Below are 72,089 nucleotides of genomic sequence, written 5' to 3'. Positions count from 1 at the left end.
TTGATGTGCTTTCTTCATCCTTTGGTGCCTTAAATTGTGAGAACATGCTTATATTTGTAAGGCAGTTTTGGTTTGCTTTGGTGCTTGTTTTCTTGAATTGAGGATTTGAATGAAAAGGCCTTAGGCCTAGGTTGTGTTCTGAAGCAATGGGGCATGCCACATTACTCCCATTCTCTTGCAATTTATGTCTAAACGTGCGCCCACCAAGTGCTCGATGAAATGCCCCAATGATATATAAATATGATTTTGCAGAATGGGGATAGTGCGGCTGTTTTATGTATGTAGAGACAGCATGGGAAAGTCAAAATAGGTGCCCAAATGTAATCCCAAGCTTAGAAACCCAAACTTTTTAAAGCTTCAATGCAAGGAAACATGCTTATGGCTAGGAATCCAAAATTTGGTTTTAGGATTAGAAAAGCATGAAAATAGGGACTTTTTTGTAAGGATTTGAGCTGCCCCATGATTGGCACTTTGCACTTAAGTAACGTGGGAGATGCTTTTCAATGGTGTGTAGATATATGTGAATATATGGCATAAAAATATGTTGCAAAGTGTGTGAATATATGGCATAAGAATACCTTGCAAAGTGAATGAATAGTAAATAATGCATTTCAAAATATGTATATTTGTGGATAAGTAGCATAAGGAGCCTTTTAAAAAAAAATGTACCCGTGCCAAAGATGGCACAAGAATGCTTCCCAAATGAATATATGATGTGGAATTGCCCCTCAAGAGTAGGTAGATGACATGAAAGTTCCTTTTCAAATGCAAGTGTGTGCGTGATGTGAGATTGGCTCTCCAATGTGCGTATATGTATAAATAAATATGAATGGAACAACAAAAATTTGTATGTTAATAAAATACTTCAAATGTGTGTGGTTAGTTTGTGGTAGCAAAATAGTTAGGATATGAACATATGTAATTATGGCACAATACCTTGAGCATACATGTAAGTATTCTTTCCAAAAAATGTATATGTATGGTAACTAGAATGTTTTGAATATCCTTGTATGTTGATATAAATAATGGGATATTTTCTACACATACATGTGTGCATAAATGGATTACATGAGTCCGTTCTCCATCAGAGGGATTAGCACGACCTTTTTGCGTTAAGATAAGTGTTATCTTGTAAAACTAACTTTTAAATGTTTGTTCTCGTAGAAAATGGCCCCGAGGAAGCTCGCCTCAAAGAGATCTAGGAAGGATAAAGCGGCTGAAGGAACCAGTTCCGCTCCCGAGTATGACAGTCACCGCTTTAGGAGCGCTGAACACCAGCAGCGCTTTGAGGCCATCAAGGGATGGTCATTTCTCCGAGAGCGACGCGTCCAGCTCAGGGACGATGAGTATACCGATTTCCAGGAAGAAATAGGTCGCCGGCGATGAGCATCACTGGTTACCCCCATGGCCAAGTTTGATCCAGACATAGTCCTCGAATTTTATGCCAATGCTTAGCCAACAGAGGAGGGCGTGCGTGATATGAGGTCCTGGGTGAGGGGTCAGTGGATCCCGTTTGATGCAGATGCTATCGGCCAGCTCCTGGGATATCCTTTAGTGCTGGAAGAGGGCCAGGAGTGCGAGTATGGCCAGAGGAGGAACTGGTCTGATGGGTTCGATGAGGAGGCCATCGCCCAGTTGCTATGTATACCGGGGAAAGATTTTGCCCGGACTGCTGCCGGGAGACGGGTGTGGATCATGCGCACCAACATGACCACCCTGACTCAGATATGGATGACTTTGCTGCTCAGCAACATCCTGCCCAGCGATCATAATTCCAACCTCCCCCTGCCGAAGTGTCAGCTGGTGTACGCCATCCTGACACGGATAAGCATTCACGTGGCTCAGCTAATCGCCGATGCCATCTATATATTTGCAGGTATGGCGCCTAGCAGGCACCCTCTGGACCCAGATAAGTCCAACAGGGCCCTGGGATTTCCCGCCTTGATCACAGGACTCTGCCAGTCGTTCGGCGTCCCCGTCACACCTAGCAAGGTGATTCGGCCGCCCATCACCCGAGCTTTTATTGAGAAGTACTGCACGTAGAGACAGGTCCAGGGTGATGCACCACAGGCCGCGGACGCGCCGCCACCTCATCAGGCTGGTCCAGCCGGATCATTTGACTCGAAGCAGTATTTGTGGCATTTGGTTCGCCAGCAGGCAGCCAACCACCAGGCACATGTACAGACCCATGATTGTCTTTATCAGATGAGTCTCAGCCTGCAGAGCCAGGGCTTTACTTCTTTTCCGTGCCCTACTCCGGACCAGTTCAGGGCAGAGGTCGCATGGCCTGGAGATTGGCCTGAGGCCTAGGCAGGAGAGGCACCAGCAGAGGCACCCGACGAGGCAGATGAGGCCCGCGAGGACGAAGAGATGACCGATTTACTTGATTTCTTAGGAGGGAGCGATGCGACATGATTGGGAGATCTCTTGTTTCCATTTGTTTTTTCTGTTACATATCATCTTATTTTGTGTTTGACTAAGGGACTGACGTTTGTTTCATGTTTTGACTTTTGTTTTGTACATACATATCACTTGAGTTGTTACGTCGGTATTTGTTTCGTTGTTGTCAATAATGTTTGTTGAAATGCTGGAACTGCGTAGAGTTTTTCATTTAGGAACGTCAAAATAAAATGAACCAAAAATCCTAATAAAAAGGAAGAAGCGTTGTGAATAAAAGTCATGTTCATAAAGAAAAGAAAAAGGTTTTTGTCTATACATGTATGTAAAAGGAAAATGTGTATAGAAGGATTCCTGTGTGTAAATGATGCGTGGAAAGGAATTCTTGTGTGTGTGAGCAATGAGTGTATATGAAGAAACCTTTGTGTGAACCATAAGGGTGTGTTGGGAAAAATGAAAATCTTTGAATGTAAATAGGGTTTGTATATAGACCGTGTGACGTAAGAAGAAGATTTCTAATGCGTGTACAGAAGGAGTTTGTCATAGATGTATAAAGAAAGATTTTCCTCATAAAGAACCACAAGTGTATAGTTTTAGTGAACATATTTAAAAATAAAACAAAAAGTAAAAAGAAAGAAAGACCGCAAAGATCGACATGATTTAGTTAAGAAGTATGAATCATTCGTAAAGAGCAAACGCATCTTCTGGAAACAAGGGACCGATGCTAAGAGTTTATTTTCCGGAATGAACCAAGATAAGGATGGATGAATGCATTGAACTGATGAAAGAACATAATTTGGAAACGTTGGGTCTGTCTGTATAAATTCCCAACCGTAGTATCACAATGCCATAAACGGGATGCTTGAGTGCCCACCTGGCTGTAGCCATGACTAATTTTGCACGTTATTTTCAAATCATCATTGTCACGCGTGCGTTATGGAATAATGTGGAAGTTCGGCCCGGGACCGACACCTTGTCACCCAGATTTGTTTCGCCCCAGATATCAAGATTGGGTTCCCACGATAAAAGACCCCATTGAAACACAACCTCGGACCTTTTTGAACCTTGGCCTGTAAAAAAGGAATCCTCATTCTTTCCCCCGAAGCAAAGGACAGTGAAATCTCCTCAAGGGAGAGCGAATGGAATGCTAAAACCCGATTTCCCAAAGAAAGGAATGGGGAAGGAAAAGTGAAGGAAGAAATGGAAAGAAAGAAGGAAAAAGAAAAAATGAAAATAAAGAAAAGAACAAAAGAAAGAAAAGGAAGGATTCCCGATCAAAGATCGAAAGGAAGCGAAAAGGGAAAAGAAGCAATTCTCGATCAACGAAAGAAAGAGGATAGAAAGTCTCCAAAGCCAGATTGCCACTCAGAATCATTCGTGATTGGCAATATCCCACCCCAGATGAACAAAGAGGAAAAGACCGAAACACCCAGCTTCCTCTCCAAAAACGTTGACCTCGAGAAAATCCTATTGGTTCGTGATCGTACGTTTGATCTATGATTCGATAGGAAGTCGCGTGCAAAATAGAGTCATGGTGCAGTTATTGGTTTGGCAATAGGTTAAGACACTTGCCTTGTGAGTTTTATACACCATGAGTGATTTATTTTCAGCTTAGCCCCATGTTTCCCCTGCGTGTTCATTCGAAAGCTAGAAGTTGACGTCCTACTCTTCATTCTCGGTTGCAAGGAAGATTACCCTTGGCACAAGTATATTGTTTCTCTAAGATGTGGTGCTCTCGCGAATGATTTATTTTTCTTTGCAAAAAGCATGTTATCCTGTTAGGTGGAAAAACCCGGTGGACCGTTCGGTCCCGCCAACACCCTTTTTCGGAGCCACGTGAATGTTATTGCTTAGGGCTGTTCATGTGTCCTCCATTTTCGAGTTTGGAACTGTGTTCCATGATTGCCTAAGAGAGGACCCTCAAGGCAATCCTCCATTCTCACCCTGTTCCAGAGCCACGTGAATGAATTGCAATGTCATTCATGTGTCCTCCATTTTCGAGTTTAGAGCTATGTTCCATGATTGCCTAAGAGAGGACCCTCAAGGCAATCCTCCATTCTCATCCTGTTCCGGAGCCACGTGAATGAATTGTGTTGTCATTCATGTGTCCTCCACTTTCGGGTTAGGAGTTGTGTTCCATGATTGCCTAAGAGAGGACCCTCAAGGCAATCCTCCATTCTCATCCTTTTCCGGAGCCACATGAATGAATTGCGTTGTCATTCATGTGTTCTCCACTTTTGAGTTTGGAGCTGTGTTTCATGATTGCCTAAGAGAGGACCCTCAAGGCAATCCTCCATTCTCATCCTTTTTCGGAGCCACATGAATGAATTGTGTTGTCATTCATGTGTTCTCCACTTTTGAGTTTGGAGTTGTGTTTCATGATTGCCTAAGAGAGGACCCTCAAGGCAATCCTCCATTCTCATCCTTTTCCGGAGCCACATGACTGAATTGTGTTGTCATTCATGAGTCCTCCATTTTCGAGTTTGGAGCTATGTTCCATGATTGCCTAAGAGAGGACCCTCAAGGCAATCCTCCATTCTCATCCTTTTCTGGAGCCACATGAATGAATTGCGTTGTCATTCACGTGTCCTCCATTTTCGAGTTTGGAGCTATGTTCCATGATTGCCTAAGAGAGGACCCTCAAGGCAATCCTCCATTCTCATCCTGTTCCGGAGCCACGTGAATGAATTGCATTGTCATTCATGTGTCCTCCACTTTCGAGTTTGGAGCTGTGTTCCATGATTTCCTAAGAGAGGACCCTCAAGGCAATCCTCCATTCTCATCCTTTTCGGGAGCCACATGAATGAATTGCGTTGTCATTCATGTGTCCTCCATTTTCGAGTTTGGAGCTATGTTCCATGATTGCCTAAGAGAGGACCCTCAAGGCAATCCTCCATCCTCATCCTTTTCTGGAGCCACATGAATGAATTGCGTTGTCATTCACGTGTCCTCCATTTTCGAGTTTGGAGCTATGTTCCATGATTGCCTAAGAGAGGACCCTCAAGGCAATCCTCCATTCTCGTCCTGTTCCGGAGCCACATGAATGTTATTGCTTAGGGCTGTTCATGTGTCCTCCACTTTCGAGTTTGGAGTTGTGTTTCATGATTGCCTAAGAGAGGACCCTCAAGGCAATCCTCCATTCTCATCCTTTTCCGGAGCCACATGAATGAATTGCATTGTCATTCATGTGTCTTCCATTTTCGAGTTTGGAGCTATGTTCCATGATTGCCTAAGAGAGGACCTTCAAGGCAATCCTCCATTCTCGTCCTATTCCGGAGCCACATGAATGTTATTGCTTAGGGCTGTTCATGTGTCCTCCACTTTCGAGTTTGGAGCTGTGTTCCATGATTGCCTAAGAGAGGACCCTCAAGGCAATCCTCTATTCTCATCCTTTTCCGGAGTCACATGAATGTTATTGCTTAGGGCTGTTCATGTGTTCTCCACTTTCGAGTTTGGAGCTGAGTTTCATGATTGCCTAAGAGAGGACCCTCAAGGCAATCCTCCATTCTCACCCTTTTCCAGAGCCACATGAATGTTATTGCTTAGGGCTATTCATGTGTTCTCCACTTTTGAGTTTGGAGTTGAGTTTCATGATTGCCTAAGAGAGGACCCTCAAGGCAATCCTCCATTCTCGTCCTGTTCCGGAGCCACATGAATGTTATTGCTTAGGGCTGTTCATGTGTTCTCCACTTTCGAGTTTGGAGTTGAGTTTCATGATTGCCTAAGAGAGGACCCTCAAGGCAATCCTCCATTCTTATCCTGTTCCGGAGCCACATGAATGCTATTGCTTAGGGTTGTTCATGTGTCCTCCATTTTCGAGTTTGGAGCTGAGTTTCATGATTGCCTAAGTGCGGACCCTCAAGGCAATCCTCCATACTCCACCATTGTTCGGAGCACCATGAATGTCATTGCCTAGCGCTGTTTTTGTGTCTCCATTATCAAGTGCGAAGCTTCTGGTGACTAGGAAGCACGTTATTCTGTTGTTTTCCAGATCGGTTCCTTTGCCGAGTATGTGTATACGTGTATATGTGTATTATGTTCATTGTTCTTTGTTATTGTTTGTATTTTGTTTTGTGCAGAAGAAAAAAAGAAGGAATGGAGACGAGAGTCGTCATCACAGAAAGGGCAGGACGGACGAAATCAGTGTCCTATCTTTGCTTTCCTCTTATCTCCGATGAGAGGTAAGTAAAGAGGGGCAACTGTCATACCCTAATTTCGTCCGGGGATTATTACTTGATGACATGCAGTGAATGAAGTCCCGAGACGTCTCAGAAATCGAAAAGAAGCAGGCTTGCGTGGTTCGTGAAATTCCGTAATGTGGCGGAAATCGAAAAGAGGTGTTTTTGCGCAATCCGTGAGTTTCCGTAACTTCTTCGAAAGCTAAAAAAGAGTAAATACATAATCCGTAAGGATTCGTAACCTTGCGGATGGAAAATAAGTATCGTTACGAAATTCGTAAAGTTTCGTAACGTTACGGAAAAAGAATTACATAAAAATAGAAAGGGGGTGCATTTAGTAAAAAGGGGGTGCAAATAGCAACCAGGCCCACTTGGGCCCTCCAGACGATTCCTCCAGAAGGTTGTTGCTTCTGGAGGAAGCAACCTTGCTCGCCTGGGCGACCTGGGCGGCAAGCTTCTCCCCTATTTTGCTATAAATAGGGAAAGAAGTAAAGAAGAAAAGGGTTCAGCCCCTTAGGCACTTCTCTCTCTCTCGAATTAGCTGAGGAAAATTAGTTCCGTGAAGAAAATCCAAGCCGAGGCGCTTCTGTAACATTTCCGTGAGTAATTACGCGAAGATTCTCGACCGTTCTTCAAGATTCACCGTTCGTTCTTCGTTTTCTTCAGTCTTCAACGGGTAAGTACCTCAAACCAAGCTTTTCAATTCATTCTATGTACCCGTGGTGGTCCACATTTTGTTGCATGTATTTTTATTCTTGTTTTCGTCTACTTTTTATACCCCCTTTTGACGTGCTTAAGTCGTTTATTTAAGTCATTTCTCGCTTAATCTAAAAATAAAATAAATTTCCACCGAACATTTGAATCGTATCATCCGTTAATTTTGGTTAAAATGAATTCCGACCGTTCGGTCGTGCCGTAACCACATTGGAAATCAAAAAAGAGGTAAAATAATAATATAATAATAATAAAAAAATACCTTTTAGTGAAATAAAAGCGTAAGATAAATCAGACGTTTTCTCTTTAGGACTTCTCATTCTTAATTGAATTGACTAATAACTAAAGTGAAACTAAGGCTAAAATCAACTCGCCTAGTCAAGCTCGTCCACAAAAATAGGTTTTTGAAAGTTTATCATGTCAATTTCTTACTAAGTAAAAAAGGATCATTTTTAAGGTCCAATGCCTTAAAATGTTCACCCCTCAAGTAAAAAGAATCACTTGATTCACGCATAAGAAAGAACTACGTAGGTCTGATTTCCTCTCCAAAGGAGGGTACGTAGGAGCAAAAGCCCCGCTTTTGTCGACCTCAAAAAATAAAAAGAAATAAAAGTTAAGATAACACAATTCCACAATTCTAAAAAATAGACTGTTGTCCTTTGAGACAAACGCGAGAGGTGCTAATACCTTCCTCAAACGTAAATACAACTCCCGAACTTAGAATTTTCATTTCGACCGGTTTCCTTCGGTTTTTCCGACGTTTCCCACAAATAAACGTTGGTGGCGACTTCGCGCATCTTTCCTCCTTTGGAAAGCGCACCCGTGAGCCTCGCCCTCGCTCGCCCGCGAAGGGCACGTTGCGACACTTTTATTACATTATTTTTATTATTTTTCTATTTTTTCCGAGTCGACAAGGTTGTTGCCCTTGCTCCTACGTATCCCCAGGTGCGATGAGGAAATCTTATTTAAGCTTGAATGTTTGTGTGATAAATTGATTTTATGTTTTTTGAAAGATTTGTTTTATTTGTGAACAAAGAGTTGTTAAGGCGCTGGACCTTGGAACGACGTTTTAAATTTTGAAACGCGGAGAGAATCGTTAAGGTGTTGGACCTTGAAATGATCTCAAGTGATATATGATAAAAAGAAGTTTGGTTGTGAATTGATTTCCTTTAATTGTTTTTTTTTTGTTATTAGTTTCTAGTCTTATTAAGGAAAAGAAAATGATTCCATGACACTGGTGGTTAGCTAGAATTAAACCTTACAAATGAAATGAAATTACCAACAATAAAGGGGAGAAGATGAATACATACATAATATCAGAGAGGACCCACAAGGGTACATGGATTACATTCAACTCTTAAGAAAAGAAAAGAAAAGGAAGAAGAACTAACCGGCTATTGCATAGGGTACTGTTCGGCTTCCGGAAAGTGCACCAGATTGCACAAGTAGTATAAAACGGTAAGAACCGAGTATCGAACACTCGGGGAACTTTTGCTATTTGGTAAGCCATTTCAGCAAATAGGCGTCTGTTGTGTAAAAGTAAGAGTGAATATGAACAATTGTATAAACTATTTGTGCAAAAGGAAATAAAATCACGCGAGAGAAATGATGTGTAAAAACACGTAGAGAACACGTTGGTCTTCCTAATAGGTGCCTGATGCTAAAAAGATATTCTCTATCTAACATTGCTCATGTGTTCTTATGGTGTCTCCTGAGATACTAAACCCGGATTCCTCATGATAGTTTAGCCTAATCTTGATCAAGCATCATCCATAGATTCCTCTTGTAAGACTAAACTCAACCAGGACTGCATTAAGACACACATACTCAACTGACTTATTGCACCCCGATTCCTCATGAAAGCACGACAACTCAGCCCTGCACTGTCAAGGACTTTAGAGTCAGACCAATTTCCACTGTTGAATGACCCTAACATAGCATGCATCTACATGATCAAGGTAAAGAAATATTGGAATGAAAAGCAGATAGCACAGAGAACACCCAAAACATCATTAAATAGATAGAAATATATTTACATCAGGTACCTACAGGGAAGATCCAATAGAGGATTTAGCCTTCCATACCAGGAAGCCTTCTTAACAACAAAGAGAAGAACAAGATGAAAGATTGCAAAAATACAAGTGGTGAGGATGTCTCCTTCACCTCTAGGATCTCACAATCACTCACAAACTCATCTCAAGCTCTCAAACCGGCTCCTACTTCAAGCTCTGGTCTCTATAGATCTTCACACAGCAGATTCTGTCAAAACTCTCTAGAACTTGGACCTTTCTCTCTCTAGAAACCCTAGACATGCAAAACTCTGAATCCTAGTCCAAACTCTCTTCACAAAATCTGATTTCATGCTTAAATAGGTGGCCTTGTTCGTGCTCGTGCGCTTAGTGCATGTATGGACCGCTTAGCGCATGTTAGTGATTTTTGGCTTAGCGTGCCTTTCTCCCTTAGCGGATGAACTGAAGCGTTGCACTTAGCAAACCTGTACAACTCATCTTCTTCTAGATTCTTCCTCATGCTTAGCCCAGTAGTGTTGCGCTTAGGGGATGCTCACTAAGCCAGAAGATTGGCTTAGCGAGAAGGTGAAAACAATCTTTTCCAAAGCTTGCCTAATTAACCTGAAATTAAGAGAAAATGATTATTAATAGAAAATACTTATAACATTACAAAATAACCATAAATTAGGAGAGTTTGATACAATTTATACAAGTTTTATACATAAAAGTTAGTCGTTTTCACCGACTAACAGGTACAAGGCTAGCAAGAGAAGCGATGTAGGGAATAATCCTCGATTGCGATTTACCAGTGCCTAGGTTTCTCTTTTCTTCTTTTTCCTTCCTCTCCCTTCGTTTTTATCCTCCCTAATCTTTCTGAACCCCTCAACCCCTCACCCAACATGGCTATTTATAGGAAAAGGCCATTTGGGGCAGGGGAAGCTCGCCCAGGCGAGCCAAATGTTAGCCTGGGCCATGAAATTCCCAGAAAATGGCAATGTCACACTTTTCCTTGTGGTTTTTGTTCCTAGATCCGACAATCAAACATCAATTCAAGTGATCCCTCGCCCTTGTGTTGCAACTGGTGCCAAACATCGTAATTTAGTTAGTAATGATCAAACATCAAAAGTGGATAATGAAATCATCACACCCGGATGAAATTAGGGTTTGACAGATATGAACAAATAATTTTTAGAAGCAAGTGAGTTGTCAATTCATTGTGGCAAATGTCTGAGTTTTAATTTTTGAAAAAAAAAATATTTCGGTGCATTGAGTTGTCAATTTGTTGTGGTAAAAATAAATTGCTTTGGGAAACTTTTGAGAGAAAACAAATTCAAACAGAGAAAATTGTTGCTAACATGACATCTATAGAATTTTCCAAACTATAATGATTAATCCTAATTCCTTTCCAAGCCAAATCCCTAATTCCTTAGGTAATTTAGACCTAGAAACTCTGATCTTGATCAATAAATCTCTACAAATACAAGTGCTTGATTCATTCCTGACATCAAATCCTTTCACAATCTCAACTCAGATCTAGGATTAGAAATTGTTTACACACAATCCAAATCCCTTGAATCTAGATTGATAACTCTTAACATGCATCTAAGCATAGAATTGAAATAAGATCACATTAATTATGAGAATTGGTAAAAAAAATAGAGGATTACATACTTGAATTCTACTTCAATCACTCAACAACTATGAAATTTAGCTCCTTTGGATCTTGAAGGATCCAAATAGAACCTCAAGAAAAATAACAATGGAGGAAAAGAAAGAAAAGAGAGAAAGACTTTGAAATTTTATTTTTGAAATTCACAAATGAACCAAAAGTCTGTATAAAGAATGTTACAAGCTCTTTAAACAGGGCTGAGATTACATTATTTTTTTCTACCTCGGAGGATTTTCACTTCACCAAAAGCATAATTCACTACAACAAAATTACACTTAAACACTAAGGACTTTTACACTTGATCTACATGCTTCTAAACCTTGTTTCTAGAGCAAAAGGTTGACTCACTGTAGCAAAACATCTTCCGTTTTGTAGATTCACTATGGTGAGGTGTAGCTTAGCTATGGTGAATCTTCACCATCTGCACTTGATCAAGAGTCCTATTTCATTGTGACGAAAGTGTGATACCCTCTACCCGGATATACATATTTATATAATGAAATACATGAAAATACATAATTACATAAAATGAGATTTTATTTTCTATACAAAAGAGTTCACGTGGTTAAAAGGTTCACATTCACTTCACTGTTACCAAATAAAACTTATCAGAAACATTTTCGGCTCAAAACAAGGTTGTTCATGTTTACAAAAGAACTCAAGTTAAGAAGCATAATAAAAAAAAGTAAAATAACATGTTTGGAACATCATGCAATTAAAATAGAAATCCATGCCCCAATGTCACATACTATCAAAGCATTGTGTCCTGGCGTTCTCCAACACAAGGTTCCTTAAAGCAATCCACCCAGCCATCTTCTCCCACGAACACAAGGTCCAAGATCATCATAGGGTCCAAACACAAACAACACACAAGGAGTGAGTTATCACATTCCTAAACAGGTAGTGATAAACGAAAGCACGTATACACATATAATATAAGTATAACAAGCTAAACTTAGCACAATTTGCATCATTTTGGCACTCATTGTATAATGTCACTTGTCCCCAATGATTTAATCACAAATTACATTCCACACTTTCACATTAATCATGTGTTCAAAACAACACATCTCTAGTACAACACAATATCTCAGACTCACACAATTCATTACCCACTATCACGTAACAAGTCACAATGATCATTACACAGACGTTATGCAACAAATACACTAAGACTCAATCCTATGTTCAATGTGGTACCATGTCTGTGAAAAACAACACTAGGGCACCTAGGAGTACATAACAAGACACACCATGCAATGAGTATGTAAGGTCACTCTCACTAAGTGAAATCATAAGGTGACCAGTTAGGGTCACTCTGTTTTGTGAGAATGCTCCAATCTTATAGGATCAACACAGGCTTAAAGGAGTACTCAAACCAAGTGTATTTACCCCCAAGGCCTAGACTTCAAAGAATCCATTAGGGCCTCACTTTCCTGATTCAGGTCCAACCCCTAAAACAACTTTTGCATGCAAACATTGCGCATGAATTATACAATACCCACGACCTCACTTATTTTCAAAACATGTTTAGCGCAATGGGCTACAATTTAACACCTCAGGTTCTTAAATTGGAACCCTACACTTTTCTTTTAACACCTCATGCATTGCGCTACAATTTAACACCCCGTGTTCCTAACTTGGAACCCTACACTTTCCTTTTAACACCTCGTGCATAAACACTTTTCTCAAGGTAAACACCAATCAGGTTATTGTATAATTTACAACTCAAAACACAAGAAATATCACATCAAGTATTAACTACACACTTATTCACAACCATATCCCATGTCCACAATTTAACACCTCCCAACCTCATAATCCACCATCACATGTTCACATGTAGCTCACAAATTAACACATTCTGAACTTGCCACTTATACTCAATCTCAATTATAATTCATAATATACAAATAGTATTACATATAAACACACACACACACACACACACACACACACACACACACACACACTATATATATATATATATATATATATATATAAATAACTAAGCACAAATATTCTAATCATGAATTTACAAAGTGAAATATAATCAAACAAAACTGCACCAATGATTCACTACACATGTTCTCACTACTCCCTAACTGTGCATAACTCATCCCTTACCTCTAAGCGGGCTCACATGCATAGTCTGGCTGCGATATCGGTATCTCTAGTGGTTCCCTAAGATTCCTCAAGCTTTGCCTCTGGTTGCTCTGCTAGGGTTTTCAAGCATTAGAGAGAAGGAGAAGAGATTAGAGCCTCAATTTCACTGTCTCTGTGTGAGGGGCGTTTATCTCCCTACAAACATTATTTTTTAAATCCCAATGGTGGGAATATGTGAAAATGAGTTTTGAACCCGATGTCCAAATTTGAAAATGATCCAACAGTTAATTAGTCTGCTATTATAGTTTTATTGGAATAGATTTGGATGTATGTGGGAAAAAGAGAGGATTTTGGGAGAGGGGAAGGGAGAACGAATTTGGGAGGAAGAGAAAGCGTAGAAACGTATTGTAAATGGTAAAATTGACCTAATATGTCCCGGATCCTATTATTTACTCTATTTTTCTATTTTATTGTTTTATGAAAATGAATTTTATTTTACTCCCTTTGAAATGAATAAATAAAACATCATTTTTATTTTTTAAAGCACATGTTTATTTCATTTACCTTAAAATCATTATTTTAATTAATAAAACTATTTCTCCTTATTTGTTTAATTAAAAAACCTCTTTATTTTTCTAAAACTCTATTAACTTTTAAATAAAACTCTTTTTAATTTTTTTGACGAAAAGCGGGGTGTTACAGAAGGCACATCTCATTGTGGCAGGATCATGTCTACAAATTCTCATTCATTAAAGATAAAAATCTGCTCTTGTAACATCCAAATTTACACAAAAACATCAAAAACTATTTTTTTTAGTTTCTAAAGCTAGTTTATACAATTTATTAACAAAAAACAATTATGAACAAAAATTTTAAAGAAAAACTAGGATAATTGTTAACAAAATAAGATATGAAAAACAATTATCAACGGTGATGAGCCATAAATAAAGATCGAAGAACTAATTGAATTTAGAGAAGTAGAGAGATTCTTTTTTTCTTCTAATTTCTCGAAGAAATATGATGCAGTGGTGATGTAAAAAGTGTTCTAGAAGTGGGGAATTATTATGGAGATCTATATTTCATGAAAAAAAGTAAGATGGTTCGTCCTTTTGGCTTTGTTCACTTTTCTAATTTAGTCAGCATAGCGAAATTGGAAGAGGCGTTGGACAAAACATGGATTGGGACATATAAGTTACAGGTGAATCTATCTAGGTTTGTCGATGAAGAGAAATTTGTCCCCCAAGGAAGTATCCTTTGAAGGAAGAGGTGGAACAAAAAAAGGATGGGAACAAGAGTAAGGTTACGAGAATTCAGGTAACCAAGGGGGCTACATACATAAATGTGTTGAATGATAACAAGCGTATGGTATGGAAACATAAAAATTGGTAGGTTGGGATGACCAATTGTCTCATCCACCTTGGATTTTGATGTATAAAAATAAAAGTCGCAACCTACCCTTCGACGGGAGGGCGAAGCAAAACGTAGATGTGCATCTTCTCATGACGAAAACACATGGAGTCACCACCAAAATTTATTCGAGGAAAATGTTAGAAAAACAAAAAAGGAGAAGGTCCGCAGATTTTGAAAACAAGGGTTCGGGAGTTGTTTACGCACAGGGAAGGTATTATCACTCCACGCGCCCGTCACAAGGGACGACAACCTTTAATCGAGTGTGCAAAACATGACTTCAAAATTATGTATTTTCCATTTTTATATTTATTTTTTTTTTTGGGGTCGGTAAGGGTGTTGCCTTTGCTCCTACGTATCCTCAGGTGTGATGAGGAATTCAGACCTACGTAGTTCTTTAAGTCTGAAAGTTTATGTGTTACATTGATTTTATGTTTTTTGAAAGAATGATTTTAATTATGAACAAAAGTTGTTTAAGGCGTTGGACCTTGAAATGATGTTTTAAACTTTGAAAAAAGCGAGGAGAATCGTTAAGGCGTTGGACCTTGAAACGACCTCAAGTGATGTTTGATGATAAGCGGAGAGAATCATTAAGACGTAGGACCTTGAAATGATCTCAAGCGATATTTGTTGAAATGAATAAGTTTATGAGTTGGTTTTATTTTGGTTTTGCTTATTAACCTTCAATCTTTTTTTTAAAGATAACTTGCGGCATTAGTGATCGATTAAAACTTACTTTACAAGAAGAAAATGGGATTTCTGATGCTAGAAGAAGGAGATGAAGATGCATAAAACAAAAGAGGACCCCTAAGGGAGCATAGATCGCATTCAAATCCTTAAAACAAAAACTAAATGGATGACGAATGAAGAACAATGTAGAAGTCGATTACGGTCGCCATTCGGTAGTGCCTCAACCTCATTTTTCTTTTATTTCTTCTTCTTCTCTCGGATTTCTCTCAATTTCTCTCAATGTTGGACCTTGGAACCCCTTACTCAGCCTCCCTCACACCTATTTATAGCAAAAGATGGCATAAGGGGTCATGGCAGCTTGCCCAGGTGAGCTGGAGCTCGCCTAGGCAAGTTGTTGCTTCAACCTGAAGTAACCTTGCTCGCCCAAGTGAGTTGGTTACTTCACCCCTAAGCTATTTGGGGGCCCAGGCGAGCCAGGGTTCAGAAAAAGGCTTAAAATGACCCTTTTGCTCTCCCTTTTGGGTATTTTCCATATTCTTTACCGAAACATCAAATGATCTTTCGTCTTGCATGGTAAGTGGTGTCGAACAACTCAATTTGGTTAGTGGAGATCAAATATCAACAAACGATAGTCGTCGAACAAAATTAGGGTATGACAATTGCCCTTTTCTACTTATCTTTTATTAGAAATAAAAGGGAAGTAAAGATAAGGACACTAATTTCATTCGAACGATCTTGCTATTCGACCGGGCAACTGGCGAACCAAGGAAGTAAAACTGAGAAAACATGAGGACATTCAAGTTCTATAGAGTGGAAGACATTTGAAGTGCCCCTTTTTTTTAAGGCATAGAAACAGAGGACATCGAGTCCTATGAATCACAAAGACAAGGACATCGAGTCCTATAAAAGACAAAAGACTTTGAACTTTTATAAATTTTAAAAGACATAAGACATGGAAGTATTTGAAATGTAAATGAAGACATCGTAGCCTTTTGAAAGCGTAAATGACTGAAGACATTTAAATCCTTGAAATGTAAATGAAGACATTGAAGTCTTTTGAAAGCGTAAAATGACTGAAGACATTGAAGTCTTTGAAATGTAAATGAAGACATTGTAGTCTTCACAAAAGATATTGAAGTCTTTGAAATGTAAAGAAGACATTGAAGTCTTGACAAAAGACATTGAAGTCTTTGAAATGTAAAGAAGACATTAAAGTCTTTACAAAAGACATTGAAGTTTTTGAAATGTAAAGAAGACATTGTAGTCTTGACAAAATACATTTGAAGTCTTTGAAATGTAAAGAAGACATTGAAGTCTTGACAAAAGACAATGCAGTCTTTGAAATGTAAAGAAGACATTGAAGTCTTAACAAAAGACATTGAAGTCTTGACAAAAGACATTGAAGTCTTTGAAATGTAAATGACAGAGAACTTTGAGTCTTATGAAAGCATAAAGATAGAGGACTTTGAGTCCTATGAAAGATAAAGACAGAGGACTTTGAGTCTTATGAAAGATAAAGTCGAGGACTTTGAGTCTTTATGAAAGATAAATTCGAGGACTTTGAGTCCTATGAAAGATAAAAGCGAGGACTTTGAGTCCTGTGAAAGATAAATTAGAGGACTTTGAGTCCTGTGAAGGATAAAAACAAGGACTTTGAGTCCTGTGAAAGATAAATGCGAGGACTTTGAGTCCTACCAAACAAGCCAATAGGTACTAGTACCAAAGGGCTTAACCTTATGAGAAAGCAAGAGGAGAGGGCCTCTCGTCCTAAACTTGAAAGATTAGATTTGGGAAAGTGGTATATAAAGAGAAATCTATGCACTTATAACCTAATATGAACATGATTTGGGATTCATATGCATGCAACCTTCCTCTTGAAAAGCTAGTAATGCAAAAGGTTTTGAATCATGAAAATTGTGTAATGCTCATGACATTCTTTCCTATTTTTGTGATTTTGATTTTGATTTGATTTTTTTTTTCTTTTTTTTTTCTTTTCGGATAACACATATTGATTGTCTCTTTCTGGAAGATGTGATAATTCATGCAACCTCAGTCTATTTTTTTTGCAAATCTCTTCGGGGACTCCCTCAGAGTGTATGTTTTGTTTGATCACTTGAAAATTTTGGAGTGATGGCAATGGAGTCGTTTGACATTTAATCAATCAACCAAAACATTGATCCTAGGGTTTGTCCCTTTCTTTTTGGTTTAAAACCTTCTATTATTCTGCACAACAAGAAAACATAAGGCTTTGGGATCAATTGTGTGCCCCATTAAAGGATGGCAATGGATTGTCACACTTTGGTATGAGACCAAGTGAAACTTTCCCAATTTGAGGTCATAGAGTGATGCCAAGGGTCTGTCGATCCAGTTGAAACTTTATGACATGGGTTGATCCCAAAAGAATTTATACAACAAAGGCCACCCTTGGATTCAAACGGAATCCTAAGGAGTTTGCATGAGCAACTAACATCAAATGTACCCTACTATCACAATTGTCTTTGGGCATTTTCCATGAGCTCCTGGTCGAATGAGTTCCCTTCTCAAATGTGCAAGTGTGAAACCTTGAGGATTCTCTTATATATATATATATATATATATATATTTCAAGCCAGGTGATTGCCTCACGCATCCCTGAGGTTTTAACCAAGTCATTGTTACTATTTTATTTCTTTCTGACAATTCTGCACATCGTTCAGACATTGTTGAGTTCCACGAACCTCTCTTTTTCTTTTCTTTTCTTTCGCTTTTCGTCAACCTTTGATCGATTGATATTTTTCTTTTTCTTTCCTTTTGCTTTTCCTCAATCTTTGATCGATTGATTTTTTTCTTTTGCTTTTCTTCAATCTTTGATCGATTGATTTTTTTTTCTTTCTCTTTTCTTTTCTCTTGACTCACACTTGTAACCTAAGGTAAAAGAAGCTTCTTTTGGGAAGATCCGTTTGTTCTCTCTTCCGAGGGTAAGGTTGGAAATTTCCATCCTAGTCCAAGGTTATGGCCAAAAGTCGATATTTGTCTCAAAAGGCTTACAAATGGCAAGACATGATGTATGTTGGGTTGTTTGTTTCACGGGTGGCTCAGGAATAAGGGAATGCCCCAAATCATTTGCATGACACGCATATGACGATGATGATTAGAAATTCATGTAAAACTGATCATGCACACATCCATGTGGACACCCAAACATAAAGCTTTCTGGCCATGTAAACACTAAGGCTTAGGGTTTGTTTCCCTATTCAGATCGAACCAGTGTTTCAAGGATTGTTCTTTATCAAATCATGTGAATATCCGAATCTATTTTGGCATTCAGGAAATTCTTTCACTGCGCTCACCCTTTAGTTGCACATTCATTCTTTTTCAAAAATCTTTTTATGTCCCGATCTTTGAATTTCCCAAAGGAAAACTAGCAGTCATTTTTCTTTCAAAAGCACATTGACTTTTTAGTTTATCTTTCTCTTTAGCTTTTTCTTTCAATCAATTTCTTTCAAGCAAATTTCCTTTCTCTCTTTTTTTGTTAGAAAAGGTTTGTAACCCAGGCAAAGTTGGTAATTGAGATTACACTTTATCTAAAGGAATAAAAGGCGTGTGAATGAAAATACACAAGACCCCTTATTATTTTTATTGGCGTTTCATACAAACCATCACAAAGTACATACAACAATAACATCAAAGTTCAATTTTATCGCAATGAGCCAATCAATAACTGAAAGCAATAACATCAAAGTTCAGTTTTATCAGAATGAGATAACAAAATAATAACTGAAAGCAATAACATCAAAGTTCAGTTTTATCAGAATGAGATAACAAAATAACAACTGAAAGCAATAACATCAAATAAAGACGAAATCACTATTTTTGGTGACCCGACTCTGCCTCCTCAAGTGAAGAAATCCAGCACGTCGACCATATCGTCATCCTCCTAAGCTCCTTCATCATCCCCAGGGGTCCCTGCAAGTCCTGCCTGTGTCTCAAAATCGGCCTCATCTCCGGGCCAGGCAACTGTGGCCCCGAACTGCTCAGGGGTAGGCCAAGGGAAAGGACTGGGGTCTTGACTCTGCCGGTGCATATTGTACCGGTAGAATGTCTCGTTTAGCTGCACTTACCCCTTGTGATTAGCCGTCTGCTGGCTAGTCACATGCTGCATGTATGGATGCATCTGGAGTTCTATCCTCTACAGGTGAGCAAATATGGACTCGAGGGATGGTGTCTCCTATAGAGGCAGCGATGGTGCATCTGCAACTGGCTATTGCTGGCCCTCCTCCTGCAACTGTGCCTGCCTAGGCATGTAGTATTTCTCAATGAAGGCTCTACTGATGGGAGGCCCAATAAGCTTGCTGGGGTTGACCGGCACTCCATAGAATTGGCACAGGCCTATGATCAAAGTAGGAAACCCCAGGGCCTTGTTGGACCTCTCCGGGTCCACTGGGTGTCGAGGAGGCGTGATCCCTGCAAACTGATACATAGCATCTGAGATCAGCTGGGCAATATGTACACTCACCTGAGTCAGGATGGCATACACCAGCTGACACTTCTGGAAGGGGAGATCTGAATTATGGTCACTGGGGAGAATGTTGCTAAGCAGCAACGTCATCCAAATCGATGTGAGGGTGGTCATGCTGGTGGACATGATCCGCACCCGTCTCCCCGCTATGCTCTGGGAAATGTCCTGCCCCAGAATGTACAACAACTAGCTGATAGCCTCCTCATCAAAGCCCAAGGTCTGACTCCTCCTCTAGCTAAACTCACAGTGCTAGCCCTCTTCCAAGACCAGTGGATGCCCCAGAAACTAATTAATGGCATCCTTATCGAAGAGGATCCACTGGCCTCTCACCCAGGAGCGTTTGTCTTTAACTCCCTCCTCTGTAGGCCATGCATTGTCATAAAACTTGATACAATCCTCCCTAGGAAGGGACCAGTCACTAGAGCCATGAGCAAGAGTCTACAAGAGGATTGGGCTAGAGCTGCTGAAGAAGGCCCTAGGGTTCTCATGAACCTCAGGGTAGATTTCTGAGCCCATGGGCCAAGGTTGGGTCCAATTATCTTTGTACATATTAGACTAGGATGTCATTATAATTGGTCCTTGTATTTAGGGCTCCATAATGTAGGTAGGGTACCCTAGAAATATAGGATTTTTCAGCCCTTGTATTTTAGGGCACCTAGACTAGTTTTGTATTAGGGGTACTTTTGTAATTTCACATGCACTCGGTGAATATTTGATGTGTGTGTTTGGAAATAAATTTAATTGAATTGGTAGAAGCCCAATCCAATTAAATTTTAGAGGGGGAGGTGAGCATTTGCTTACTACACCCCATTGCCACATCATATAGTCACACTTTGTGCATGTCCTTCATGTTTTACATGCCTCATGACACCTAAGCACACTTAGTGGAGAATCTTGGAGTTGATCTTGGATTAGTGGGCTGAACCATAACTAAAATTTACTAATCATAATTAGTGAAATTTTGGCTCCAAAGTTTGGCTCCACAAATTCAAGTGAAATTTGAATTGAAATTCAAATTTCCCTCCAATTTTGTGTGACACTTAGGCTATAAATAGAGGTCATGTGTGTGCATTTTTTCAACCTTGATCATTTGAATATTAAACTTCCGATTTCAGAGCTCTTTTAGAGCACAAAATTTCGTGTTCTTCTCTTCCTTTCCCTTCATTCATCTCCTTCTTCCTCCAAGCTCTTATCCATGGCCTCCTATGGTGGTGCGCTTCTTCTAGACTCATCTTCTCCTTGAAGTGGCGTCTCCTCTCCCTCTTCCTTCTCCATTCCACTGCCATTCATCTTCCAAGAAGCAAAGGAATCCATTGATGAAGAAGATCCTAGGCCTACAAGCTCCAATGGAGCTTACATCAAAACTCTATGACCATCTTTGGGTCGTACTTAGCCAAGGGTGACACCAGCTGAGTCCATTGCCAATTTCCTCTTGAAACTTAGTATACTCTCTGTCCCTCAGCTGGACTTGCCTCTCCTTGAGGAACGACCAGCCTTTAATGGCCTCAAATCCTCGCTGGTGTTCCTCACTCTGGAACCTGTGTCTATCAAACTCAACATCTACCTGTAGGGCCACACTGGAACCCTCTCCGGTGGCATCTTTCCTCGACATCTTGGCTGGAAGCTTTTCAGCGCCATTTCCTACGAGGACACATTTGTGACGTTATGTTGCAACGAAATACCAATCATTACAAACAAGAGCCAACCAAGACTTAAATGGTGCGAGTGTCAACATGCACTTTAGAAAACAATCACATTGGGACACGTGCTATTTTATGATACATACCTATATACATGCATTTACACACACACACACACACACACCACACACCACACACACACACACACACACACACACACACACACACACACACACACACACACACACACACACACACACACACACACACACACACACATATATATTGGTGAAAAAACTTTATGATACATATCCACGTGTATATATATACATTTTTTTGAATTGGGACACGTGCTACTGCTATGATACATACCTATATACATGCATTTACACACACACACCACACACACACACACACACACACACACACACACACACACACACACACACACACACACACACACACACATATATATATATATATATATATATATATATATATATATTTTGGTGAAAAAACTTTATGATACATATCCACGTGTATATATATACATTCTTTTGAAAAGCACTTTCATGCTACCTACTCACATTTTTTTTTGAAAGGCATCTTCATTATATATTCAACACATATACATATCTTTGAAAGGCATTTTTTTGTTATCTATCCAACATATATTCATATATTTTTTGAAAGGCATTTCTATGCCACATATCCAACATGTATACACATTTTTGAAAGGCATCTTTTATGCTACCTAACCAACATACATACACATTATTGAAAGGCATTTCCTATGCTACCTATCCAACATACATACACACTATTGAAATGCATCTTTTATGCTACCTAACCAACATACATACACATTATCGAAAGACATTCCTTATGCTACCTGTCCAACATACATACACATTATTGAAAGGTATTTTTCATGCTACCTATCCGACATATATACATACTATTGAAAGGTATTTTTCATGCTACCTAGGTGCAAGGTATTCCTCATGAGGCAGCAAATTCAAATTCTAGTCAAAAACCTCACAAACATGCATTTTTTTTACATTCAAAACCAAAATCTTAGATTCTTAGGCCTAAGTCATGCTTTTGGCACTTTATTCTAGCTTCTACAAAACTTCCCAACAACTTACAATGGCACCCATATGTGCACAATTCATTCCACAAGCTAAGTTTCTCAAAATCACATGCAAATGCCATTGAGGCATTTCACCGCTAAAACGCAAAAATGGTGGCTTAGGGATGTTGGTTTGGTGATTTCCATGAGCACCTACATCTTTGAAAGCTTGGGGAATATTTTGGGGTGAATAATTGCTTCACCTCTCCCCCAGTTTATGTTTTTGGAGCAGACATGCTTGCCCAAGCGAACTCAGCTCACCCAGGCGAGCTCATCTCGCCCAGGCGAGCTCATCTCGCCCAGGCGAGCTAACTCTTTTTTTTTTTTTGGAAACCCTTTTGCAACAATTTAAGCTATTCCTAGCCATGTTAATCATTTTGTTAACTCCTATGGTCACAAATAAACTACGCACGTTGTTACTCAATGAATACGACTAACTTTTATGTATAAAACCTGTGTAAATTGTATCAAACTCCTCCAATTTATGGTTATTTTGTAGTGTTGTAATTACTTTTTGTTAAAGATAGCTAATAAATACTTAGTACTCCCATTTTGTGTATTTAATAATCATTTTCCCTTAATTTTAGGTTAATTAGGCAAGTTTCTGAAGTGCTGATTTTCATCCGCTTGCTAAGCCAATCTGTTGTCTTAGCAAGCCATCTGTTGAGCGCACCACTCCTTTGGTTGAGCGTGAGGAAGAATCTGGAAGAAGGATGAGTTGTGCATGTTCACTGAGTGATGGATCATCCCGCTAAGCGCACTGCTTGAGTCCACCCACTGAGTGAGAAGACGCATGCTAAGCCAAAATTCACTAATGCACGCTAAGCGGTCCAGAGTTGCGCTAAGCGCGCAAGCACCAACAAGGCCCCCTATTTAAGCCTGAAATCAGAAATAGAGAGGGAGTTTGGGAAATTCTCGAAGCTTTTGCATGTTTAGAGATTTCTAGAGAGAGAAAGGTCCAAGTTCCATAGATGTTTGAAAGCTTTTGTTGTACGAAGACTGGCAGAGAACTAAGCGAGAAGAGGAAACCATCCTGAGAGCATGAGATGAGTCTGTGAATGATTGTGAGGTTCTAGAGGTGGAGGAGACATCCCCACTACTTGTATTTCTTCAATCCTTCATTTTTCTCTTCTCTTTGTTGTAAAGGAAGCTTCCCTGATATGGAGAGCTAAATCCTCTGTTGGTTCTTCCTTGTAGGTACTTGATGTAAATACATGTATATCTATTTAATGATGTTTTATGTGTTCTTTATGCTATCAGTATGTCATTTCAGTGTGTTTTTTCCTTGATCACGTAGATGCATGCTTTGTTAGGATCATTCAATAGTGGAAACTGGTATAATTCTTAGAACTTGATAGGACAGGGCTAGTTTATCGTATTATCACGAGGGATCGGGGTACGGAAACCTAGTTGTTGTATGTTTGTCTTAATGCGGTTCTGGTCGAGTTTAGTCCAACAAGAGGAATCTGAGGATGATGCTTGATCAGGATTAGGCTAGACTATCATGAGGAATCGGGGTTTAGCATTTCAGGAGACACCATAGAACACATGAGCATTGTTAAGTAGAGAATATCCTTTTAACATCGGGCACCTAATAGGAAGACCAACATGTTGTCTACTTGTCTTTACACATCATTACTCACGTGATTTTCCTTTTAATAGTTAGTTTACATACCTATGCATAGTTGACACATCTCTTTTCATACTAGACACCTATTCATTGAATATAGCTTTACCAAGTAACACAAGTTCCCCGACAGTTTGATACTCGGTTTTTACCATTTAATACTACTTGCGCGATCCAATGCACTTGTTGGGTTCGAACAAGTTTTTGGCGCCATTGTCGGGGAACTTCTTTATATTTGGAAAGTTAGTGCAGTCCTAGGTGTCTATTCTTTATTCTTTGATAAACTATGAATATTTACTTTCTATTCATATTTATTTTCCTCTTAAACTGGATAACCGATGTTTCTGCTTGTGTTTTATATGCATAGATCTCCCACAGGCAATTTAGTTCCTCTGGACTTGGAAATTAAGGCTACGTTGAGAAGGAACAGAGCCGAGAGGAGATGAAAATTTCTGCAAGACAGGACAGTTGCGTCCATTCTTGAGGAAGAAACTCATTTTTCTGATTCTTCGTCATCTAACTCACCATCATCAAGGGAATCTGTGACCTATTTACCAAAAGTCGTTTCCATGGCAGATGAACACCAGCAAAGAGTTACCCTTGAGGACTATTCAAGCAGTTCAGTGCCGCAATTCTTTACCAGCATTGCACGTCCTAAAGTGCAAGCTCACAACATAAACTACCCTCATTCTTTGATTCATTTAATACAGGGGAACTTATTCCAAGGATTACCAAATAAGGACCCCTATGCACACTTGGCGACATTCATTGAAATCTATAACAATGTAAAGATTGCAGGCGTGCCATATGAAGCCATTAGACTCAGTCTATTTTCATTTTCCTTGGTAGGAGAAGCCAAGAGGTGGCTCCACTCATTAAAAGGTAACAGTCTGAAAACCTGGGAAGAAGTTGTTGAAATGTTTCTGAAGAAATATTTCCCAGAGTCAAAGACTGTTGAAGGGAAAGCTACAATCTCTTCATTTCATCAGTTCCCTGACAAGTCCTTGAGTGAAGCGTTGGAGAGGTTTATTAAGAAAGACTCCCACCCATGGGTTCTCTGAGCCAATTCAATTGAATATGTTTATAGATGGGCTGAGACCACAAACCAAGCAACTGCTAGATGCTTCAGCAGGGGGTAAAATAAAATTGAAAACCCCTAAATAGGCAACTGAGCTATCGCAACGTGCCCTTTTGCGGGCGAGCGAAGGCGAGGCTCACGGGTGCGCTTTCCAAAGTAGGAAAGATGCACGGAGTCGCCACCAACGTTTATTTGTGGAAAACGTCGGGAAAACCGAAGGAAACCGGTCAAAATGAAAATTCTAAGTTCGAGAGTTGTATTTACGCTTGAGGAAGGTATTAGCACCTCTCACGTTTGTCTCAAAGGACAACAGCCTAATTTTTAGAATTGTGGAAATTGCGTTACCTTAACTTTTATTTCTTTTTATTTTTTGAGGTCAACAAAAGCGGGGCTCTTGCTCCTACGTACCCTCTATCAAAGAGGAAATCAGACCTACGTAGTTCTTTCTTATGCGTGAATCAAGTGATTCTTTTTACTTGAAAGGTGATCATTTTAAGGCGTTGGACCTTAAAAATGATCCATTTTACTTGGTAAGAAACTGAAATGATAAACAAAACCCTATTTTTTGTGGACGAGCTTGACTAGGCGAGTTGATTTTAGCCTTAGTTTCACTTTAGTTATTAGTCAATTCAATTAAGAATGAGAAATCCCAAAGAGAAAACGTCCGATTGATTTTTCGCTTTATTTTACTAAAAGGGTATTTTTTTATTATTATATTATTATTTTACCTCTTTTTTGATTTCCAACGTGGTTACGGCATGACCGAACGGTCGGAATTCATTTTAACTGAAATTAACGGATGATACAATTCAAACGATTGGTGGAAATTTATTTTATTTTTAGATTAGGCGAGAAATGACTTAAATAAATGACTTAAGCACGTCAAAAGGGGGTATAGAAAGCGAATGAAAATGAGAATAAAAATACATGAAACAAAATGTGGACCACCAAGGGTACATAGAATGAATTGAAAAGCTCGGTTTGAAGTACTTACCCGTTGAAGACTGAAGAAAACGAAGAACGAACGATGAATGTTGAAGAACGGTCGAGAATCTTCGTGTAATTACTCACGGAAACGTTACGAAAACGTTACGGAAGCGCCTCGGCTTGGATTTTCTTCACGGAAATAATTTTCCTCAGCAATTTCGAGAGAATAAGAAGTGCCAAGAAGGCTGAACCCCTTCTCCCTTCACTCCTCACCCTATTTATAGCATAATAGGGGAGGAGCTTGCCACCCAGTTCGCCCAGGCGAGCAAGGTTGCTTCCTCCAGAAGCAACAGCCCAAGTGGGCCTGATTGCTATTTGTACCCCCCCCTTTTACTAAATGCACCCCCCTTTACCTTTTTTGGTAATTCTTTTTCCGTAACATTACGAAACTTTACGAATTTCGTAACGATACTTATTTTCCTTCCGAAAGGTTACGAATCCTTACGGATTATGTATTTACTCTTTTTTAGCTCTCGAAGAAGTTACGAAAACTCACGGATTGCGAAAAACACCTCCTTTCGATTTCCGTCACATTACGGAATCTTCACGGATCGCGTAAGCCTGCTTCCTTTTGATTTTCGGCACGTCTCGGGACTTAACACATTGTGCAACAAAGGGTGCCAAGTATCTCGAAGCGGCCAATCAAAGGTTGTATATCATCAAATAATAATCCCCGGACGAAATTAGGGTATGACATGAGCTAATTGAGAATATGTCCGCCAGCGATCATGCCATTCTGCGTGACATAGTTCATCAACCCACAAAGAAAAGTGTGTTAGAAGTATCATCACATGATGCTTTATTGGCACTGAATAAGTTGCTTTCTAGGCAACTTGAGATTTTAACAGAAACACTTGGTAAGTTGCCAACTAAACAGTCTATTGGTCAACCTACGCATTCTTCAATTTTGTAGGTTATAGGTTGTACCATCTGTGGTGAGGCCCATGAAATAGGCCAATGTATTCCCATTGAAGAAAACACTCAAGAAGTTCACTATATGGGAAATCAACAGAGACAAGGATATACTCAAGGAGGATTCTTAGGCTTCCAGCAGGGTCCTTATAACCAACAAGGACAGTGGAGATCACACCCTGGCAATCAATTCAACAAGGACCAGGGTGGACCTTCCAATAGGCCAATTCAACAAGGGCCTAACATCTTTCAGAGGACTACTAAGCTGGAGGAGACTTTAACTCAATTTATGCAGGTAACAATGTCAAATCATAAAAGCACTGAGTCAGCACTAAAAAACCTTGAGGTCCAAGCAGATAGCTGACAAGTCATCCAACAGTTTTGTGGCGAATATAGAAAATAATCCCAAGGAGGAATGCAAATTTGTGAGGACAAGGAGTAAGAGGTTTGTGGAGGCGGAGGATGAGGATAGTGTTGTATCCAAGAAGAAAGTTGCTAAAAAGAAAGGTACTGATGAAAAGAAAGATGTTGTGAGAGGTGAAAGCAATCAGGAAAAAGAAAAACAAATAATGGTCAAGAAAAAGGAATTAAATGACCAAGAAAAAGAAAAAGAAAATGAAAATGAAAAAAATGAAAAAGATGAAAAAAATAAGAATGAAGAGAGGAGTAGAAGTGAACAAGCTAGAGAGAAGAAAAGAGAAAATGTTGTGAATGAAGGTGCGGAAGTACCATATCCTGTGGTACCTTCCAAGAAGGAGAAGAACCGCCATTTGGCGAGATTCTTAGATATTTTCAGGAAACTGGAAATAACCATGCCCTTTGGAGAAGCTTTACAGCAAATGCCACTCTACTCCAAGTTTTTAAAGGATATGTTAACAAGGAAACACAAGTATATTCACCAGGAAAACATTGTTGTGGAAGGAAATTGTAGTGTTGTGATTCAAAAGATCCTTCCACCCAAGCATAAAGACCCTGGGAGTGTAACCATTCCTTGTTCAATTGGAGAAGTCACTGTGGGAAAGGCTCTTATTGATTTGGGAGCCAGTATTAACTTAATGCCACTCTCCATGTGCAGAATGTTGGAAGAGTTGGAGATCATGCCCACTAGGATGACTTTACAACTTGTTGACCGCTCCATTACCAGACCATATGGAGTAATTGAAGATGTGTTGGTCAGAGTAAAACATTTTATCTTCCCGGCAGACTTTGTGGTAATGGATATCTGTGAAGATAATGACATTCCTATAATATTGGGAAGGCCATTCATGTTGACTACGAGCTGCATAGTTGATATGGGGAGAAAGAAGCTGGAGCTGGGCTTTGAAGATCAGAAAATTGATTTCGATTTATTTGTTGAAGACAAGCCTGCTCCAGAACAAAATGTTTGCTTACAGGTAATGGAAGTGGGTAAGGAGGTTCTGGAAGTATGAACCAAAACGTGATTTTGCCCATTGAGGTAAAAGCGTCAAGCTAATGACGTAAAGAAGCGCTTCCTATGAGGCAACCCAGTTCTAATTTCTGCTTTTCTTTTCTTTTATGTATTGCATAATGTGGAACTTGCTTCATAATCATTACATTGGGGTATATCAGCTTATTTTGAAGGATAGATATAAGGGTTTCAATTTCTTGAGGAAGAGACTGAAAAATAACTTAGAAATTTTTTTTCTAAAAATAGTCCTTTCGCTAACCGCAAGCCTTGTGCTAACTGCATTTTTTGTCATGCTCTAAGCGGAGAGTCTCTAGTGCTTAGCGCTTAACCCTTGCACCTCAAGCTGAGTTGGTCCATTAAGCTAGCCAAGGCTAAGCTAAGCCTATTTCAATTCGATCTAAATTCGGCTAAGTGATGGCCTGCTCGCTAAGCGCATCGTATCAATGGCTAAGCGCGACTTGTCACCGCTAAGCCCAATTCTTTGCAGCCTAAACTGGGTTTCATTGAGCTAAGTGCCACTCATGCCAGCTAAGGATACAATTATAATTCAAGGTAAGATTTTTGGTCAATTGGCTTGTATATACAATCATGGCCTTCATCATATCCACATTCATACATTTCATTCTAAAATTTAGAGATTGATGCAAAGACTATTACTCAATGCTAGTCGTTCACTCACAGTTTAAGATCACACTTTCACCAATTATGGTTCAAGCTTTTCTTTCTCAACCAACCTGTCTACTAACTAACAATTCTAATTGCAAGCTCACATTCTTGTTCTTTCTTTATCTAACATACACACTAGCTCAAACTTATGAAAAGGGACACAATCTTCATCACAATCATGCATTCAATCCAAAATCAGTTTATAACTCCCATTTCACCAAAAGATAAAAGTGTTTCACTGCATATTCATTAAGATCAAGTCAAAGTGTTTCGTATGCTTCAAAACATGCATCCTAACTATCCACAAAAAACACAAGTATATATAAACATCAACCAAAATCACTAAAACTATGTACTGAAATATAATAGTTATAATAATTTCCAAAAAGAAAAATCATCAAGAATTTAAAATTCCTGAGATAGATCATATGAATCCTGAGTCTGAGCATCCTCCTCATCTGTCAAGTGAAGTACTAGAGTAGCTGGAGGAGAGGTGTTCAGTGCCAGGACTGGTGTGGTCGGGTCCTCTAGTATCTCTAGTCTGGGAGTGGAAGGGTCAGTTGCAGGCTATGGTGAGGGGAGGTCTGCCACTGGAGTAGGAGGCTCTAATATGCCCTCAAGTGATCCCTCAGGAGTAGTAGCAGTCTCTGGTCTCACTTTTTCTTCACCTGCCTCATGATGAAGAGTGAATGGCTCTGGAATGGTGGTCTCAGATGAAGCATCCTATACCTGTTGGGGTACTTGGGCTGTGGGACCTTCACCTTCCATATCAAGAGAAGGTTGGGCCCCAGGCCAGGCTACCCTCTCTAAGAACTACTCTACTAATAGGATGGATCCTGGAGGAGCTACCCTCTGTAGGCTTTGCAGCAATAGAATCTATCCCTGATGGATACTTTGAAGTATGGCTTCAAAGCGCTAAGAGTCAACATAAGCTGGAACTGAAAGAGTTGCAGAAGTAGATGCTGGAGTAGGTGTTGGAGCTGTAGAAGTAGATGAAATATCAGTTGGCCTCGCCCTCTCCCTCCTAGCCCCTCAAAAAGCAACTGTTAGATCATCAACGTTCCAACAGTTCTTCCTGATGTAGGTCAAGTTAATGGCCGGGCTCAGGCACTCAAATGTGAGGTTGTCAGAGACAACCCCTCGGGCTCGGCATAAGGTTGTAATCAAAGTAGGAAACCCAAGTCTGCAAGAGTTAGACTGGGCAATGGAAGTCATCTGTCCTGAGATGAGAGCGCCGATGTTCATGTCCATATGAGAGACCAGGCCAAAGATCAACCTAGCTCTGTCTACAGTAAGGTCTGATGTATGAGATGTAGGGGCCAGGTTGGAGTAATAGAGAACAGTCCACACCTGGGCCAAGGTAGTCACATCCTTCCTAAGAATCCTCCCCGGATGGCCCTCAGCATTTAAAATGAACCTTATCCCTGCTATGCAAAGAGCAACCTCAATCTCTCTGTGGTCTGATGGTAACCTGCAGTACCTAGAGTAGGTGGGTAATGTCTCCCCCTCCTCTAGGACTACAGGAGTCTCCAGAAATGTGTTGAGGTTGTCGGCATCTATCTTCACCAAGTGGCCTCTAACTCTGGCTTGCTATGGTGAAGGATCCTAGAGCTGTAGAGATTAGCATAAAATTCTTTCACCAAAGCAACACCAATAGTCCCATCTGCCAAGTTGGTGAGGCGTTTGTGAAGATTATGCCTCTCCAACTCTGTCTTGAAGTCATCAAACTCTGTTTGGTATATCTCTAGCTTCCTCTCTGGCAAAATGCTCCTTCCTAAGACGTTATCTATATAACGGTTCCAAGCATCAAGCGAATGGAACCGTCTAGTGTCATACTGAGCAGTTGGCCTTGCCCCAATGCTCTTACGCTTCTTGGAAGCCATTTGCAACACAAAGGAACCCAAAAAGTTAGTTAGGCCACAAAATAAACACTTACCGCTTTGACTTGGGGGCTGCTTAGCGGATATTGCAGAAAATTATGCTTTTGCATAATCGGCTTAGCGAGCGACTACCCGCTAAGCCTAATGATAGCTGCAACAGATATACGCTAAGCTCAACAGGGCTACGCTTAGCAGGACCATAAATTTCAGAAATTTCACTAAGTATGTGGGCTTAAGCTCGCTTAGCCCAATGGATGCCACAACGAAATGAATGTTCATCCACAAAAGATGAACTCACTTAGCACAGTAGGCGCGCTTAGCGAGTTCATCTGAAAATGCAAATATTAAAGCAATTTTGATGAACCCGCTTAGCACAACATGAGCACTTAGCAAATTCATCGTGTTTTCCAGAAAAAATGCTAAAAACGAAGTATATTTTCTTCTCTTTTTTTGAGCCTCTTTAAGGCATATCAAGCATGCAAAACAGCCAAAACTATCTACACAACACAATCATTCACAAAATCCTAATTTTTAACTAATCTAATCTCATTAAAACCCTAAAAATTAAAATCTAAATTCTATGGTTCTCTACCCTAAGGTTCACCAAAATAAAAAAGTAAAGGGAATGAGGAACTTACTTGGATCGTTGATTGGTGCAACTACATAGAAGATGCAAAAAAGATGAATGCAAGAATGCAAAGTGCATGAATTTGGTGAGAGGGAGAATGCAGGTAATGCTTAGAAATTTTAGGCTAAGGTGAGTGTAACTGATGTTACACGCACTTAAGCAATTTTCGACCCTCTCGCTTAGAGAACCGTAGCGCTAAGCGAGCCAGAGAGACGTTTGGTTTCTCAAAGAGGTTCACTTAGCGGAACTGCGCGCTTAGCCCAAGTTAGAAATTCAAAATCTAATTTTTTTTAAAAAAAAAAAGAAAAAAAAACTAGGCTTAACACACAGAAAGGCGCTCAGCGAGTTCTGCAGATCATAATACCTGCAACTCTCACTAAGCCTGGCTCTGGGCCGGCTTAGCTAATATAATGCATCTTGAATACAGAGGGGCATGCGCTTAGCAGATGATGGATCGCTTAGCGTTGCTACGGCCGCAAGGAATTGGGCTTAGCTGGCATGAGTAGCGCTTAGCTCAATGAACCCCAATTTAGGTCGCATCATAATGGGCTTAGCGGCGATGTCTCGTGCTTAGCCAGTGAATACGATGCGCTTAGCGAGCAGGCCATCGCTAAGCCCAATTTAGATTGAATTGAAATGGGCTTAGCTCAGCCTTGGCCAGCTTAGCAAACCAAATCAGCCTGAGATGCAAGGGTTGAGCGCTAAGCGCTAGAGACTCTCCGCTTAGCGCATGACAAAAGATGCGCTTAGCGCGAGGCTTGCGCTTAGCGAAAGGACTGATTTTCAGAAGAAAAAAATTTTCTAAGTTCTATTTCAGTCCTTTTCTCAAGAATTTGAAACCCTTATATCTATCATTCAAAAACAAGCTGATATACCCCAATGTAATGATTATGAAGCAAGTTCCACATTATACAATGCTTAAAAAAAACAAAATAGTAGAAATTAGAATTGGGTTGCCTCCCAGGAAGCGCTTCTTTAACATCATTAGCTTGAGGCTTTTACCTCAATGGGCGATCAAATATTGGTCCTCACCTTCAAGACTTCTTCTTCAACCTCCATCACCAGCAAGCAAACATTATGCTCTGGCACCGACTTGTTTTCTTCAAAAAGATCAAAATTGATCTTCTGATCTTCAAAACCCGTCTCCAGTGTCTTTCTTCCCATATCAATTATGCAACTTGCAGTTGACATAATGGGACGTCCCAAAATGACTGGAACCTCATGGTCTTCCTCCACATCCATGACCATAAAATCAGCTGGAAAGACCATATGTTTCACTCTTATCAAAACATCCTCAATTACTCCGTAAGGTCTTGTGATGGATCGGTCAACAAGTTGTAAAGTCATTCTCGTGGGCATGATTTCCAACTCTCCCAACCTTCTACACATGGAGAGCGGTATTAGGTTGATACTGGCTCCCAAATCAATGAGAGCCTTTCCCACATTGACTTCACCGATTGAACAAGGAATAGTAACACTTCCAGGGTCCTTATGTTTTGGTGGAAGAATTCTCTGTATTACAGCACTGCAGTTTCCTTCCACAACAATATTCTCCTGGTGGATGTATCTATTTTTCCTCGTCAACATATCTTTCAAAAATTTCGAGTAGAGTGGCATTTTTTGCAAAGCTTCCCCAAAAGGCATAGTTATTTCCAATTTCCTGAAAATATCAAGAAATCTCGCCAGATGGAGGTCCTTGTCTTTCTTGGAAGGTACCACAGGATATGGTACTTCTGTATCCTTATTTGAAGCTTTTTCTTTCTTCTTTTCTCTTGCTTTCTCACTTCTACTCTTTTCTTTCCCTTCTTTATTTTTTTCAACTTTTTCTTTTTCTTCATTTTCTTTTTCTTTTTCTACCTCTATTTTTTTTTCTTGGTCGTTTATTTCTTTCTCCTCGACCATTATTGGTTTTCACTCTCCTGACTTGTCACATCTGTTACCTCCTCTTTCTTTTCCTCAATGCCATCCTTTACAACAATTTGTTTCTCCAAAGCCACCCTATCTTCATCCTCAACTACCAAAAGCTTCTTGTTTCTTGTCATCACAGCATTACATTCCTCTTTGGGATTCTTTTTTGTGTTCGCCCCAAAGCTATTGGATTACTTTTTAGCTAATTGTTTGGCTAGTTGGCCCACCTGGATCTCAAGGTTCTTCAATGCTGACTCAGTGCTTTTGTGATTTGACATGGTCACCTGCATGAATTGAGTCAGAGTCTCCTCCATCTTGGTTGTCCTCTGAAAAATGTTAGGCCCTTGTTGAGGCGGCCTGTAGGAAGGTCCACCCTGGTCTTTGTTGAATTGATTACCAGGGTGTGATCTCCACTGTCCTTGTTGGTTGTAAGGACCCTGCTGGAAACTTGAGAATCCACCTTGATTGTATCCCTACCTTTGTTGATTCCCCATGTAGCTAACCTCTTGCGTTTGCTCTTCAAAAGGAATGCAAAGGCCAAATTCATGAGTACCACCACATATGGTACAACCTGTAACCTTCAAAATAGAAGGTTGTAAAGGTTGACAATTAGACAAGTTAGTTGGCAACTTACTCAGGGTTTCTGTCAAGATCTCAAGTTGCCTAGCGAGCAACTTATTTTGTGCCAACACAACATCTTGTGATGATAACTCCAGTATACTCTTCTTAGTGGGTTGATGTACTCTATCACGTAGAATGACGTGATCACTGGCAGACATGTTTTCAATCAACTCCGTTGCTTATTCAGGGGTTTTCAGTTTTATTTTCCCCCCTGCAGAAGCATCTAACAGCTGCTTAGATTGCGGCCTCAGCCCATCTATGAATATGTTAAGCTGGGTTGGCTCAAAGAGTCCATGGGTGGGGGTCTTTCTTAACAAACCTCTAAACCTCTCGAATGCTTCACTTAGGGATTCATCAGGGAACTGATGAAATGATGAAATTGTAGCTTTCCCTTCCGCAGTCTTTAACTCGGGGAAGTATTTCTTCATAAATTTCTCAACAACTTCTTCCCAGGTCTTCAGACTGTTATCCTTAAATGAATGGAGACACCTTTTGGCTTCTCCTGCCAAGGAAAATGAAAATAGGTTGAGTCTAATGGCTTCATCTGGCACGCCTTTAATACTTACAGTGTTACATATTTCAATGAATAATGCCAAATTTGCATAGGGGTCCTCATTTGGTAATCCTTGGAATAAGCTCCCCTGTATTAAATGAATTAAAGAATTAGGGTAGTTTATGTTGTGAGCTTGGACTCCCGGACGTGCGATGCGGGTAAAGAATTGTGGTATTGAACTGCTTGAGTAGTCCTCAAGGGTAACCCTTTGCTGGTGTTCATCAACCATGATAACGGCTTTTGGTAAATATGTCGTGGATTCCCTTGATGATGGTGAGTCAGATAATGTAGAATCAGAAAAATGAGTTTCTTCCTCTAGAATGGAAGCTACTGTCCTGTGGGAGATCTATGCATATAAAACACTAACAGAAACAACGGTTATCCAGTTCAAGAAGAAAACAAATATGAATCGAAAGCAAATATTCACAGTTAATCAAAGAATAAAGAATAGACACCTAGGATTGAACAAACTTTCCAAATAGAAAGAAGTTCCCTGGCAACGGCGCCAAAAACTTGGTCGAACCCGGCAAGTCCACCAGATCGTGCAAGTAGTATAAAACGGTAAGAACCGAGTATTGAACTCTCAGGGAACTTGTGTTACATGGTAAAGCTATATTTAGTGAATAGGTGTCTTGTATGAAAAGATATGTGTGGACTATGAACATGTATGTGTTAGTCAGTGAAAACGACTAACTTTTGTGTATAAAACTTGTATAAATTGTATCAAACTCTCCCAATTTATGGTTATTTTGTAATGTTATAAGTATTTTCTGTTAAGTGTAGGTAATAAATACTTAGTATTTTCATTTTGTGTGTTTAATAATCATTTTCTCTCAATTTCAGGTTAATTAGGCAAGCTTTGGAAAAGGTTGTTTTCACCTTCTCGCTAAGCCAATATGTTGGCTTAGCGAGCACCCGCTAAGCGCAACACTCCTGGGCTAAGCACGAGGAAGAATCCAGAAGAAGATGAGTTGTATAGGTTCGCTAAGCGCACCGCTTCATCTCTCTAAGCGCACCGCTTCAGTTCATCCGCTAAGCGAGAAAGAAGCGTTAAGCCAAAAATCACTAACGTGCGCTAAGCGGTCCATACATGCGCTAAGCGCACGAGCACAAACAAGGCCACCTATTTAAGCCTGAAATCAGATTTTGTGAGGAAAGTTTGGATTGGGATTCAGAGCTTTGCATGTCTAGGGTTTCTAGAGAGAGAAAGGTCCAAGTTCTAGAGAGTTTTGAGAGATTTTGTTGTGTGAAGATCTGCAGAGACCAAAGCTTGAAGCAGGAGCCGGTTTGAGAGCTTGAGATGGGTTTGTGAGTGATTGTGAGATCCTAGAGGTGAAGGAGACATCCTCACCACTTGTATTTTTGCAATCTTTCATCTTGTTCTTCTCTTTGTTGTTAAGAAGGCTTCCTGGTATGGAAAGCTAAATCCTCTGTTGGATCTTCCCTGTAGGTACCTGATGTAAATGCATTTCTATCTATTTAATGATGTTTTGTGTGTTCTCTGTGCTATCTACTTTTCATTCCAGTATGTCTTTACCTTGATCATATAGATGCATGCTTTGTTAGGGTCATTCAACAGTGGAAACTGGTCTGACTCTAAAGTCCTTGATAGTGCAGGGCTGAGTTGTCATGCTTTCACAAGGAATCGGGGTGCGATAAGTTAGTTGAGTATGTGTGTCTTAATGTGGTCTTAGTTGAGTTTAGTCTTACAAGAGGAATCTGCGGACGATGCTTGATCAGGATTAGGCTAAACCATCATGAGGAATCGAGGTTTAGTATCTCAGGAGACACCATAAGAACGCATGAGCATTGTTAGATAGAGAATATCATTTTAGCATCAGGCACCTATTAGGAAGACCAACGTGTTCTCTACTTGTTTTTACAAACCATTTCTCTCGTGTGAGTTTCTTTCTTTTTGCACAGATAGTTTATACATTTGTTCATATTCACACTTACTTTTACACACTAGGCGCCTATTTGCTGAAATAGCTTACCAAATAACACAAGTTCCCCAAGTGTTCGATACTCGGTTTTTACCGTTTTATACTACTTGTGCGATCCAGTGCACTTGCTGGAAGCCGAACAGTATATAAACTAACTATTAAAAAGGAAAATCAAGGGAGTAATGATGTGTAAAGACAAGTAGACAACGTGTTGGTCCTCCTATTAGGTGTCTGATGTTATAAGGATATTCTCTACTTACAATACTCCTGTGTTCTATGGTGTCTCCTGAAATGCTAAACATTGATCCCTCATGATAGTCTAGCCTAATCCTAATCAAGCATCATCCTCAGATCCCTCTTGTTGGACTAAACTTGACCAAAACCGCATTAAGACAGACATACAAACAACTAGGTTACTGTACCCTGATCCCTCGTGATAATATGATAAACTAGCCCTGTCCTATCAAGTTCTAAGAATCAGACCAGTTCCCACTATTGAATGATCCTAACAAAGCATGCATCTACGTGATCAAGGCAAAATCATACTAAAATGACGTACTAATAGCACAGAGAACACATAAAACATCATTAAATAGATATAAAGATATTTACATCAAGTACCTACAAGGAAGAACCAACAGAGGATTTAGCTCTCCATATCTAGGAAGCTTCCTTTACAACAAAGAGAAGAAAAAAATGAAGGATTGAAGAAATACAAGTAGTGGGGATGTCTCCTCCACCTCTAGAACCTCACAATCACTCAAAGACTCATCTCATGCTCTCAGGATGGCTTCCTCTTCGAGCTCAGCTCTCTACCAGTCTTCGCACAGCAAAAGCTCTCAAAACTCTCTGGAACTTGGACCTCTCTCTCTCTAGAAATCTCTAAAAATGCAGAAGCTCAAGGAAAAGCCCAAACTCCCCCTCCATTTTTTATTTCAGGCTCAAGGAAAAGCACGTGTCTTCTCGCTTAGCGGGATGAGCTCTCGCTTAGCGCGCATGCACAACTCATCCTTCTTCCACATTCTTCCTCGCGCTCAGCCGTAAGAGAGGTGCGCTTAGTGGATGGATTGCTAAGCCTGCAAATTGGCTTAGCAAGCAGATCAAAATCATCACTTCACAAACTTGCCTAATTAACCTGAAATTGAAAGGGAATGATTATTAAATGCACAAAATGGGAGTACTAAGTACTTATTGCCTATATTTAACAAAAATTAATTACAACACTACACAATGACCATAAATGGGTGGAGTTAGATACAATTTGCACAGATTTCTTACACAAAATTTAGTAGTATTTATCTACTAACATGAACCAATTAACAAACGCCCCTACCATACCCGCCAAGAGTTTCTCCCAAATCATTTTCCCTTTCTTGGCACACATGTGATGACCTTGTAGGGGACAGACGGGTCTACTTTCATGACGAAAAGAGTGGGAGACCAGCCATACATAAAGAGCGGGTGTGCAACAGACAATTCTCGCCTACTCTTCTCGCATCTCCGGTCGAACATGTCATAGGCATCGGCCAAAATAGCAACGATCGGGCTTTCCTTGTTGTGCTGATAAGCAAGAAAGGCATCGATTGCTGCTAGATCCACTAGCCCATCTACATTTGGAAAGAGGACGATCCTAAACACCAATAGTGCTAAAACATCAATGAATGAAGTCCATTCTCCTTGATCTGCCAAAGCTTTTACTTTCTCTTCCAAGTTCTTCCTTGGTATCCCAACCACCCTATTTCTGTTTTTCTTTACTCGGTCCAATTCTTGTGTCGAGATTTTGACCACTTTTGATACTCTTACCATGGAGGGGTATAACCCAGAAAATAGATACGGCTTCCTCCTAGCGGGCATCCCTAAATCCCTTCGAACTCTTCTACAGTCGATACCAACTGAAATGATGTAAGTTCCATTGGAGCTTGTAGGCCTAGGATCTCCTTCATCAATGGATTCCTTTGCTTCTTGGAAGATGAATGGCAGCGGAATGGAGAAGGAAGGGAGAGAGGAGACGCCACTTCAAGGAGAAGATGAGTCTAGAAGAAGCTCACCACCATAGGAAGCCATGGATAAGAGCTTGGAGGAAGAAGGAGATGAATGAAGGGAGAGGAAGAGAAGAGCACGAAATTTTGTGCTCTAAAAGAGCTTTGAAATCTGAAGTTTAATTTTCAAATTATCAAAGTTGAAAAAAATTCACACACATGACCTCTATTTATAGCCTAAGTGTCACACAAAATTGGAAGGAAATTTGAATTTCAATTCAAATTTCACATGAATTTGAAATTGAATTTGTGGAGCCAAAATTTCACTAATTATAATTAGTGAATTTTAGTTATGGTTCAGCCCACTAATCCAAGATCAATTCCAAGATTCTCCACTAAGTGTGCTTAGGTGTAATGAGGCATGTAAAGCATGAAGGACATGCACAAAGTGTGACTATATGATGTGGCAATGGGGTGTAGTAAGCAAATGCTCTCCTCCCCCTCTAAAATTTAATTGGATTGGGCTTCTACCAATTCAATTAAATTTTATTTCCCAACACAAACATCAAATATTCACTTAATGCATGTGAAATTACAAAACTACCCCTAATACAAAAACTAGTCTAGGTGCCACAAAATACAAGGGCTGAAAAATCCTATATTTCTAGGGTACCCTACCTACATTATGGAGCCCTAAATACAAGGATCAAATATAATGACATCCTAGTCTAATATGTACAAAGATAATTGGACCCAACCTTGGCCCATGGACTCAGAAATCTACCCTGAGATTCATGAGAACCCTAGGGCCTTCTTCAGCAGCTCTAGCCCAATCCTCTTGGAGCCTTTTGCTCATGGCTCTAGTGACTGGTCCCTTCCTAGGGAGGATTGCATCATGAAAGTCCCCAACTGTGAAGCACCTTAGTGGCTGGTCATAGTACTGAGTGAGGGATGCGATGGCTTCCACGGAAACTTCTATCATAGCCAAGTCCTAGATTTTCCTATATGTCTTGCGGAAGGCTTGATGTTGAACTTGATCCATCCGCTGCCCTAGCTCTCGCAAACTGGCTACTTCTAGGCTCTTGATTTTGACATGTGATAACCTTTTCTTAAAAGAGGGTGCTTAGTTCGATCTCATGTTTGCTAGAATGAAAAACTCTGCTGAGCAATACTTAGACACCCTATCATAGAGGAAATATGATGAATGCATGAAGGAATGTTTATGCTATCCATGACTGTAAATAAACTTTTACAAAATGTATATATTTTCCCCAATTTATGGTTCTTTTTGTAGGATTGTAAATAAATTTTGCTTTGTTTTTATCTGTGCTCAATAGAAGCCTTGTGTATGGAATTAATGTCAATTTCTCTTCAATTTCAGGCAAAACGAAGTTATTTTGAAGAAGTGCTAAAGTTGATGTCTTGCTAAGCGAGCTCAATGCGCTTAGTGAGTGTCATCCGCTAAGCAAGGCATCAATGCGCTTAGCGGATGGGAGGAATCTGTCACGCAGGCACGCGCTCAGTGCGTCATCAGCTCGCTCAGCGATTCGTTTGTCACCTTCCAGGCTTTGCGCGAGTTTGGCACTGAGCGAAAATTCACTTACTCGCGCTAAGTGCGAGAATGGCGCTAAGCGCGACGTCGAGGTCAGTGAGCCTTTTTTTAAGCCTGACTTGCAGAGAATGTGACGAAGAGGTCAGAAGAGAGCGTTGAATAGCCGTAAGAGCTTGAAGAGTGAAATACACAGAGGCAAAGAATAAACCAAAGAAGCCAAGTTTTGATCTTTTAGGAAGATTTGTGAGTTTTTGAGTGATTGTGAGATTCCTAGAGATGGAGGAGATATCCCCACTCCTTTCTAAGTAAGCAATTTCTCTTAATTCCTCTTCTTCATTGTAAAATGAGCTTCCTTGCTATGGAAGGCTAAACCCTCAGTTTGGGGATTCTTGCTGAGTAACTGATGTAAACTTTTTCCCTATCTAATTAAGGTTGTTTTATGTGTTCATTGTTTCTATCAGTACTTTATTATTGCATGCTTGTGGCTTGATCACCCATATGTGTGTACTGTTAGGGGCTTTAGCATGGAAAGATGTATTCTCTCCTTAGAACTTGATAGAGCAGGATTAGGTTACCGTATGTCTGGACACGGAGTGCGGTAATTTAGTTTTTATTATGTTGTGATCATAAAGCTGTTCAATTAAGCTAAGTTCAACAAGAGACGTCTGCGAACAAAGTTTAATTAGAATTAGGCTAATCTCACGAGACATCGGTGTTTAGTACTTGAGCCTTCAACATAGAACACAGAAACATCTTTAATTATAGAAACATCCTTAATTGCATCAATTTGCTCAGTAAGAGGACCCAACGCCTTTAGATATTTGTTTTCACACTTACTTGCTCACGTATATTGCTTTGTAATTAGAATAGAACATACTTTTACATTCATTCGCAGTCATGATTTCTATTTGCAAATGTCTGCTTATTGAACAAACCTTTACCAAATGAACAAGTTCCCTGAGTTCGATACTCGGTTCACATCATTTTAATTATTTACTTGACGACCCAGTGCACTTGCCGGTAGATTTCGCATCCACACAAACAAGTAGTAGCCTGGGGAGCGAAACAATGACAAAAATGCATTTTATTTATAGACATAAGAGCCCGGAATACCATCTCTTCTTACCCACAATGCATTGGGCATCATGGTTCATTCACAGCCATTACCATGGTGCCCCATGCATGCAATTAAGAAGGTGATGCAGACCATCTGACCCCTCGTGACAAAATGATGAGACAAATGCAATGCATGAGTGACGATGCAATATGAGTACGCATGCGTGAAAGCATGTGGTTGATAGCACAAAGAGAAACATAGTAGACAAATAAGCATGGTAACACAATCAATTAATGCCGAAATGACATAACAACATGGCAAGCATAGGACTGACACAGACAATTACGATGTCATAAAAATGCATGGACATATCAAAGAAGCAACACATTGTGTTTGCTCCATGTCCCTAAAATAGGAACCTAATGGGAGGGACTAAAGGTTCGCTACTTAGTGATAACCCCAAAGGTGGTCGCACATATCTTTCACATTTCTAGAGATATCATCCTCTTTGATATCAAACATTATGGCGGTAGGGACTACCAGTGACAACGTATCATCAAAGATAAAAACTCTAGATGAGGTTTCACAGCCATCAAGCAAGTCGGAGACCCAGCATGACCACAGATCAACCTCTACTTCCTATATTTCCACGGACCCGGGTATAGGGCCCAATACCTCACCGTATGTGCAAAGGTGTATGTGCCATGTGTGCATCAAACAAACAAATATTTATAAATGCATGTATTAAGTAAACAACCACACCAAATACAAAAGCATCAAAAGAGTTATATGAACACAGGAGCATAAAAGAAAGATAGGTAAACAAAACAAAGAGAAAGTCATGATAAATATTGCACACAGATTAAATGGCTTAACTCTCTAAAAAAGTCCCTAATGGAGTCGCCAACTGTCGCAACCTACCCTTCGGTAAGAGGGCGAAGCGAGACTCAAGGGTGTGTCTTCCAACAAAGGAAAACGTGTGGGATTCGCCACCAACATTTATTCGAGGAAAACGTTAGAAAAACCAAAAAGGGGTCCGCGAATTTAAAGAAAAAAAAAGGGTTCAAGAGTTGTTTACGTGCGGGAAAGGTATTAGCACCCACGCGTCCATCACAAAGGATGGCAGCCTTTAATCGAGTGTGCAAAATCATGACTTTAATATTTATTTATTGTTTCCTTTTTTATGTTTTTTATCTTTTGGGATCGACAAGAGCATGGCCCTTACTCTTACGTATCCTCAAGTGCGATGAGGAACTCAGACCTACGTAGTTCTTTAAAAGTAAGAAAAGTTGTGCGTCGAGTTTCTTTTAAACTTTTGAATGGTTCATTTTAACCAATAAGAACAAAAGAGACCGTTAAGGCGTTGGACCTTGAATGGATTCAAGCAACTTTTGTGGATAAAAGCTTGGTTACATGTTGATTTTAGCTTTGGTTTCACTTATATACTTTCAAACTCATTAAAAGATGACTTGTGAAATAAATGATCGGTTGATTTTAGCTTTACATGAAGAAATGAGATCACTGATGGTAGAAGAATAAGATGAAGATGTGCAAAGCAACAAAAGGGACCCCTAAGGGTGCATAGAGAAAATTCAAAACCTTAAAATAAAAACTAACCAGTTGACAAACGAAGAACGATGTAGGAATCGGTCATGATTGTGATTCGGAAGCGCCTCGGCCTTGTTTTTTCTTCTTATTTCTCCTTCTTCTATCTAATTTCACTAAATCCTTTCAATGTTGAAAGTTTTAACCCTTTACTTCAGCCCTCTCACACCTATTTATAGGAAATGAGGGCGCATGGTTGAACAGTAGCTCACCCAGGTGAGTTGTTGCTTCAACCTGAAGTAACCTTGCTCACCCAGGCGAGCTGGTTACTTCACCCCTAAGTCTTCTAGGGGGGCCAGGCGAGCTAGAGGCTAGCCTGGGTGAGCCAGAAGTCTGAAAAGCCCTCCAAATGACCCTTTTGCCCTCCCTTTTGGGTATTTTTCGTAGTATTCTTTTCCGAAATGTCGAAAAACCTTTCGGATTGCGCAACAACTGGTGTCAAGCAGCTCAATTCGTCTAGCAAGAATCAAAATGTTAGTAAATTATCGTCCCCGGACGAAATTAGGGTATGACATATAGTATACAATTATTAGGGCATGCATGAATTTTCTGATACTCCATACCCATCAAACAAAATATCTTCTTCGCTTGATAGTAACCTTTTGGCAACGTGTTTTCCTCTATAAGCATATCCTGCACTACCTGAAGCACTGAAGTGAAGCTTTTACCACTCCACCCATATATGGCCTTAACATTAACCAGACTTAACACTACTGAGAACAACGTCAAAGGCTTCTTACACCCCAGATACAAAGGTTTCTTCCAATCACTTTCCAATGTATCATACATAGGGGCATATGCTTGCTAAAAAGACTCTTGTCCATGATCACGAATCATATCCTTTAATTGATCTCCTATTTCTACATCAATCGATTTAGTTTGAGACTCCCTATGCATGTCTGTCAATTCACCATGCCATATAATTCTTCGTAATCCCATTACACAAAAGATGTTCCCATATGTCGTCAAGTACTTGTCGTCTCCAATTCAAACAGTTTATACAAGGACAAAAATATTTTTCATCCTCATCCATTCGACTTCTTTTTGAAGCAAATTACAAGAACTATTCAACACCTTCCTCATACGCAGGGTTGATGCGACTTGCATTCATCCAACTTCGGTCCATCTAATTAATAACTCTGTGATACTCACAAAGCTAGTGATTCCATGCATGAAAACCTTACTTTTTTCATTAAAGGTGTGACCCTATCCCATTTAGGAAGACATTTTTTATAGCAGACTCATACGTAAAGGTTAACTTTATTTTCTTAGATTTGATGAAATTTTGACAACATTTTGCATTGATCTCCAAGTACACGACATGAAAGTGGTGACATAAATTCCACCACAATCAAGTATGCACCTGGAGAACAAAGTGAAATGCACTAACCAAAATTTCATCAAATTTTGGAAAAGAAAGTTGACCTTTACGTATGAATCTACTATAAATAAATGACTCTTACCAAATTGTTCAAACGAACAATTCAAGATTCAATACAACGATTAATGCAAATTGTCTACAAGAATCATTATACTGAATCTCAAATAGGAATCTAAGGTTCACTCATGATGAACATAACTTGTATATAAGATAATAGTCATTAATCACACTCAACAAGTTATAAAAGCATTGGTAACAAAAAAGAGCATCAAAAGTTTATGAAAAACATTTGTACCTATGATGATGGTCACTATAATGTCCAACAAGGAATGTTGTGATCATGATGCAAACAAGAAAATGAAAAGTGCCTACAAATTAAAGATTTGAATGCTAATATGAGTAGCAACGTCTAGTGTTTCTTTTTAATACCAAGAAATTAAATATTTGAATTTAATACCAAGAAATTAAAGATTTGAGAAGCAACTAACTTTCAATTCTCCATATATCCTAACACCTGCTCACTACACATTCCTCACCACTCATCCTTCTCCTTTCATACCTCTTAATTATGGGCATATCATAATTTAAGACTAGTTAATCATTCAAATGGTTCATCGGAACTATTAAGTGATTCATGGTGTAAAATAAGACCAATAGTCAAGTCCACTGACACCACATACCACAACACAAGAGAAACTTGGATATATAAAGTAAGACTTTACATGAAATGAACAATGACACTTGAGAATGAATGAAGGTCCACATGGATTGCCATTATATCAACTAAATCTATCATGAATAATGCATTTCATATAATATACTAATTAAGATTCATCTAACTATATTATCAGTCAAGGAAATGTTTTATAAATAAAATACAAGGATAACCTTGTATTAGCTCTCAACCATCAATTAACCAATCAAAAAGGAGAAAAAAAAAGGATAACCTTCAAAGGTTTCATCAATTAACCAATCCAAAAAGGAGAAAAAAAAAGTAGTTGTTCAACTTAATTAGCTCTCAACCATGATCAAGCTTTATGGTACTTATTTTTAGAAAATGGGTTTGGATCTAACCTAACATTGCCAAACCAAATTGTACAAATGGAAATCCAAATCTTGTAATGACCTAGTGATCATTTTTTATGAGCTAGTGATCAAATTAAACAAACATCAATTCAATACTTTATTTTTTGCTTTTAATATTATTTTTTATTGTTCTCTTATATATAAATGATCTTGGAAAAGGAGATAAAAACCCATGCTTGCAAATAAAATATTTTGTTGTTTACGAGATTTAAATTCAAAAAACTATTTAAAAGAGACAAACTTTTTATCACACACTCAAAAAATACTTTTTACAACTAATATCAAATTATGCTTAGAATATCTTTTTTTTGTTATAAACAAAGTTATAGAATCAAGCATAGTTTTTTAATATTTGATAGACAACTCATATCAATATAAGTTTAAAATAATTAAAAATAATATTACTCCAATTTTGAAACAAACACTACTAGAAAATAGGGTTTTCATATCGGTTATTAAAGACTTTCAATATCAGTTATTAACCGATGTTGAAAGTACCAACGTTGAAAGTAATATTGTTAACATCAGTTTTCCAAAACCAATGTTAACATAAAAAAGACAACATCGGTTTTTTAAAAAACCAATGTTATAGAGTAAGAATGATAAAAAAAAATGTCATATATCTTCACATCAACATCGGTTTTATATCTTCACGCCAAACCGATGTTAACTTATAAATACAACATCGGTTTTTTGAAAAACCGATGTTAATATATACATATAACATCGATTTTTAGTTAAAAACCAGTTTTTACTATAAAAAATGATGTTGTTGTACGATAACCAACATCAATTTTTGGTAAAAACCAATGTTGTATGTTTAACAGCAACATCGATTTTATAGAAACCGATATTGTGAATGAAGTCTAACATTGAAAATGATGTTAATATATACATACAACATCTGTTTTTACTAATAATCGATGTTATTTTTTGGATTTTTTTAATACGTTGTCTATTTTTTTAATAACCCCAAATTAACCTGCAAATTTAAAAGCAAAACCACAATAGATAATTTTCATTCTATTTTCAAACAGTTTTTAGCATAAATTCCATAAAAAATGAATATTTACTATGAATTAAAAGAATATTTAATGTGCATATAACATGAATTGTAAAAAATATAAATTAACTAAACTACAATTCCAAAATTACTTAAACACTAATTGTTTCATTTTTAACTTTCAAATAGTAGTTTGCCCACTGGATGCGAAGCACCTTCAATCTCTCTGGTTCCAATGGTCTAGCATCATTGAAATACTGCATGATATAATAAAACATAAGTTAATAATATATAATACCAGTTATAACAAAATGAAATATGTTTGAATTAAACAATTACTGTTTTCCAATTATTCTTGAAACTTCCTAAGATTATAGTTGACATCCAGTGCATGACATAATACTCACACTCAGTGCTGTAGAAGCAAGTTTCATGATGATGATTCAAGTATGAATCAAGTAGTTTTGATGATGACAAAAAGCCCAAAAGAATGATTTCAAGATTGAGTCAACAAGTTTTAGATCAAGATTAATTTCAAGATTCATTAGAGGAAATCAAGAAAATTCAAGATTCAAGAGAAGTTGATTTCAAGATTCAAGAGAAGAAATCAAGAAGACTTCACGAGGGAAGTATTGAAAAGGATTTTTTCAAAAACCAAACATAGCACAGTTTTGTTTTACTAGAGTTTTCTCAAAATTTTCTAAGTTACCAGAGTATTTACTCTCTAGTAATCGATTACCAGTTTCCTGTAATCGATTACCAGTGATAAAGTTTGATTTCAAAAGCTTTTAACTGAATTTGCAACGTTCCAAATTATTTTTAAATGGTGTAATCGATTACAATATAATGGTAATTGATTACCAGTGTATCTGAACGTTGAAATTCAAATTCAAGTGTGAAAAGTCACATCTTTTCATAAAATACATTGTGTAATCGATTACATGATTATGGTAATCGATAACCTGTGACAAGTTTTGAATAAAAGGTCAAGAGATGTAACTTTTGACATGATTTTCTCAAGGTTATAACTCTTCCAATGGTTTTCTTGACCAGACATGAAGAGTCTATAAAAGCAAGACCTTGACTTGCATTCAAACAACTTTTTGAACAACTTCTTGAACAATTTTTGAAAAACCTTTAAACCTTTACAATTCTTTCCTACTCATCTTTCTTCTTCTTCTTCCTTTGCCAAAAAGCTTTCTAAGTTTCTTCTTCAAACCTTGTTCTTCTGCAAGTGAAAATTCTGCAAAAAACAAAAGTGTGTAATATCTTTTCATTCTCTTCTCCCTTTGCCAAAAAGAATTCAACAAAGGACTAATCGCCTGAATTCTTTTTGTGTCTCTCTTCTTCCTTTTCCAAAAGAACAAAGGACTAACCGCCTGAATTCTTTTGTGTCTCCCTTCTCCCTTTCCAAGATATTTTCTCTTGATTCTTCCCTTTCCCTTAAACAAAAGATTTCAAAGGACTAACCGCCTGAGAATTCTTTGTCTCAACACATTGGAGGGTACATCCTTTATGGTACAAGTAGAGGGTACATCTACTTGGGTTGTTGTAACTGAGAACAAGAGAGGGTACATCTCTTGTGGATCAGTTCAAGTGGAGGGTACATCCACTTGGTTTTTCAAAGAGAACAAGGGAAGGTATATCCCTTGTGGATCTTTGCTTGTAAAGGATTTTACAAGGTTGAAAGAAATCTCAAGAACCGGTGATTACTTGGGGACTGGATGTAGGCACAGGTTGTTGGCGAACTAGTATAAAATTCTTGTGTTTGTCTTCTTCTTCCCTACACTTTTTAATTTTCGTTGTGTACTTTACTTTTACGCTTTACTTTTGTTTAAGTTACATAACTTAGTAGTAAAGCCTAATTGAATCTAGTATCATTAAGAAGGATAAGTTTTAATTAGTCAAGGTACATTAATAATTAATTCAACCCCCCTTCTTAATTATTCCGAGGCCACTTGATCCAACAAGTGCTTCCTTTATGTCTATTACACTAAATACATTATGAAATTTAGATATTCAATGTTAAGTACAAATTAGTCTACACGGTATTAAAATATAACTAGAAGCATTGTTTAAATGGATTACTTTAACAACAATCAACTTAGCAGTAGCCTTGGATTTACTTTGTGGAGTATCGTCAAATCCTTTCAAAGCATTGTTCAATACAAACATGGATGTGTATTGTACAATTAAAATATTGATGTTCCCGACTAATGCTAATGTAAATGTATTGAAAAATAGAACTGACTTGTTAATAATTCCTTTGAGGTAGTTGTCTGGCCTATTATGCAACGAACAAAACCAGATGACAACATTTTCCTTTGGAAAAATTACGACCATTTGTCAATGTGCACTGCAGTGGAAAACAATATAAGTTATTATACTATTATACATTATTTAAATTCATTTGTTCAGTTTAACTTACCCATTCAAGTAAGCTTCTAGGTACACATCCCTTTTTGAATTTTGCATACAATTCTTAATATAACTTTCTGATTCAAATTGTGATTGCTCATATCTCTATATGGACTATGGCTTGAGGAATCCATACACATCGACATTCCTCGCTCACATATTAGTCTCAATCATATGCCTATTATTGTTAAAATAAAGTAAATTATGTATGAATTTAAAACAATAAGTTAGGTAATAAACAATAATATAAACTGACTTACAGAATCCACAATTGTATAACAGAGATACTAAGACATTGATCACCATATGCTATTTCAGACAGATCTTCATGCTTTATGTACAAGGGGAAGTTGTCATTAAACACCCCAAACATGTTAGCATCCCACATAACCTACAACAGCTTAAGAAAAAGCTATAGGATGGTCAATGTCATCAGATATAGGGGATCATCGACATCATGATTTGACCTATCTACAGGTTTTGTTAGTCCCACAGCTCCCTGTTTATCCAACACAATTAATTAACATAATTTAATTACAGTGAACACTTTAATTGAAAAAAACAACATTTAATAACAGTGAAATACCTGTTCTGATAAACGCTTGACAAGATGTGTCGGCCCAGCAACGAAGGTGTTAAGTACCTGCCCCACTAACTGAACCTTTTGAATGGGTATAGGAATGGAAACATCTACATCTCTAACTTCCTCAACACCAACCTTGACTTGAGAATGGCACAAAGGGATGTTGTGAACGGATGTTGACCCCTCATAAAGTCTTCCTAGGGCAACCAGGTGGGGAAGATTTTCTTCGATGTACGACCCACATTTCTCTGAGTCACCCATGTCTGGATCATTCCTTGAGGGATCAACACAACTCTCCTTTGTGCTAACACGAGCAGCTGAAGGACCAACCTCAGGCTCAGAAGGTAGTGCAAGTTCCTGTGATTGCATGTTCGATTGAAACTGGGACTACAACTAGCTGAAGGGTAACATTAATTGTCAAGTCACTTTTTCTATGATTGACTCCTTCAGCTGCTCCAGGTCTTCAGGAGCCATGGACGAAGACGTGCGGGAGGTCCTTGGAGCCAGTCTAAAGAATTGTTCAATCATGACACTGACTCCAGCAGTACGCACACGACCAAGGTGATCTGGTCGCCCAATGGCAGCAGTCAGTACATCCTGACGTCCATGGGTGCAAAGGAACCCTGTGAGGCCTGCTCCTCCAAGGAATCCTGTAACAAACACATTTATTGGTTTACTCAATCAAACAATAAACATAAACAATTGCAATTGACAATTGAAAGTGACTTACAATCTTGTCAGCAATTTCCTTTGTTGCCTCAGAGGTCATTTGGCCAGTTTTCTTGATGCGGGTCATCTTCCACTTCACGTGTCGTCTGATGGGAGATGGAGGATCAATGACGGTGTCAGTGCTTCCAAATACAAACGATCAATCTTCTTTAACTGGGAGGAATCAACCGGATAACGGAGCATTCCATCGCAGTTTCTCCCATTTGCATGCCATGTAAGGTCTTTTGTGTCGTCTCCATTAGCAAACAGACACTTAAACCGTTGAATGATAAGAAGATGCCACAACACCTTCGATGGGGGGCCCTTCTTTGAGTTTTTGTCACTACTACACTCATCATCACCCTTCACTTTGTACCATGATAGCCCACACCTAGGGAATTTGTGAATTTCTTCAAACTCATGTCTATACAGTATGCAATCATTAGGGCAAGCAAGAATCTTCTAATACTCCATACCCATCGGACACAATATCTTATTGGCCTGATAGTAACTTTTTGGCAACGTGTTTTCGTCTGGAAGCATATAGTGCACTACTTGAAGCAGTGAACTAAAGCTTTTGTCACTCCACCCATATTTGGCCTTCACATTAACCAGACTTAACACCGCTGACAACAACATCAAGGAATTTTTGCACCCTGGATAAAAAGGCTTCTTTGAATCAATTTGAAATGTATCATACATAGGGGCATGTGCTTGCTGAAAAGACTCTTGTCCAAGAGCACGAATCATATCCTCTAAGCAATCTCCCATTTCTACATCAAACGGTTCAGATTAGGACCCACTCTGCATGTCTGTCAATTCATCATGCCATATCCATGTTGTATAATTCTTCTTAATTCCATCACAAAACAGATGCTCCTGTATGTCATCGAGTATTTATCGTCTCTTGTTCAAACAATTTATACAAGGAAAAAAAAATTTGTCCTCATCCGATCGACTTCTTTCATAAGCAAATTACAAGAACTGTTCCACGCCTTCCTCATATGTAGGGCTTATGCAACTTTCGTTCATCCAACTTCAATCCATCTAAATAATAACTCCATGATACTCACAAAGTTATTCGATGCATGAAAAATTCACTTTTTCATTAAAGGTATGGCCTTAGCGCATTCAAGAAGATACTTTTTTATGGTAGATTCATACATCAAGGTTAAGTCTCTTTTGTTAAATTTGACAAAATTTCGGCAGCATTTCACATTGATCTCCAAGTACACGACATGAAAGCGGTGAGATTAATGTAGAAGCAAGCTTCATGATGTTGAATCAAGATTTATTCAAGTTGTTTTGATGATAACAAAGATCATGACAAAAAGTCCAAGAGAATGATTTCAAGATTGAGTCAAGAACAATTCAAGATTCAAGAGAAGAAATCAAGAAGACTTCACAAGGGAAGTATTGAAAAGATTTTTCAAAAAACAAACATAGCACAGTTTTGTTTTTAAAAGAAGTTTTCACAAAATTTTCTAAGTTACCAAAGATTTTACTCTCTGGTAATCGATTACCAAATTTCTGTAATCGATTACCAGTGGCAAAGTTTATTTTCAAAAGCTTTCAACTGAATTTACAACGTTCCAATTAATTTCAAAATGGTGTAATCGATTACAAGATATTGGTAATTGATTACCAGTGTGTTTGAATGTTGAAATTCAAATTCAATTGTGAAGAGTCACATCCTTCCACAAAAATGCTTTGTGTAATCGATTATAAGGATTTGGTAATCGATTACCAGTGACAAGTTTTGAACAAAAATCAAAAGATGTAACTCTTCCAATGGTTTTCATTTTTTTTAAAGGTTATAACTCTTCTAATGGTTTTCTTGACCAAACTTGAAGAGTCTATAAAAGCAAGACCTTGACTTGCATTTAGAAATATTCATTACAATCTTTAACAACCTTTACAAACAACTTTTCCACATACTCTTTTACAACTTTTGAATCTCTTTGAACTTCTTCTTCTTCTTCTTCTTCCTTTGCAAAAGCTTTCTAAAGTTTTCTGGTTTTCCAAACCTTGAAAACAGAAGTGTGCTATATCTTTTATTCTCTTCTCCCTTTGCCAAAAAGAATTCGCCAAGGACTAACCGCCTGAATTCTTTTTGTGTCTCTCTTCTCCCTTTTCCAAAAGAACAACGGACTAACCGCCTGAATTCTTTTGTGTCTCCCTTCTCCCTTGTCAAAGAATTCAAAACGACACAGCCTGAGAATTCTTTTGATTCTTCCCTTTCCCTGAAACAAAAGATTTCAAAGGACTAACCGCCTGAGAATTCTTTTGTTTCCCCTTCACAAAGTTTCGAAGGACTAACCGCCTGAGAACTTTGTCTTAACACATTGGAGGGTACATCCTTTGTGGTACAAGTAGAGGGTACATCTACTTGGGTTGTTGTGACTGAGAATAAGAGAGGGTACATCTCTTGTGGATCAGTTCTAGTGGAGGGTACATCCACTAGGTTGTTCAAAGAGAACAAGGAAGGGTACATCCCTTGTGGATCTTTGCTTGTAAAGGTTTTTACAAGGTTGAAAAGAAATCTCAAGGACCGCAAGTCACTTGGGGACTGGATGTAGGCACGGGTTGTCTTCTTCCCTACACTCTTTATTTTCCGTTGTGCACTTTAATTATCGTTTTTACTTTTGGTTAAGTTTTTATTTCTATTCTTTACTTTCTTAACAACATAGTAAAAGCCTAAGAAGGGTAGATTTTTAATTAGTAAAGATTCAGTAATAATTAATTCAACCCCCCCTTTTTAATTATTCCGAGACCACTTGATCCAACAATTAATTCCTCGACAATCAACTATGCACTCAGAGAACAATTAAAAATGCATTGTACTAAAATTTCATCAAATTCAACAAAATAATATTAACCTTAACACATGAATCTACCATAAAAATATGACTCTTCCCAAACTGTCCAAACAAACAATTCAAGATTCAATACAACGATTAATGCAAACTATCCGCAAGAATCATTGTATTCAATCTCAAATGGGAATCTAAGGTTCACTCATGATGAACAAAACTTGTATATAAAGCACTGGTCATTATTCACAGACAACAGCGTAGAAAAGCATTGGTAACAAAAATTAGCATCAAAAGTTTATGAAAAACTTTCATACCTATGATGATGATTAGTATAATGTCCAACAACGAATGTCGTGATGACGATGCAAACAACAAGACAAATAGTGCCTACAAATTAAATATTTGAATGCTAAGTGAGATATATGAGAAACTTGGATATATCAAGTAAGACTTTACATGAAATGAACAATGACCCTTGACTTTTGAAAAAACATGTGTTCACTATCAGGGTGTTTCAAGGGAATTAGAGGGTAATGAAACTAAATGGATCTCAGGTATTTGGACATGTATGTTTCTCCAATGATTGTGCATGGAACTAGTACAATGTGAGCCGGTTTGGAGATACTGGTTTGGTAGGCCTAAATTTACCTAACACAAAAACATAGTTATACAGGTGCAAATGAATTGTGATAAATGCAGAAGCATGGCCCTCAAAATTCACATTGTATTGTATTTAATCATTCCACAATGTGTTTGTATTACCTATATCTTCTTGTTAACTATCATGTTATATTATACAGTTTTGGTCTTATAATATAAGAAAATATAAACCGTAATAATGGTAAAAATTTCTAGGCCCATGTGGAGAACTATTCAGAATTTGAGATAATCATTTATCGAAGATGGGGGTACCTTCCTTTTACTATATTAAAAATAAAATAAAATAAACGTGCAAAAACTACAACTACCCAGCCACGGGTACATTCATTGCTCTGACAGTTACATACTTACATCATCATATATATATTTACTTTAAAGGGTATGTACGAGTCTTGGTGGAATGAGGAACTGGGCAAAAGGAGGACTCCAAATAGTAAATGGTTCTTAAAATGGAGTTGTATATGTTCAATATAGATTGCCCTTCTTCCCCTGATTGGCTGGGATTTCACACAACTATAAGCAAAACAAAGGAAACATTGATCTTGGGAGTTACTAATCTACCAAATGGCCAAAAATCCATGCAAATAATATATATAGCCTAACATGAAAGTTTGGGTACATATACACGTTTTCTTTTAACCATGATATATATATTTGTACGGAATTTTCTTTACCAAAATATTTGATTAACGAATATGTTTAATTAACTGATACAAACTGATATTACTTGTTTCCAAGGTTGTTGCTTTACATATATACATGCATATCTCATCTAATATGCACTTACTACACATTTAATATTTTTTTTATTTGCATGATGATGTAGATCCCCACTAGGCACAGTGAAAAAGGAATCTAGCTTCAAAGGAAGCATTGTGTGCCTGATGGTAGCATTATGTGTAGCGATTGCACTTGTATTGTTAAGGGTGATCTTAGCATTGACAGTGTTCAAACCAAGGCACCCCATTACCAATGTGGATTCAATAAGGCTTCAGAACATGAGCTTGGGCATGGACATGTTTAGCATGAGTGTAAATGTGAACTTCACATTGGAAGTGGATGTTTTAGTCAACAACCCTAATAAGCTTGGATTCAATTACTACAATAGCTCTGCCCAACTCAATTATAGAACACAATTGATTGGGGAAGCTCCTATCCCCAATGGAGACATATTAGTTGAGGAGATTAAGGGACTTAACTTGACACTCACTGTTATGGCTGATCGTTTGGTCTCCAATTCTAAGGTCACCAAGGATGTTGCATTGGGTTCATTGCCCCTCAACACCTTAGTGAGAATTTTTTGCCAAGTCAACGTCTTAGGGTTTATGAAATTCTATGTGGCTTCCACCTCATACCAAAAATTCCCCATTTCCTCGAGTTCGAGAATTTGTACAAAGGAGCAGAGTTGTCCCCATTCACTTCAATATAGCAAAAGAATCACAAAATAGATATGTAATACAAGTGCATGTATTGTCACAATTCTTAACAAAATTTAGCATAATAGCAACTTACCTTATGAAAGATGGGGAATTCAGATTTCAAGCGAGAGCAGACAAAATCCACAATTTTATAATTGCTTTCTGGTTCTTGCTTACCAAATTGGTTACATGGAAATGCCAGAATCTTCAGGCCTAATTAAGTTTACAAAACCAACAATATACTTATAAGACAATAGAAAGAAACAAAGATAAACAATAAGGTTATGATGGTTACTGTTTAATACAACCAACTATATATAGTAATACAAACAAAAACCTTGGTCTTTATACTTGTCATACAATTGATTCAGCTCCATATAATTGGAGTTGGTCAAGCCGTTGTCTCAATCCCAAACATATATTGTAAATATTCTCAACATTTATAACATTAGCGGTGAGAGTAGTTACTGAAAAGAATAGAAAAGATGAAAATATCAAGGCTTTAAATTAATTAGAAGGCACAATCAGGGGGGGAAAAAAAGAAGTAACAAGCACAGCACAGATTAAGGATTTTGAGAAGCAACATTGACAATCAAAAGGACTTTTCCCTTAGCATTAAAACTCAGCCATGCGGTCACCATAGTCAAGGCCAGGCCATGCCATTCCGCCGCCACGGGACTTGGCAAAAACTCAGCCATGCGAGGTGAGCCAAACCCAGCCATGTTATTCAATACAAAAAGATGCAGAGAAGACAGAGTCACGAAAAATAAGGTTGCAGAAAAATACATGGGTACAGTGGCGAGGTATCACGATGGTGATAAGATTGTAGAGAGAGATAGAGTCACGAAGACGAAGCTTAGACGGAGAAGAAGAGAGTGCAAGGAAAATAGGGCTCGCGTTCTAATATTTTTAAATGTAGGTTCAACATCGATTTTCAATAAAAATAAAATGATGTTAACCATGTGATGTTAACGTTAACATCGATTTTCTGGAAGAAACCAATGTTAACTTATCATACGTTAATATCGATTTTCTGAAAAAACCGATGTTAATGAGCTGACGTTAACATCGATTTTTGAAAAACCGATGTTAACCGACGTTAACATCGGGTTTTTAACGTCAGTTCATTAACTTCGGTTTTTCAGAAAATCGATGTTAACGAATACACATTATTTACATTTATGCCACCATATTTATGTTAACATCGATTTTATCAAAAATCAATGTTAACCTGACGATGTTAAATGTACATTTTCTAGTAGTGAAAATCAATATCAATTTGTATAAATTAGTTGACATACATGTTTCATTGATTATAAATAAAATATTGGTTTGTACATAAAAAACTAATACTATATATGGTGAGAGGGATACACAATTAAGTGACATTAATTTATTATTCTATTAGTAATATTGTTAATAATTACTAAGAGGCTCAACAAATGAAATGTTGAGAAACTGGAAAAGTGAGCTAGATGCATGGAAAGTATGAGTTGGTTGTTCCAAATCAACAAAGATCACAGGGTCGTAAAAGAAGTTTGTCGTTCTTTAAGCAAACATTAGTTCATTAGATTAAAGGAAATTTGACATTCCAAGATTTGTCGTCATATATGTTTTCTATGAGCTAGTGATCATTTTTTTACAGGATGACCTAGTGATCATTAAGCCACATCTCACAATTAAAATACACCAAAACACAAATGAAAATCCAACTAAAATTATTCTTCTAAATTCTGATGCGGATAAGAACACAAAATATTTGTTCAATTCCAAAAAGAAGAAAAAATTTGGAGCTGGGAATATAAATTAATATAAACTATTTCTTAGTTCAATGAAAATCAAGTTGTGATAAATTATCAGCAATAACTACGCAGCCCAAGCCACAAGAACACACTATCCAATCATCCCCAATTATCAGCAATGCCTATAAATTTTTTCAGCATTACACGTAGTAAGCATCCAAACCTTAGTTTAATTTGTTTCCCAAATTTCTCATAAATAAAACATCAAAACCATCGATGTTACATATGGCATTCAGCAGTTCTGTGCGTCAACAAACTATAATTTCCAAATTAAAATAAAAACTATCCGAAAATAAAAGAAGGATTTGAGAATTTTTCCACGAAATCATTGATAGAACACTAAGAAATGTAACTTTGAGTAATTGGAGGGTAAATTGGAGACAACACAAAAAATGGATGCAATGAACGGAGAAGTGAAGAATGGAACATATCTTAAATAAATGAAGGTGAAAAGTACCTTAATGAGAGAGATCGAGATGTATTAGAGCATTGAAGTAGTGGAAGAAGAAGAAAACGATGATGTGCAACGAGAGAATTTGGCTTCCTTTCCTACTCAGAGTTCAATCTCAAAAACGGCAGAGAAAGATTGTGGCTTTCGCCTCTATGGAACTTGCTAATATGATGCGACTGTGCGTTTCGCAATTCGCACCACTGTGAAGAGTGCTGTACAAACCGGCAGCGACTACGAGTGTGAGTGAACTGTGAGAAGAGGAGTAGCGAGGGACCGAGAGCGAGTGTGAGTGAACTGTGAAAAGAGGAGTTGTGAGGGACCACATGAGCGAGTGAGACTGAGAGTGGAAATGTGAGAGTGAGAATGAGAGTGAGAGTGTGCTGAGAGGGAGGAGTTGCAGCGTTTGCGGAGGAAGTGAGAGCGTTGGGTGAGAGGGATGACAGTGAGAATGGGCACAAGAAGAGGGTATATATATATATATATATATATATATATGAAAACAATGTCAATCTTTTCAAAAACTAATGTTACTTTTGTTTAACATGGTTTTTTTGTAAAAAAAAAATCTTAACTTGAAAATATTAAATCCTATTTTTGTAGTAGGTACCTTATACTCCAACACTTGTGACAATGCTCTTAAGATGAATTAAGGTGTGGAATGATTTGAAGGAGTTATAAAATTGACTTAATGGTTGAAAGAAGAAAGGAGGGAGGCAGGGATTGTGAATTTGAATCCCTTCTGCTATCATTTTGACAAAATTAACTACTAATATTTGACGATAAAAAATAAAATATTCCTTCATTCATGAATAACCTGCATGCAGGGAATATCTGTGCTTTGAGACACAGGCAACAAACTCTCCTCACACGTTCTAGTTGTTCATGTCTTCCGTGAGGGTAATTCTTGTGCCGACTTCCTTGCTAAACTTGGCGCTGCATTGGATGATGCTTTGTGCATCCTTGAAGTTGTTCCAGGGGGTTTGATAATTTTTTTTGGTGGCTGATGCCATCATAGGAACTAGTTTCTCTTGTTTGTAGTTTCTTTGCTTTCTCTTTTGTTGTTTCTTCAACTTTCGTCACCGAAAAAAAAAAAACAAATTATTTCCTTCATGAAGGAATGGAATGTTTGTGACTAGAACAATATGGAGGAATTAATAAAATTGAAAAGGGATATTTGGGTAAATTTAAGTAAAAATTGGGGAGGGGTAGTTTAAGGAATTCAAGATGCAAATAGTAATTGACTAAACAACTTTCGGGATTTTATGTATAGTGAACTTTATCATGGGTCCAAAATAAGATTTTGAATGCTCGCACAGACCTGTTTGGGCTGTTGCTTCTTGCTGCTCCAAGTTGATTCATGCACCCTTTCTGAAATTATTTTTTTTTTATCTTTTAGATTGATAATTTCCGAAGCTAAAATAAGATTTTATATTCTGGATTGATCAGAAGCCAAAATATAGGTGCAGGAAGCAACAACAACCACCTGTTTGTGGAGACAGAAACTACCAGCAGTTGGCAAAGGGCTAAAATGGGATCGAAAGGAACTTGATTTGGTAATATAAAAAATATAGAGAAAAAATAAAAAAGAAAATAAAAATGCAAAACAATGCAAATAATGGATCAAAACAAAGGACAAAGATATTTTCCTTTCCCCCGTTAATATGCAGTCATTATATTCCCTCTCGCAACTAGAGTTTCATCTTTATCTCTTTCTGATCTATATCACATGTTAAACTAAAATTTAATTAGATGAATCTCGAGGGAACAAAAAAAATAGCCATAATGTATTAAAAGGAGAATGCTTTATTAGACAAATGATAAGATTGGAATGGACTCCAGACTTCGGTTTCCTTCTTGATGGAGACAAATAAATTATGTCATAAGATCTTTATCTATCTTTGAAATTTAAATTGATAAAGAAGTTGTTCTTTTTTAGTGAATTTTCATCCATTATTCGGTACATAAAAATCTAAGTTTCTATTTTCCTTGAATACACATGTGACCAATAAGCGTTTGCTAGTATCAACTTAGTGTGGATTTTGTGCTTCACGTATAACACAAACTGTTCACGTTAACAAAGTTTCTTTTATTTGAGTTAGGAACATATTCTATGTTCTCGATCAATAGATATTTGTGGAGTTAAAACAGTGTGCTGCTGCTGCTAATCCATCCATGGAGCTCACCGAATATGCACAAGCGAGGCATTATCATTTCAATTAATAACGCACACAACGAATGGTGTAGATAAAAAAGTGCATATTTTGCTTTTTTTATGAATAAAAAAAAAAGTGGACATTTGTATCAAGATCCGTCATTTCAATTAATTTTTTTTCCCAAAGTATCATTTTCTTTTGAAAACGTGTCATATCGTCTGATTAAATAATAATAATAATAAATAACTTTACATTTTCAGTGAATTATAATTAAATTACATAACTTTTTAGCGTTACATATTAGTACAATTGAAATCGCCTATTTTATTTACTTATTTATTTATACTATATATCCCTTAATTTTATTTATTGATTTTTACTGAGATATATTTTTAAGAATTTAATTGAAATACACTTAGTATAAATATTACTTAGTATAAATATTTTTACACTTATTCAATCCTAGATTATCATATAATTAAAAATCACAAAATTTTTATAATTATCTTCAATGTCATATCTACGATAATTTTTAATTAGTTAATAATACAAAAATATTTACACTGAAATTATAGCTAAATTAAATTATATTTTCAGTACTAGTTAAGAAAATAAAATAAAAAACGAGGAGAGTTTATTCAAAGATCAAACTAATTAAAATTGAAATTTTACCTCAACTGCTAATAACAACTCAGGGTGACTTACGTTGTAATTCCTGTTTAGTGATTAATTGATCTTGGGTTGGCGCGTTTTGCCCATCCCTTCATGAAGAAAAAAAAAAAAAAAACTCTAACCTGAACTTTATCCGAAGTTGCTAAGATAAATTTTCACTTTTAAATAAAAACAATGTAAAATGCCTAAGGTAAGGTAGAAATGATTTATTCACCGTTTAATTCCCCTAGTAATATGCCCTACCTGCCATGTACGACATAAAGTTGTACGATAAATGATCATTCAAATCAAAAGAAAGAGGTGCTATAAATTTTTCTTAAAAATAATAATAATTCATGGACACCTATCCTCTGAGTCACATCAAAACAGAAATTTGTATATAGGATAAATAGTATGATAGGATAAAATAAATAAAGATAAACATATAGTGTGTATTTATATCTCATTACTTGTAAAATGTAACACTGTAGCTGGCCGCAGCTGAAACAAGCAATTGGAGGGACTTTTGTATACATGGACAGAGGATCCATTTTTGCCACCTTACAAATACTTTGTTAAGATTTACAATTTCTCTATCTCCCTCATCATGTCATATAATCAATTAGAAATTATCTAACCTACCTCAAGTAAAACATGGAGTTGAATATTCCCATAGTAGATGTTGATGTAATTAACTATGTATTTCAAGATGGTGGTACAATTTTTTTTAATTGCACCAATCATTTATCATAAAATTGTTGATCCTCATTTTTTTTGGAATAAGTTAATATATAATAACTCCTATGAGTCATCCTCCTACATTTTTCTCACTTTTACTAAGTATCAAGTAGATTTAATGCGGCAAAAATCATTTTTTTAAATAATATTTTTATTCCTATCATTAATGGATGGAACACTTATTCTTACACCAAAGGATCTTTTGTTGTGTTGAAGGGTCTTCTTAGGTGGTTTCTTGTCGAAGTCTTTGGTGTGTGCGAGTTCAAAAGAGTGGGGGTACCTGCAAAAGAAACTATAACACTCTAGTAAAGGTTTGACTCGAAGTTGTAACTGATATGTAGTAAATATTTAAGAATGAATTAGTCCTCTTACCTAGGAGGTTCACCCCTTTTTATACTAACCTTAATAGGTCTGGGGTTTATAGGTGTGCACGTCCTAATTACCCATTAAGTAATACACCTCTTAATCCTACTTAGGTACTACTAATCAAATAATTACCCTCAAGTGAGTTTTATTGGTGATAATCATGACCGAATGATACTCGTCATTTGCATATGTTGAAGGCTGAGACGTGTTGTACGAAATATGTGGGTATGTGGTTGCAAGGGTACTCAGTTTGGATGCATCAAGTGTCCTTTTGGCTTGACAGAGTACTTTATCCGATATACTAGTCTCCTAAGCCCTTTCTTGGTCTCAACCAAAAAGAAGGACTTTATGTTGTGCTAGAACAGTTACATGTAACTCCTCTGGCAATTACATGCCTTAATTGGCACGATGTAACGGTTACATCCCACATATGTTCATCTTCCCACGTTGGGTACTAAAATGTCATGTGGTCTTAACCATAGATTTGTTCTAATCGAACAGTGGGGAAAGGTTGTTGGTTGGACCTTGCCCAACTCCTATAAATAGGGGGAGGATCCCTTTTCACTTTTTACCTCTAATATTTACTTCTTTGTTCTGAGTCGAATAGTGTTCTTTGGTCTCAGTTGAGTAGTGTAGCAAGTCAATTCTTTTTTAGGTATGTAATAATCGTGTTGGTCGAAAGTTTGTCGTCGAGGGAGTCGATTGGAAATGGGTTTGAGGTTTGTGGGTACAATGACAAAGTTTTTGAAGTGTTGTCTGACTCTCACCCCTTGGGGTCATATTTTTCTAGTTCAATTGACCTCTCGACAACCGAGGGGTCTAGTGACTTTTTGGCCTTCTAAGCTAGTTGCTGAAAAAATGTGGGTGAAAACGTTGCGACCCCGATGATGGCCACTACTGCAAAGACATGGACTTCCAAAAGGGCTATACCTCGACTCAAGAAGCACCCAGTGCTGAAGGAGAAGTGCTCACCTCCCCTGATCACGCTTCTAAGATACACGTGGGCTGACAGAGAGGTAGGTACCTACTTCTCCCAATACAACCACGAGTTGGACCTAGTCAACCTCTTGAGTTGGTTGTCGATTAGTATAATAACAGATCCAGAGCTATGCTCGATCAGTCTCTGCATCATCCGGACAAATGCCACTTCGTCCACAGAGTTTGTGTTCATGAATCGAGAAGGGATGAACAGGGATTTCTTTTACATGTATGATTGCTTGTTTCATTATCTGCATGTAAGGGTCCCGTTTGATGACTTCACAATCAGCGTGCTTCGCATACTTAACGTGGCTTTGCATACTTGACTAGGCCAAATAGTGTATTCGGCAATAAAAAAATAAAAGTAAATTGTACAAGTTTATTTTTAAATTGAAGCATAAGAAATGTTAACATAAGCCATATAATTTTAATAAACCTTCAAATTCAACCTCATCTGAGGCGAGTAATCATGAGCGAATTGTTAATAATTTGTTGAAGTTCAACCTTAGCCAAGGAGAGTACTTGGGAGGGAACTGTTAATAATTTGTTAAAGTTCAACCTTAGCCGAGGAGAGTACTCAGGAGGGAACTATTGGTGAATCTTTGAGTTCAACCTTAGCCGAGGAGGGTATTCAGGAGGGAACTATTAATGAATCTTCGAGTTCAACCTTAGCAGAGGAAGATACACAGGAGGGAACTATTAGTGAATCTTCAAGTTAAACCTTAGCTGAGGAGGTTACTCGGGATGGAACTATTAGTGATTTTAGATACTCTAAATTGTAATAAAAAAATAAAGATAAGAAGATTTTTATTAATAGTCAGTCCGGAGTGCACCTTATTAAAACCTCCTCGGTAAAAACCTTTTCACATTTTTATAGGGATAAAAAACCGAGGTAGGAAAAAGAGTATGACACTCATTATAGAGATGCACCTAACTAAATTAGACTTTCAAATGTGTGGAATTCCAAGTCCTTAGGATGACCTTCCCTGGAGTTGTGGTAAAGGGTCTGATGATGTCCATTCCCCAAATAGCAAACGGCTAAGGGGAGACCATGGGATGTAGCTTTTCGGCTAGCCAATGTATTAAATTTCCATGTCTTTGGCATTGGAGGCATTTCTTCACAAAATTCGAGCAGTCTGTCCTTAGAGTTGGCCAATAGTATCTGACCCTCTGAACTCTGGTGGCCATGGTCCTTTCTCTGGAATGCAAATCACAAATACCCTCATGTATCTCTCGAAGGATATAATTAGCCTGGTCTTGGTCAAGACATTTGAGCAAAGGTGAGGAGAACCCTTCCCTATATAGTTCATTGGCCACTAGGGTGTATCTGGCGGCTTGCCTTCTTATCTTTCTAGTTCATAGTGAGGAGAACCCTTCCCTATATAGCTCAACAGTATGATTGGTGTGATTACAGTGAGTGCATAGCCGGTTGCCACGGCCACCGGAGGAATATCCACGACCACGACCACGACCGAAATTATTAGAAGGACGAGAAGGCGTTTGGGAGAAGTGATTCACCAACGATTGATTCTCAATTGAAGAATCAGTGGTTGAAGGAAGATGGAACTGGCGTTCTTGTTGAAGAATCAAATTGAACGCATTGTCTAGGGTTGGAAGTGGAGACATCAGCATAATCTGCGAGCGAAGATGAGAATATTGATCACCAAGACCTTTCAAGAACTTGATTACCTTATCTTGCTCCTTGAATTTGCGTAAATCTATAGCAGCACCACAAGAACACGGTATAGCACAAGTACAATCACGAATTGGACGAAAATTCTCAATTTCTTCCTAAAACGTCATCAATTTGGTGAAATACGAAGAGATGTCAAGAGTTCCTTGTTGAAGACGAGCTACTTCCTCTTGAATATCAGCAACGCGAAAAATATCACCCTGAGAGAATCGATTCTCCAAACTTTTCCATACAAGAGAAGTGCGATCACACCAGAGGAGAGATTTCGCGATTTCTTCAGAGATTGAACGTTGAAGCCATGAGAGAACGAGGTTATTACAACGAAGCCAGGGTTCATAGAGAGGATCAGAGATAGGGGGAGGGGAAAGAGTGCCATCAACAAATTTGACCTTGTTCTTAGAGATAAGAGCCACCTTCATCGATCTGCACCAGATCTGGTAGTTTTTGTTATCAAGCATAGGTTGAATGAGAATAAGAGAAGGATTCTCATTCGGATGCATGTAGTATGGATTAGAGGGATTGGTAGCAAAATCAGAGTAAGAAATCACCATTGTTGAGGTGATTCAGCAAGAAAGAATTGTAGAACGCGAAGAAGATGAAGGCGCGAAAAAAATTGCGGAAACGGTTTCAAATTGATACCATGTGAACTTTGGAATACCAAAAGGAGAGAAATTATGAAATGGAATATATTCATTGTTAAAAGAACATCTTACAATGCATAAGAGTAATTAATATATATAGTAAACTAGCTAACTAACAAACTCTTAACTTGGCTAAACTAATTCAGTTACAACTATGATTAACTAAGACTAACTAGAATTACTATTTACATAATGTAATACCTATACTTGGTGCATCCGATACACATTAGCTTGCTATAGAAAACAAGAAAGTGTGATAGTAATGATGATATAATAGGATGCCAAACCCCATTTTGACATAGAAGAATGAAAAAACCTATTTGGAGGATGATGATTTTTTTTTTTTTTACTTTTTTACTTTCTGAGTAGTTAAGAGAGGAAGATGGAAAAAAAAAAAAGTTGTCCATCTAAACACAGTCAATTCTGAAGCAGTAATCCACAAAGAGCTTAGTCCGTGCATGACATACCAAATAAATTAATTTCCATATCCCTAGAAAATGGAAGCCACATCACATCATCAAGAGGGGAAGAGTAGTTCATTTAGTGACGTTTTTTTAACGCATTATTGGCATTATTAATGCTTTACCAACAGAAAAGAAGAAGGCACTTATCAAATTATGCCCATAAAAACAAGGAAGGAACATAGCCAACAACAATATTCTAGATGACCTTAAATTTTAAATGACACGCAGGAAATTTGTCAAAAGCGTATGGTGCAAATCAAGTGCAATCTACCACTCTTAGTTGTGTTAGTAGTAAATATAAAATATATATGCTAGCTTTACCGTAACATTAGCCCTTAAACGGGAAAAGCAAGTTGATGAGAGAAAAGATTCTCAAATTGAACAAAGTTTTGCATCCGCAAGTTTATTAAAGAAGCATACAACACTTTTTTTCTCTCTCTTCTTTTTGTTTTCTATTTTTCTTTATATTCTATTTTCATGTTTTTATTTTTAATGTAATATTTTTTTAGGCTAAATAATAATAGAGCGAAAAAACACTTCCAATATCATTAGATAGGACGTCAATGACATATTAGGACGATAAACAGAAACTCACTTAGAGGATTACTACAGAGGTCTAAACAATAAGCAGATGAAACAATTTCATCTGATTGCAATTCTTAACTAGTCCTTAGGCGCAAGGGGATCTTCTTAAAGAGAATTATCCGCAAAACAAGAAAAGTGACGGTAAGAAAATTCAAACCCACAATCATGGAAAAGATGAAAAATCTTTTCAAATCCTTAATCACTTGCATCAACTCGTATGAGCTAGTGTAACATTTTAACTGCCACTTGGCATTGAATAGTGCCCTCAAAGCCTTATAAATACGGCATTCTCAAAGGCTCTCTTCAGTGGCATACATAACTTAACCTTCATCTCATTTCATAAGAGAGCAAAGAGCTAACCATGGCAATTTCCCTTCGTATGGTTGTGGCTGTTCTAGGTACATCTCTGTTATCTGTTAATTCATTCTTTAGCTTCTTAGCATTACTGATCATAGTCTTCAACAAAAAATTGACCCCTTTGGGAGTTTCTTGTAGGGAATGTTGCCTCAATGTCTCTTTATGCTGCACCATCGTAAGTTTCATTCCACCATTTCATAGTTGCTTTCATTTTTCTCCTTTTCAGTGATCATAAACAAGCATTGGCCATTTTACTTGTGCAGGGTTACCTTCAAAAGGGTCATAAGGAAAAAAAGCACGGAGGAGTTTTCATCAATTCCATACATCATAGCACTGCTGAATAGCCTCCTCTACACTTGGTATGGATTGCCAATCATAAGCAACAAGTGGGAAAATTTCCCTCTTGTCACAGTCAATGGAGCTGGAATTCCTTTTGAGCTATCATATGTTCTAATCTATTTCTGGTTTTCTTCACCGAAAGGAAAGGCAAGTTGTATACATGCTCTACCATCCCTCTTTTAAGACTACGTTCTTCTCTTTGTGCACAAAAAATCTTACTAAACCTTAAGGCTTGTTTTAAATTACAAAGGATTCAAAAGCCAATAAACATCAATGATACATGCTTGGAAGTTGGAAGTTTTCATTGAATTATTTTTCTTCCAAAAACTAAGGGAATGGCCAAATATTAACTCAAGTTACACCATCAAATTAGACAAAAGAAAACAACAAATATGTGACTTAAGAAACACATACATGGATTTGTGCATGAACAGTAGTTATGTGTTCTGTATCACATGCTTCACACCATTATATGGTTTCTGAAGCACATGAAATTTTGCAGGTGAAGGTGGCCATAACAACAGTGACAATTCTTGCAGTGTTCTGTTTCATTGCTTTTGTATCAGCTTTCGCCATCCCCGGTCATCGTTACCGAAAGCTTCTCGTCGGTAGCATCGGCTTGGCGGTCTCAATAGCACTGTATGCGTCCCCTTTGGTTGCAATGGTGACCCTTCTTTAACTTTTTCTTGTAATATGTTCGTTTCCAGTTAAAACGAAACAGAGAATAGAAAAAAAAAAAAAAAAAAAAGCTGAATTGAAAACAACTAAAACAAAAGAAAAAGAAAAACACCCTTCAAATGTTACATAATTTAATTTTGTCCATTTTGCAGAAGAAAGTGATACAAACCAAGAGTGTGGAATTCATGCCATTGCCTTTATCTTTGAGCTCCTTGTTGGCCAGTTTGCTGTGGATGACTTATGGACTCCTCATTGGCGATATTTTCGTTGCGGTATGTACAATTTCTAGTATTTAATTAAGGAGAAGTGCTAACAATACTTTCTTCTTGCACTTTTTTTTTAATATAGTGTCAACTATTTTTTATTTTTTTTTAAATTATAAAATTATGAATAGGACTTGAATAAGAAGTAATTATCTTACAATTAATTCATAGCGAATTGGATTTAATCCAGATAAAAAAGCATGTAAAAACAAAAAATAAACAAATTTATAATTTTCAATAAATTTTTAAGTAATTAAGAATACGTTTAAAAGAGTATTAAAGAGTAGTGTGTTAATTGTTACTGTTTTTCTTGATTAACGGCTAATTATTTTGAATTCCACAAATCTTGGAAAAACATTGTACAATAGAGATTGAAGTTGAGTTAATGCTGAACAATGTGACAGGGGCCAAATGTGGTTGGAACTCCATTGGGAATACTCCAGATCGTTCTTTACTGCAAATACTGGAAGAAGATAGTGACGGAAGAGCCTAACAAGGTGGAATTGCAAAAGGGGAACACAGAGAAAGTGGACTTGGAAATTGGGCAAGGAAAAAAAGAATGTGTCACAGTTCCTAGTAACTGTAACTCGAGACCCATGACAACCTAGGTTGAACGATTTCAATTGGTTTTTATCGGATTCTAATGTCTATGTTCTTTTCATTTATAAAAAAATGGTATGTAGTCATAGGTAGTGAGCCAGTGGATGTATTTCACCACATAAATTCAAGTTGTAGTTGCTTAGTGCATGCCCTGTGACATGCTTTACTTTCGTAGGAACTGGTTTGTGCCACTTAGTTATGTTAATGAATTTAATCGCGTATACTTCGATTTAACAAAGCCATATCTATATGAAATTTTGATTAGGTGATTTATGATTAACGGTGCGTCATTTATGTTGATAGAAGTTTTACTTGACAAAGCTTTTTAGGGGAGCAACAGCTGGAACAATTTACACACAAACTTGACTTTGTTAGCAAGATATTAAAGATACAAATAGTTGTGATAATATTAAATGTTATGACTTATGGGTTCATTTAAATATACAAGCTTCTGTGTGAGATTAATTATTCTGTTTTTTTTTTTTAAATGAGTGGGAAATAAGAATATGCACTTATATATTTGCTTAAAGGAAGAATGAGAAAGGTTAATTAGTTTTTTGTTTTTTTTATGACAAAGTTAATTAGGTCAAGATCGTATGAGGTCAAAAACAAAAAAACAATTGAGGGGGCACTTGACACCCCCATTATCATATAAGTGTGCGTGGTTATACACCCACATGTGGCTATACAATGACAAAAAGCACGAAATCTATTTAACATAATGTTTTTAATTATATTAAAATATATTTTTTATCTTTATAAATATCAAAATATTCAGAATTTATTTTTATAAAATTTTGAATATATTTTTATTCTCATAAAATTTAAATGTGTAATTTTTTGTTCTAGCCATAAGTTTGAATAACATAAACCTAAGCTGAACCTATGTGTATGCTTACTTTTTTTTACATCATTATAACTTTTGATCCATTTTGCAACTTAGTCTCTATCTTTTTGAAATGCAAAAAATAGTTTATATCTTTACATCCGTTATGCAACTAAATCCCTACCGTTAAAATCCAATTTCCACCGTTAATCATATATCTATGTGGTAAGTCTTTATCCATGTAAGTAAACTTATGTGGCAAGTCTTTGGACTGAATTGAAAAAGACATTCATTCCTCTCATAACTCTTCATTTCTCTCCGTTCATCTCCACCGTCAGATTCTGCTCCATTCATCTTCACCTTCTTCTTCTTCATCTTCCCGCCTCATGCCTACTGTATCCTGCACCTCTAACGTTGCTCACCAAAACGTGAATGCACACCCTTCTTTCACAGCGTCGCAGCTCCAAGATGGGAAGATCTTGGCCCTTGATTCCATCGCTTCTTTTGCCTCGGGTTCGGAGTGAGTGAGAACAAAAATGATGACTATGATTGTGAAAGTGAGGTATATATCACACCATTATTACTTCCACAATTCTACTCTTTTTTAAGTTTGAGATTCTCTTACCAGTTTTGCTTCTCTACAAAAATAAAAATATTTTTATTTATTATAATATTGTACTTTCCCACTTTAACATTGTAACGCCAACATATGTAACTTTTTTTTTTCTGAGGTGCTATGAGTTGGTCTGTGGTTGATAGTGATATTGATAATTGTGGGTGTTGGAAAAAAAAAACTAAACTTTGATTCTTGGTATGTTTTTATTCGGGATCTTTGTAGAACCTTTTTCATTAAGGTAAAAAAAATTGGAATGAATTTGTTGCTTTGGTGGGGATTTGAATTTTGAAGTGAAAATTGCACTGCGCTTTTTGTTATTTTAATTTTGAAGTACAATTGCTTCATAATTTCAGGAGATTTACCCTCCCAAGCTTTGCAATAGATGACGGGAGTGAAGCCCTTGGAATACTTGCATATGTCACTTTTCTACTACTTGGAGAAACTTTGACCAAGTTTTCAGGGAATCCATTGTTAGAAGCTTTTAAAATTGTCAACAATACACCTCACTAACGACGCTATTTTTAAATTTAACGGCAAAGATTATTTTGCAAAACTTATGCAAAATAGAAACTATTTTTTACATTTCAAAAAAATAGAGACTAAGTTACAAAATAGGTCAAAAGTCAGGAATCAAAATGTCTATTCACTCTGAAAGTTCCTTAGTTCTCCATGGCCCGGCTAGAGACATCAACATACACCAACAACAACCACCACAGTAGGCATCAACAACCCGAGTTCACTACGCCAAACCACCACTAACTACCATGCAACCAAACCTAACCACCACCATCAATCCACCACTGCACAACCAAACCCTTACAACACCACTGCATCGAAGCCCGAGGGCATGGTCCTCAACACCATTGTTTTCATGAGGCACAAATCTACTGTGTGTGGCCTTTGACGAAGTGGTTAGTTCGAGGTGGAGGATCAAGGTAGATATACACACGTAGATCTAAGACTTCGAAGAAACATACAATGCTTTAGAATTCTATATAAAAAAAAAAAGTAATAATAAATAGTGTGAAAAACAATTAGACACATGTTGATTACCAACGAAGACCAATCATAACTCACATAGATTTGAATTTTCTGAGCTTAGGTTTGAGCAAAAAAATCACACTTCAAGATTTTGTGAGGATAAAAAATATATTTAAAATTTTATAAAAAACATATTTTAAATTTTATAAAAAACATATTTTAAATATTTTAATATTTATAAGAAAAATATATAGCAAAATTGAGGCGAATATGATTGCGTTAAGGTACGCAAAAGTAATGAAATTAAAATGCGGATGCTATATGTGGAATGAATTTGCGAGCTACAGTACAATTTCGAAAAGAATAAAACACATTTCCATGTAGAGAATACAAAACAAGAGTGCCCTGATAGTTTCAGGAGTTCACACACCAAAGCCGAGAAAAAAAAAAAAACCAGCCAATGCACAAGCAACAGGTAACTCGAGCGGGAGGGTCACCAACAATTTTCAGTACTGACTCACTGTTGCATGACCATCGTTTCAAGACACTTTTTTTTCTTGTCCTTTCTCCGCTTTGCGAAAGGGATATTTAGTTCTGAAGACTGGTGCGATAAGAATTTTGTATATAATAAAGAGGATGAAAATAAAAAAAGATGACTGAAAATAAACGAAAAAAATATACATATTTAGTTCTAGAGAAATTTAAAAAAAGAAATAGATAGATAGGTAAATAAAAATAATTAAAAAGTAAATAAATAAAAATAACTAATATATTTTACGCTCCTTCTCTTTCTCGAATTTTTTTTTTCTATCGGACAGAATCACCTCTTACATAAAAAATGGGTGGCCCCTCCTATATTTAAGCCATGTCAATTGCTGTAGGTGAATTCCGAAGCAGAATATTAACCTGAGGCTGAGAGTCGTATAGAAAGCATAAGTTGCACCAGTTGGTAATGGTGTTTACCCCACGGACAAAAAGTAAACCTCTGTTATGTGTTATTATGTACCTAATATATTAAAGCAATGATGTGTTATCACATCACGAAAGAAATAAACCACTCAGTGCGACGTTAGGGGGGAATTTCAGAGAGGATTGTCCAGGTCCATGCTTGAAGAAGGACACAAAAAACATTTATACAATTTTAATGTGAGAAAAAAATTCAATTTCTTTTAGTAACGATATTTGAATTTCATCTTTTAGAGTTGTACAAACTCTTTCAAATTTTAACTCATACAAATATTAAAAAGAAAACATTTAATCAAGTTTTTCATATCTCGACTATAATATGTTTTCAAAAAACTACTTAATATTGATAATTTTTTCTTCAGCTGACAAAATTGCATTTCATTTTAGTATTTGTCGTCAGGTCAGATTGTATCCAATATTCCGTTAAGTGATAACATGACACACAGAGTTTCACGTCATTACACCTAATCACTAATCATGTAAGCAGAGGCTTCCACGTCATTAATTTTTGTTTTAAATATTTAAAAAATAAAAATTAAATCAAATTGAGTTTTCTATCATTTTGCCAATCATTCATCCCTGACAAATGGAACTTCATCTTCTCAGCAATGGTATTCACTTTCTTCAATGATTGATTGTGAGTGTTATTGAGATAGTAACTTCATGTATTTTGTGACTTCATCTTAGTCCCAACATATTACATCACATGGTCTCTTTGAAAGAAACTACCATGATGCAATTTTAATTTGAAACTCATACCTTCACATTGGAGTTGTCTAATTATGTGATTGCTAATAGTTGTGAGGTGGAGTTGTTTGTTGTTTGGCTTCCGACAAGTGCACCGGATCGCACAAGTAGTATAAAACTGTAAGAACCGAATATCGAACACTCGGGGAACTTGTGTTATTTGGTAAGCTATTTCAGCAAATAGGTGTCTGGTGTGTAAAGGTAAGTGTGAATATGAACAGGTGTATAAACTATTAGTGCAAAAAGAAAGAAAATC

General features: G+C 37.6%; 2 protein-coding genes and 2 long non-coding RNA genes across 4 annotated transcripts; 1 reads left to right on the top strand and 3 right to left on the bottom strand.

Annotated features, from left to right (window-relative positions):
• Window positions 1-32,661: 32,661 nt before the first annotated feature.
• LOC102663894 (uncharacterized) lies at window positions 32,662-33,291 on the bottom strand. The gene has a single exon (XM_006596767.1). The coding sequence runs from the start codon at window positions 33,289-33,291 to the stop codon at window positions 32,662-32,664; it is 630 nt and encodes a 209-aa protein (XP_006596830.1).
• Window positions 33,292-48,456: 15,165 nt separating this feature from the next.
• Window positions 48,457-50,787, bottom strand: LOC102667238 (uncharacterized). Its single transcript, XR_418095.4, has 5 exons — window positions 50,067-50,787; window positions 49,340-49,986; window positions 49,014-49,252; window positions 48,764-48,931; window positions 48,457-48,691 (listed from the first exon to the last, which is right to left on the bottom strand). It is a non-coding gene; the product is annotated as an uncharacterized lncRNA (long non-coding RNA).
• Window positions 50,788-53,022: 2,235 nt separating this feature from the next.
• On the bottom strand, window positions 53,023-57,624 carry LOC121173416 (uncharacterized). Its single transcript, XR_005888255.1, has 3 exons — window positions 57,198-57,624; window positions 55,033-55,151; window positions 53,023-53,247 (listed from the first exon to the last, which is right to left on the bottom strand). It is a non-coding gene; the product is annotated as an uncharacterized lncRNA (long non-coding RNA).
• An 8,141-nt stretch (window positions 57,625-65,765) lies between these two features.
• On the top strand, window positions 65,766-67,915 carry SWEET37 (sugar efflux transporter SWEET37). The gene is made up of 6 exons (NM_001357971.1): window positions 65,766-65,858; window positions 65,956-65,992; window positions 66,081-66,303; window positions 66,659-66,820; window positions 66,987-67,106; window positions 67,502-67,915. The coding sequence occupies exons 1-6, from the start codon at window positions 65,822-65,824 to the stop codon at window positions 67,703-67,705; spliced, it is 783 nt and encodes a 260-aa protein (NP_001344900.1). The 5' UTR covers window positions 65,766-65,821; the 3' UTR covers window positions 67,706-67,915.
• Window positions 67,916-72,089: the final 4,174 nt, after the last annotated feature.

This window comes from Glycine max, chromosome 14 (assembly GCF_000004515.6).
Source record: "Glycine max cultivar Williams 82 chromosome 14, Glycine_max_v4.0, whole genome shotgun sequence".
Classification (NCBI taxonomy): domain Eukaryota; kingdom Viridiplantae; phylum Streptophyta; class Magnoliopsida; order Fabales; family Fabaceae; genus Glycine; species Glycine max.
The sequence above is the reverse complement of the archived record's forward strand: the minus strand, read 5'-3'. Positions and strand labels throughout refer to the sequence as shown.

Excerpts from the sequence above, each read along its gene's own strand:
- LOC102663894 (XM_006596767.1), bottom strand. The coding sequence starts at position 33,291 with ATGCCTTTTGGGGAAGCTTTGCAAAAAATGCCACTCTACTCGAAATTT.
- SWEET37 (NM_001357971.1), top strand. The coding sequence starts at position 65,822 with ATGGCAATTTCCCTTCGTATGGTTGTGGCTGTTCTAG. Across the intron at positions 65,859-65,955 it reads TATGGTTGTGGCTGTTCTAG|GGAATGTTGCCTCAATGTCT; the intron begins GTACATCTCTGT and ends AGTTTCTTGTAG. Across the intron at positions 66,821-66,986 it reads CGTCCCCTTTGGTTGCAATG|AAGAAAGTGATACAAACCAA; the intron begins GTGACCCTTCTT and ends TCCATTTTGCAG.